At 43.0% G+C, this 64,339-nt stretch overlaps 1 protein-coding gene and 1 pseudogene across 2 annotated transcripts; one reads left to right on the top strand and one right to left on the bottom strand.

The window, feature by feature from the left end:
• Positions 1-6,675: 6,675 nt before the first annotated feature.
• On the top strand, positions 6,676-7,807 carry LOC112619484 (annotated as a pseudogene). The gene has a single exon (XR_003118231.1). The product of XR_003118231.1 is annotated as an actin, cytoplasmic 2-like (transcript).
• Positions 7,808-34,584: 26,777 nt separating this feature from the next.
• Positions 34,585-56,766, bottom strand: RBP1 (retinol binding protein 1). Its single transcript, XM_025377688.1, is given in 5 exon segments — positions 34,585-34,835; positions 35,580-35,681; positions 55,830-56,008; positions 56,506-56,632; positions 56,635-56,766. Coding segments are annotated over 5 exon segments (594 nt in total). The 3' UTR covers positions 34,585-34,781.
• Between the last annotated feature and the right edge of the window lie 7,573 nt (positions 56,767-64,339).

Raw genomic sequence — 64,339 nt, 5'->3', positions numbered from 1 at the left:
ATTCCCACCAGCAGTGCATAAGCATTCCCTTTTCATCATATCCATGCCAACACCTATTGCTTTTTTTGACTCTTTAATAATGGCTATTTTGGCTGGAGTAAGGTAATATCTCATTGTGGTTTTAATTTGCATTCCCCTGATGACTAGTGATGTTGAGCATTTTTTCATATGTTTGTTGGCCATTTGTGTATCTTCTTTTGAGAAATGTCTATTCATGTCATTTGCTCATTTTTGATGGGATTACTTGTGTTCTTGTGTTTTGTTTTTTTTCTTGCTGCTTTGTTAGAGTTCCTTGTAGATTATGGCTATTCCTTTCTGGATGCATAGCTTGCAAATATTTTCTCCCATTCTGTGGGTTGTCTGTTTACTCTGGTAATTATTTCTTTTGCTGTGCAGAAGCTTTTTAGTTTAATCTTGTCTCATTTATTTATTTTTGTTTTTGTTGCATTTACTTTTGCGGTCTTAGTAATAAATTATTTGCCTAGGCCAATGTCCAGAAGAGTTTTCTCTAAGTTTTATTCTAGAATGTTTATGGTTTCAGGTATTTTATTTAAGTCTTTGATCCATCTTGATTTGATTTTTGTATATAGTGAGAGATAGGCATCCAGTTTCATTCTCCTACATGTGGCTATCCAGTGTTCCCAGCACAATTTATTGAATACGGTGTCATTTCCTCAATTTATGTTTTTGTATGCTTTGTTGAATATCAGTTGGTTGTAAATACTAAGTTTTATTTCTGGGTTCTCTATTCTGTTTCATTGGTCTATATTATCTATTTTTATATCAGAACCATGCCGTTCGATTAGTATAATCTTGTAGTATAATTTGAACTTAGGTAATGTGATGGTTCCTATTTGATCTTTTTCCTTAGGATTGTTTTAATTATTTGGGCTCTTATTTGGTTCTATATGAGTTTTAGGATTTTTTTTCTAATTCTGTGAAAAATAATGTTGATATTTTGATAGGAATTCCATTGAATCTGTAGATTGCTTTGGGCAGTATGGTCATTTTCATGATATTAACTCTTCCAATTCATGAGCGTGAGATGTGTTTCCATTTGTTTGTGTCATATCTATGATTTCTTTCAGCAGTTTTGTAATTCTCCTTGTAGAGATCTCTCACCTACTTGGTTAAGTATATTCCTAGGTATTTTATTTTAATTTTTGCAGCTATTATAAAATGGATTGAGTTCTTGATTTGATTTTCAGTTTGGTTGTTGTCGGTGTATAGCTGTACTACTTATTTTTATACACTGGTTTTGTAGTCTGAGACTTTACTGAATTCGTGTATCAAATCTAGGAGTCTTTTGAAGGAGTCTTTAGGGTTTTCCAGGTATATGATTATATCATTGGCAAACAGAGATAGCTTAACTTCCCCTTCCAATTTGGATGCCTTTTATTTCATTTTCTTGCCTGATTACTCTGGCTAGGGACTTTCTCATTCATTTATTTCTGCTCTGATCTTTATTATTTCTCTTCTTCTACTAATTTTAGGTTTGATTTGCTCTTGCTTTTCTAGTTCTTTAAAATATATCATTTGCTGTTTATTTGAAGTTTTTCCTGCTTTTTGATATAGGTGTTTTTGCTATAAGTTTTCCTCTTAGTGCTGCTTTTGCTGTATCCCATAGGTTTCGGTGTACTGTGTTTCCATTTTCATTTGTTTCAAGATTTTTTTTTATTCCTCTTTTAATTTCTTCATTGACCCACTGGTCATTCAGGAGCATATTCTTTAATTTCCATGTATTTGTAGAGTTTCCAGAGCTCCTCTTGCTATTGATTTCTAGTTTTATTCCATTGTGGTGAGAGAAGATACTTGATATGACTTCAATCTTTTTGAGTTTCTAAATACTTGTTTTGTGACCTAACATATGATCAATCCTTGAGAACAATCCATGTGCTGAGGAGAAGAATGTGTATTCTGCAGCCGTTGTATGAAATGTTCTATAAATATCTATTAGGTTCATTTGGTGCATAGTGCAGGTTAAGTCTGATGCTTCTGTGTTGACTTTTTCTGTCTGAATGATCTGTCCAATGCTGAAGGTAGGGTGTTGAAGTCTCCAGCTACTATTGTATTAGAATGTATTTCTCTTTAGCTCTAATAATATTTGCTTTATGCATCTATGTGCTTCAATATTGGGTGCATACATATTTAAAATTGTTATGTCTTCTTGCTGAATTGACTTCTTTATCATTATATAATAAACCTTCTTTGTCTCTTTCTATAGTTTTTGTCTTGAGATCTATCCTGTTTGATATAAATACAGCTACTCCTGATCTTTTGGTTTTCATTTCCGTGGAATATCTTTTTCCATTCCTTTATTTTCAGTCTATCTGTGTCTTTATAGATGAAGTATGTTTGTTGCAGGAAACAGATCATAAAATCTTGTTTTTTAATCTATTCAGCCACTCTGTCTTTTGATCGAAGAGTTTAGTCCATTTGCATTCACTGTTATTATTGATAAGTAAAGACTTACTCCTGTCATTTTGTTATTTGTTTTCTGGTTGTTTTGTAGTCTTCCTTTCTCCCCTCCTTCTTGTCTTCCTTTTTGTGAAAGTAATTTTCTATGATCATATGTTTTTATTTCTTGGGTATCTGTTGTAGGATTTTTATTTGAGGCTACTATGAAGCTTGCAAATAACATCTTATAACCCATCATTTTAAACTGATGACAACTCTGATTGTAAAAACAAGCAAACAAAAAACTAATAAAAATGATTAACTTCATTCCACCTGCTTTTTAACTTTTTGTTGCTTCTATTTATGTCTTAGTACACTATGTCTTAAAAAGTTGTTGTAGTTATTATTTTTGATTGGTTCATATTTTTGTCTTTCTACTTAAGATATGAGTACTTTACATACCACAATTATGGTGTTATAATATCCTATAGTCGTCTGTGTATTTACTATTAACAGTAATTTTGTATACCTTCAGATGATTTCTTATTGCTTGTTAATGTCATTTTATTTCAGATTGAAGAACTCTCTTTGGTGTTTTTTTTTAAACATCAAATCTGATGTTAATAAAACCCCTCAGCTTTTGTTCATCTGGGAAAGTCTTTATGTCTCTTTCTTGTTTGAAGAATATTTTTGTTGGGTATACTTTGAAATAAAAGGGTTTTTTTCAGCTCTGTAAATTTATGATGACACTCTCTCCTAGCTTATAAGCTTTCCACTGAAAAGTCTACTGACAGAGTACTAGAACACCATTGTATGGTATTTGTTTCTTTCCTCTGCTTTTAGGATCCCCCCTTTATCCTTCATCTTTGGGAGTTTGATTATTAAATATCTTGATGTAGTCTTATTTGGGTTAAATCTGCTTGGCATCCTATAACTTTCTTGTACTTGCATATTGATATCTTTTTCTAGGTTTGGAAAGTTTTCATTTTTATCTTTTGAATAAATTTTCTACCATTATCCCTCTCTCTCTACCTCTTCTTTAAGGCCAATTACTCTTAGATTTGCTATTTTGGCACTATTTTATAGATCTTGTAGGTGTACTTTATTCTTTTTATTCTTTTTTTCTTTTGTCTCCCCTGCCTCTGTATTTTCAAATAGCCTGTCTTCAAGCACGCTAATTATTTCTTCTGCCTGATCAATTCTGCTGTTGAGAGACTCTGAGGCATTCTTCAGCTTGTCAGTTGAATATTTCAGCTCTAGAATCTCTGCTTGACTTAAAAAAAATTACTTCATTCTCTTACTAAGTTTATCTGATAGAATTTTCAATTCCTTATGTTATATTGAATTTTGCTTAGCTTTTTCAAAACAGCTGTTTCAAATTCTCTGTCTGAAAGGTCACTTGCCTCTGTCACTCTGAAATTTGTCGCTGGTGCCTTATTCAGTTTATTTGGTGAGATCATATTTTCCTGGGTGGTCTTGATGTTTGTGGATGTTTATCAATGTCTGGGCATTGAAGAGTTAGGTATTTATTCTAATCTTCAAAGTCTGGGCTTGTTTGCACCTGTCCTTCTTGATAAAGTTTTCCAAGTATTCAAAGAGAATTGAGTATTGTGCTCTAAGTCTTTGGTCACTGCAGCCATAACTGCATTAGGAGGCATGCTAAGCCCTGTGATGCTGTGACTCTTACAGACTTGTAGAAATACTGCCTTGGTGGCCTTAAGTAAGATCTGAGAGAATTTTTTGGATTACCAGCCAGAGCCTCTTGTTCTCTTCCCTCACTCTCCCTCAAACAAACAAACAAATGAAGTCTCTCTTTCTCTCTCTCTCTGCTGAGCTGCCTGGAGCTGGGGAGGAGTGACACAAGCACTCCAAAGACCACCACCACAGAGCCTGTGTTGGGTCATTACTGAAGCCAGCATAGTACTGGGTCTTGTCTAAGGCCTGTGGTGACTGTTGCCTGGCTACCTGATGTTTATTCAAGGTCCACGAGCTCTTTAGTCACCAGGAGTTGGTGAATCCTGCCAGGCCTGAGCTCTTTCCCTTCAGGGCAGTGGGTTCCCTTCTGACCCAGGGTAGGCCTGCAAATACCATCCAGGGGCTAGTAGGGTCTGGAATTGGGAACTTTAGAAATCTACTTGGTGCTTTATTTTACTGTGGCTGAGCTGGTATCCAAGTTGTAAGACAAAGTTCTTTTTACTCTTCCCTCTTTTTACCTCAAGCAGAATTCCCTTCCTGTGCCACCACAGCTGAGAATGTGCTAGGTCACACCTGAAGCCAGCATGGCACTGGGTCTCATGCAAGGCTTGTGGCAACTACTGCCTGGCTGCTGCTAATGTTTATTTAAGGACCAAGGGCTCTTTATTCAGCAGGTGATGAATTCTGGGTCCTTCCCTTCAGGAGAGGAGGTTACTTCTGGCCCGGTGTGGATCTAGAAATGTTACCTGGAAACTAGGTCCTAGAATGGAGGCTTCAGAACTCTGCCCTGGTACCCTGTCAGACTGTAGCTGAGCAGGTATCCAATTTACAAGACAAATGTCCTCCTTACTCTCCCCTCTTCTGTCCTTAAGCAAAAGGAGTTTCTGCTGGAGCTACAAGCTGTGCTGCCTGGAGGTGGGTGAGGAGTCATTTAAGCACTCCCTTGGCTGTCCCAGCTGGTGTCTCACTGGGTTGCATGCACTGCAAATCCACTGACTCCAAGCCCAGCCCAGCATCAGGACTTACCCAGGAATGGTAGTCCTTGTGTCTGAGACTGCCTTTTTAAGTTTATTTAGGATCCCAGAGCACTTTAGCCTACAGTGGTGGGGCTAGCTGGCACTTAGTTTCCAACTGCTGGAATGGATTATTTCCTTCTGGCTAGGGCTGGTCCAAATGCTCCTCCATGGGAACCTGCTGAATTCTGCCCTGTGTTGCTTTTGGCTGTGACAGGGCAGCACTGAGTTCCAATACAAAGGTTCACAATCAGTTCACTCTTCCTCCTCCAAGCACACGGACTCTCTCAGGACCACAAGGTGCTGCTGGAGAATGGGGGATGAGTGGTGTAGACAACTCAAGACCATCTTTTCTACCTTCTTGAGTGCCTCTTTCCTTGTAGGACACTGAAATTAGGTACTGTGATCACTCACCTGATTTTTGGTTCTTATGAAGGTGCTTTCTTGTGTGGATAGTTGTTCAATTTTGGTGTTCCTGCAGTAGGGACAATCAGTGGAGGGTTCTGTTTAACTATCTTGGGCCACCTCCTCCAATCTTGTTCTACTTAATATATCTTGGCAAACTTTCCATATCAGCACAGAGAAAGCTTCTTCATTCTGACTGCTGTGTAGTATCCCACTGCTTGAAGGGACCAGGATTAATTTAGTCACCCAATTCATAGGCATAGGTTATTTGGGTTGCTTTCTATTACTTATAATCACAAACAGTGCTATTCTGTTATATCTCGAACATATATTTTTGTGCACATTATAGAAAATGTCAGAGTGGTTTTCACGTAGGTTGTTCCAGGGTATGAGAGCTCTTACTATGTCACATACTTGGCAACCCTGAGATTATCAATATGATTTAAATCTGTCTGCCAGTCAGATAGGTTTGTAAGAATGCACTTTGTTGTTTTAATGTGAATTTCTTTGATTATAAGTACAATTAAGAATATTTCCAAATATTTGTGAACCATTTTTCTTTTTTTGTAAGCTGCCTTTTCTTGTCCTTTGTTCATTTTAAATTGGGTTGTTTTAGCCTCTTTTAAATTGATTTTTAAAACTTGTTATATATTAATGATATGATTTAGGTTTGTGTCACCACTCAAATCTCATGTCGAATTGTAATCTCCAATGTTGGAGGAGGGGTCTGGTGGGAGGTGATTGGATCATGGGGGCAGATTTCCTCCTTGCTGTTCTCATGACAGTGAGTGATTTCTCACGAGATCTGGTTATTTAAAAGTGTGTAGCACCTCCCCCTTTGCTCTCTTCCTCCTTCTCTGGCCATGTAAGATGTGCCTTCTTCCCCTTTGCCTTCTGCCATGATTGTAAGTCTCCCGAGGCCTCCCCAGCCATGCTTCCTGTACAGTCTGTAGAACTGTGAGCCAATTAAACCTCTTTTATTTATAAATTGTCCAGTCTCAGGTAGTTCTTTATATAGCAATATGAGAACGGACTAATACAATTAAGGAAATTCATCTTATTGTATAGCTGTTAGAAATATTTCCCTTAGGGTCTCAGTCACAGCCGCCAGCCCACACACTCTGCTCTCCCACCACTCCACCACCCCCCTCCTCTGTCAGTCACAATGGAAGAAGAAATCGCCGTGCTCTTCATTGACAACGGCTCTGGCATGTGCAAAACTGGCTTTGCTGGGGCGATGCTTCCTGAGCCATGTTCCCCTCCATTGTTGGGTGCCCCCGGCACCACGGTGTGATGGTGGGCATGGGCCAGAAGGATTCCTATGTGGGTGATGAGGCCCAGACTAAGCACGGCATCCTGACCCGAAGTACCCCATCAAACATGACATCGTCACCAATGGGGTGGGACAACATGGAGAAGATCTGGCACCACACCTTCTACAACAAGTTGCATGTGGCCCCAGAGGAGTACCTGGTGCTGCTGACCAAGGCCCCCCCAAACCCCAAGGCCAACCAAGAGAAGATGACTAAGATCACATTTGAGATCTTCAACACCCTGGCCATGTACATGGCCATCCAGGCTGTGCTGTCCCTTTACGCCTCTGGGCGCACCAATGGCATTGCCATGGACTCTGGAGATGGGGTCACCCACATGGTACCCATCTATGAGGCCTACGCCCTCCCCCACACCATCCTGCATCTGGACCTGGCTGGCCGGGACCTGACTGATTACCTTATAAAGATCCTCACCGAGTGCACCTACAGTTTCACCACCATGGCTGAACAGGAGATCATGCGTGACATCAAGAAGAAGCTGTGCAATGTCTCCCTGGACTTTGAGCACAAGATGGCCACTGGCACATCCTCCTCCTCCCTGGAGAAGAGCTACAAGGTGCCTGATGGCCAGGTCATCACCATAGGCAACGAGTGGTTCTGGTATCCGGAGGTGCTGTTTCAGCTTCCCTGGGCATGGAATCTTGCGGCATCCATAAGACCACCTTCAACTCCATCATGAAATATGACATGGACATCCGCAAAGCGCAAAGACCTGTATGCCAAAATGGTGCTGTCCAGTGGCACCACCATGTATCTGGGCATTGCCACCAGGATGCAGAAGGAGATCACTGCCCTGGCACCCAGGACTATGAAGATCAAGATCATCATGCCCCCAGAGTGCAAGTACTTAGTTTGGATCAGTAGCTCCATCCTGGCCTCACTGTCCACCTTCCAGCAGAGTAGATTAGCAAGCAGGAATATGATGAGTTGGGCCCCTCCATCGTCCACCACAAATGCTTCTAAATGCACTGCAAGTAGATGTGTAGCATTTGCTGCATAGGTTAATTCAGAAGTATAAATTTGCCCTTGGCAAATGCATACACCTCATGCTAGCCTCACAAAACTGGAATAGCCTTTGCAAAGAAATTGTCCTTGAAACTTGTATCTGATATCAGCACTGGATTGTAGAACTCTGATTTTTTTTGACCTTGTATTCAAGTTAACTGTTCCCCTTGGTATTTGTTTAATACCCTGTACATCTCTTTCATTTCAACCCTTAGTACATACATGTGGTTTGGTCACTTCATGGCTGAGATAAGAATGTGCTTGTGGAAGAAGTCTGTAGCTTGGTGAGTCTGCATGGCCAGCAGTCTCCGATCTGTGCAGGGTATTAATGTGTCAGGGCTGAGTGTTTTGGGATTTCTCTAGAGGCTCGCATGGGCTCCTGAACCAATTGTTTCTGTCCTGCTGGTCTGTCAGGGTTGGAAAAGTCTAAGCCATAGGACCCAGTTTCCTTCTTAGCTGATGTTTTCCTGCCAGAACACCATGGACTGTTACTTGCCTTGAGTTGGAAGTAGTTTGCATTTACACCTGTAAATGTATTTATCCTTTTAATTTATGTAAGGTTTTTTTTTTGTATGCAATTCTGGATTCTTTAAAGAGATGACAACAACTTTTGGTTTTCTACTGTCATGTGAGAACATCAGGCTCCAGCAACACGTCATTGTGTCAGTAGAAATAAAAGTGCTGCTGTTAAAAAAAAAAAGGAAAAAAGAAAACAAATGAAATATTTCCCTCAGTTTCCTGTTTGCTTTTTTAGCTTTCTGTATTATACTTTAAAAATATTTTTATTTGCCCCCCAAGCAATGCATACAGTTATTACAAAAGTCAAAGTATATAAGGCTTATAATAAAGTAGAAGTCCTTCATCGCACTTCTACTCACTGAGTTCATGCTTTCCAGAAACAACTGTTTTCACTTCTCTTAGCTATTTCTCTGGCATTTATCTCCAACTTCTAAATAATATGCTTATATTACTTTTCTTTATTATATCAATTTTAGATATTTTCTATTGACTTCTGTCAATGGATGTTGAAGATTTATCTCTTTTATAATAGTTCCTCCTTCCTCTCCCATATATATACTTATGCCTTCTATTGGCTTTCTATATGTATTATTTAATTTTTGGGTTGGTCAACATTCAGTGTTTATATTATTTTGACTATTTAAATGTTATTTGTAGTTGAGCTGAATAATTTACTATGATTAGATTTTCATTCCTGTCAACTCTTTGTTTTTCCTGGAGTTAACAATAGCCTCAGGTTTTTGTTTGCTTGAAACTGGTAGATTGGTAGTTTTAGTAGGCCCAATATAGTTGAATATTTTCAATTTTATGTGTTTCAACTTAATACACCTCTTTGACTAGAATCAAGCACGTTGAATAAGACTTTTTTTTCTTTTGAAGATATCATCCTGGAGCCCTTCATCCTCTTACAGTAGTCCTTCTGTTTAGGTTGCATCTCAACTCAAGGAGGCTGTGCTATGCTTGGTGTCTTAGACTACAGAAGTCCACTGGAATAATTTCCTAGAAAGTAAATCTGTAGTTTTGATAGAGTTAGGCAGGCATAGTCAATTTTTTTGATGGGACAGAGGTAAAAATCTGGAATTTTGTTTTATTTATTTATTTATTTATTTATTTATTTATTTATTTATGACAGAGTCTTGCTCTGTGCTTAGGCTGGAGTGCAGTGGCACAATCTCAGCTCATTGCAACCTCTGCCTCCCAGGTTCAAGCGAATTTTGTGTCTCAGCCTCCTGAGTAGCTGGGATTACAGGCATGCACCACCATGCCTGGCTAATTTTTGTATTTTTAGTAGATATGGGGTTTTGCCATGTTTGCCAGGCTGGGCTTGAACTCCTGGCCTCAAGCAGTTCCCCTCCTTGGCTTCCCAACGTGCTGGGATTACAGGTGAATACTGTGCTTGGCCTTTGTTTCTTTTATAAATATTTTATTGACTCTCCTGCTTTTAGTCTTAATCCCTGCCTTCTGGATCATTTGGTGCTTCTAACTTCTGAGCCCCTCAGGGGTTCTGTGAGGAAACTGGATTGCTTCTCATTGCCATAATCCTTTTTGACACTTGCATTTCCATTTACTTACTCTACTCAGTCAGTTACTACTCATCCAACCACTTTTCCAAGTTTTCCCATCACTTATTTTCTGTTTCTTCTTTTTCACTTTATTTCATTTTGTGGATTTATGCCATCTGTATTCTTTTGTGAATACCTCTGAAACATTTTTCAGTGGGTAAAAAAAATATTAGTGAGTGTTCTGTCTAGCTCATTCATTCAGGTTCTCTCTGCCTCTGGCTGTCTTTGAGTAAGCTATTCCCCAACTCTGCTTGTGGAACTGAGCATAATGTACATATTTTCAGTCTATAGGTATTTTATTTAAATCCTGACTACAATGCAAGGAAGTTTTCTCCAGTAGGGAATGTAAATCTCTTCAAGTCAAATTCTCATTTGAATCAGTTGTAACATCTTACTGGTCCCCTCATTAATTAATGAGTTAATTAAAAATATTTGCCAAGTATTCATTTTATATTTATATGAGAGTTATGACTGTACCTTTGGAAAAAAATATCTTTTAACAATTTTGAAGTTCCTGCTGAGATGCACAATAAGTTCTCCTGATCAGAGCCAAGTTTTCCTATCACTTATCTGCTGCTTCTTGTTTTTTTTTTTTTTTTTTTCACTTTCTTTGCTTTTGTGGATTTATACCATCTTTATTTTTGTGCCCACAGAAGTATACTTTATGAGCAGCCTATGTCAAAACACATTTTTTCTTGACTCCTTAAGGTGAATCCCAAGTGGCAATAGAACTTTAACTTTGCCAGCTCTATATTCTCAGGAATTTTTTTCCTATCAGTTAATTTTGTTTTTGTTTTTGTTTTTGATTCTTTTATAGCCAGTAGGTTATACTTCATTGGTGACAGCAATGACTGGGAGTTTGGCCTTACGATCTGGCATTTGGTGATCTGTGTAGATAGATGATAGATACCTATTCTTTGTTGGGTAAGAGATGACAGAGAATCTGGTTTGTTAGTCTTTTTAATTTGTTTTCTGTTTGTTTAAATGTTTGTCTATTTTGAAACAAATCAATTAGAAATTGCATGGCCACTAGGAAAGAGAATATCTCTTTGATATCTGGATTGGTGAGGGTTTTTTAATTTGCTTTTTGTTTTTAAATTTCTGTGTCTCTTGTGTTACTTGACCTGTGGCTAAAATTTGTAGAATTGAAGCTATGAGCTCTCTGTCTGTAATTTGGAAAGACATTTACCTCTCAATGTGTGTATATATTTTCCTGTTTCTAGAGGGTGTAAATAAATAAGATTACAAAGTCTTTTAAATTAAAGGATATTTGTTCTGATTGGTTAATAGAATAAGTAAATGCCTATATAAAATCCCTAAAATTTAAGCAATTAGATTTCTAATACTTTAATGTGCTATAAAAATGCACTACAATTGGTTCTTCCTGAAGCTAACTCAGAAACCTTTTAAGAATCTGAATTCACATAATTAAGCAAATATTTGGCAAATGATTAGTTTACCAATGTGAGTTTAATAAAAACAGCTTTGTCTTTTCTGACGTATCACTATTAAGTATAATATAAACAAACAGCTTATTTTACCTGGGTATGTTTTTCTTAATATTTTTTAACTGATCAAATAAGCTAACATTACTTTTACGTAATGTTTAAAATTGTGAAAAATGTAAGTTTATGTCCAAGTGAAATGAATCCTTATTCTGATACACTTTTTATTTCAACAGTAATTGTGTTTTATAATATGTCATGTTGAAGATAATTTCTAAGATCTCTAGGTAACTTAAGCCTTAAATTGATATTAAATAAATTAATATGTAATCAATAGATATCCAATTACTTTCTAAGTAGGATAGAACACTGACACATATATTATTAAGAATAATTTTACTTATTTGTGTATATTACAGAAGCTGTAACAATGAGTCATGTTAATAAATGTGCTCACTTTTGCCACACAGGGATGCATGTAACTACAAAAAGTTGTATTATGAATTTTGTTAATCTGTTTAAATGCTTTGAGATGACAGAAAGATGTTAATTATCTACTTTCTTGTCTTTTCTGTGACATAGAAGTTAATTACTTCAGTTAAAAGTTATAATTAATATGAGTGGTTACAATTGTACTGGGAACGATAGTGACAGAAAAATGCAACTGAGAATATGCTTTTGTTTTTTCATAAGCAGAAATTCTTGGAATTTTTGTTCTTCAGATTACTTCACACTTATTGAGGACTTCAGAGAGCTTTTGTATATGTGATTACAACTATTTGTATTTACTATATTAAAAATCAAAACTGAGAAATATTTAAAATCTCCATTTATTCATTTATTTAAAGATGGCAATGATGAATGTATAGCATGTAATCATAAATAAGAGCTTCATACTATGATAAAATTAGTTTTAAAATTGTAGACCCCCTGATATTTGCATTAGAATAAAAGCGTCACCAGAGTATGAAAGAGCATCATAACGGCTAAAACTTCAAAGTGAAAGCTTAATATTTAAGCTACTAAATGTGTTAAAACTTATACAAAATTCGCTCTGTCTTGATGGGCTTGGTTGCTTGATTTACTGATTGTTTTTACCTACAATGTGAATGGTTATTCTTTCTATGGTAACCAACCTTCCTGATTTGCCTGGAACCATAGGGTTTCCTGGATGTGAAATTTTCGGCACTAAAACCAACACAGTCCTAGAGAAACCAGGATAGTTGGTTGCCCTATTTACTTTCTGTGTCATCTACCTAGAAAGCAAAGATTCTGTGACTCACCTGAATAACTGTACATTCTGTATGTTAACTTTATGCTCTTATCTATGAAAAAGTAGAAAAAGGGGAAGAAGAAGAAGAAAAAAAAGAGGAGGGGGAGGCCGAGGAGTGGGGGTGTTCAAGGGAGAAGAAGGAGGAAGAGGAAGAGGAAAAAATTAAGAAAAAATGTTCCTTATTTATGAAAGTAAGGTTTTTCTTTCATGTAGGGTTCTTTACAACCATGTTACCTTATATATTCATTTTTAAATGTCTTATTGTCAGTTTAATTTAATAGGAAACCAAGTACTATTTCTCAGGCACTCATGAACCTATCTTAATCAAGTGTCCAAATCTTTGACAGCTCTTTTGATTTTTGCCTTCCAAAAATCAGATCTGAAATATAGACGAAAATAAAATAAAACTTGTAGGACATCTTTTATACCTAAAACAGTTTTTGAGATTTCCCAGAGGATTCCTAGAAAATCAAAAAGATTTGTTCTTTTACCTTACAAAAAGAGATACTGGAAATGATTAGCTTTTGTGGGTTGCACGGGTTGTCACATCAGAAGATCCGTCCTGTGTTCCCTAGATTAAATTTGCATAGGTCAGATGATATTAATATAAATATTTTAGAAACTTTATGCCTTATGAGGTATTCATCAATGCCTTGCTTTCTGTATATGTTTCAATTTTAAGGAAACACCGATCAAAAGTCTTATAAAGTAGTTCTGTTGAATTTTCCTATATCTGAGTCTTAGTAGTGTTTTACCTGATAACATTGAGCAATAGTGTATTTCGATTGTTGTTTAAAATGTTAGTTGGCCACAGCCTTTTTTCATTTTTTAAAAAGCTTGAATCAAATAATTTTAGGCCAGTGGTTCTCAATGCACAGATATACTCACAAAGCTTTATAGAAATAGAGAAGTCTAAGCCCTACTCCAGACTTACTGAATCTCTTTTCTTGATATTCTTGGTATGCTATTTACATGCTAAATCTAAGGATTATTATATGTTGTAGCTCAAGAATTTTTCCTCTATAAAATATACTCATCTAATTTTATAAAGTGAATATGACATTCACTAATTTCTTAAAAAGTAGACTTAATTATTACCCTAGGAGATATTCGTTTACATTTTTTCAAGTGAATGGCTTTATTATCTTTGTTTTGCATGCCACCAACCAAACAACCAACTTTCCTTGTCAGTTGCATTATTCTTGCATTATTTTTATTACACATTGTCATCAGTCTTTTTACACTTGAAAATTAATCAAATAACTCTAGCTCTGTCATTCATGAGTGGTTTTTGTTTACTCTAATGCTTGTTGAAGTTTATCCTATTAGCTACAGGCTGGGGTTGGTGTCCTCAACAAAGAAGGACAGGCTCAGGGTCTTATGGAAAAAGTTACTTCAAATACTTACCCTTCAAAGCATTGATTCATAGGTAGAGGTATCTGAGTTGGAAATACTTAAGCAACTTTCAGATCATATCAGTATATTGAGTGAGGATTTCCAGAACTCTTTTTAGTTGAGGAACAGATGGCCTCATGAGACTACTATCTATGTATGCATTTGCATCATCTGCAGATATTGATAGTTTTTTCTTCTTATTTCCAGTTTTTATACTTTTATTGTTTCTGATTGTCTAAATGCAATGGCTAAACCTTCCAAAAAAAGTAGTTAATAATACTGATGATAGTGGACATTTTGTTTTCTTCTTCTTTTTTTTTTTTGAGATGGAGTCTTGCTCTGTCACCCAGACTGGTGTGCATTGGCACCGTCTTGGCTCACTGCAAACTCCACCTCCCGAGTTCAAGCAATTCTTCTGCCTCAGCCCCACAAGTAGCTGGAATTACAGTTGTGAGCCACCATGCCTGGCTAAATTTTGTATTTTTAGTAGAGATGGGGTTTCGCCATATTGGCCAGGCTGGTCTCGAACTGCTGACCTCAGGTGATCCGCCTACCTTGGCTTCCCAAAGTGCTGGGATTACAGGTGTGAGCCACTGCGCCCAGCTAGTTTTTCCTTCATTTTAGTGGAAATACTTTTATTTTATTTTATTTTATTATTATTATTTTTTTGAGGCAGAGTCTCGCTCTGTCTCCCAGGCTGGAGTGCAGTGAGGCAATCTCGGCTCACTGCAAGCTCCGCCTCCCGGGTTCCCGCTATTCTCCTGCCTCAGCCTCCTGAGTAGCTGGGACTACAGGCGCCCGCCATCGCGCCCGGCTAATTTTTTTTTTTGTATTTTTATTAGAGACGGGGTTTCACCGTGGTCTCGATCTCCTGACCTTGTGATCCGCCCGCCTCGGCCTCCCAAAGTGCTGGGATTACAGGCGTGAGCCACCGCGCCTGGCTTGTGGAAATACTTTTAATAGTGTTTTTACGATAAGACTGATTTGCTAGTTATTAGCCTAATGTATCTTGTTAAGAAATCAGCCATCCATATCTATTTTACTTAATATATTTTTTACTTAATATATTTTTTAATTTTAATTTTAATAATTTTTAAGTTAATATCAATAATAGATGTTCAGCATTATGTGATTTTTCTCCTTTAACATATTAATATAATAAATCATATTGAATCTTTCTTACATTCTAGGAATTAACACCGTTGTTTATGGCATATTTTTTAATGTGCTTCCTGATTATATTTGGTTATATTTATTTAGACTATTTACATGTATATTTACAAATAAGGCTAATATATCATTTAATATATCTGTTTAGGGTATGAATACTGTACTGGTTTGTAAAATAAATTTGGAAGCTTTTCTTTTTCCTCTCTCTATCTTAGATTGTTTCACATAAGAGGTGGTTAGGGTTGGAAGTGAATACTTAAAACTGTCATTATTTGAGGTGGTATAATCATTTACCTAGGAAAAGTCACAATCAACACCCAATCTATTAGAACTGATAACATAATTCCAAAAGTTTGCCAGATATAAGAGCAACCTACCAAAATGAATAGCATTGCCCTATGCAAGCCGTAACTTACTAGAAAATATAATAAAAGAGGAAGAAATTATTCACAAGGGCAAGAAACCTACAAAGAGTCTAGGAATTAATAGAAGCAAAAACACACAAGATCTCTAAGGAGAAATCTTACAACTGCCCATTAAAAGACACAGAAGATGATTGAATAAAAGGAGAGGCAGTCTATACCTTTGGATTGGATAACTTAACATTGCAAAGATTTATATTGCCCACAGATTAATCTATAAACTCAATGTACTCCCAAATGAAATTCCATGTAGATGTTTTTGGGAATACGATAAATTCACTCTAAAATTTATACGGAGGAATAAAGGTCCATGTATAGCTAAGTGTTTATAAAGAACAATGAAGGATGGGGATTTATCTTACCAGATATTAAGATATACTACAAAGCCAAAGTAATAAATACACAATGATATTGACACAAGTTCAGATAAACAGACCAGTGGCACAGAATAGAGAGCTCAGAGACAGACCACTGTGTATGTGGGGAGTTAGTGTACAGTGAAAGTGCCACTACGATTCAGTGGGAGAGCGACAGAGAGTGAGCAAACTGGTTCATTATACAGAGAGAAATAAGACCAGATATCTTGCCAACACCGCATACAAAGGTGCATTCTATGTGAATTAAAGACCTAACTGTGAATGGTAAAACTACAACATTTTAAGAAGATGTAGGAGACTATTTCTGTACCTAAGAAAGAAAGACTTCTTAAACAAAACTTCAGAAGCACAAACTATCAAGCAAAAAATTATATTTATTACATATAAATTAAGGGTTTCTGGAAAAAAAAAGAAAAATTTCTAACATTCCAAAAATAATAGTAAAGAAATGTCTAACATTCTAAAAGAAAATTAAGGATTTCTGTTCAACAAAGGATACTACTGACAAGGCTGATTTATAACAGAATGAGAGAAAACAGTTGCAATATCCAAACCAACAAATGAATAATAATATCTAGTACAAGCGCAGAAGGTAAAACTCAAAATTCTAACAAATATGTGAAATGGTATGCAAACTGATTAGGAGTCAGGGAAATGTGAATTAGACAATAATGAAGTATCACTTTATAGCTGTTAAACCAGCCAAAGGTAGAAGGTGGATAATTCCAAGTGTGGTGGAGATACACAGGACAGAGGGATATGGGAGCTTGAGGATGTGTAGATGGTACAGCCACCTCAAACATAGTCTGGCACTATTCAGTCAAACACATTGTCTATGCATTCCCTAGACCCTTCCACTTCTGGAGTACATGTCTCGAGGCAGTTCTTACATAGATCAATGAGTGGCCTGTATAGGGACATTGTAGGAGCTTGTGTATCCCTTACTGGAATGGTGAAGAGGTAAAATGTGGTAGATGTACATCATGAAATATTATATAACTATTAGAAGCAATTAATTAAATGTGTACAGAGCAACACGAATGAACCTCCCTCCCAAATGAATGGAGCAAAAAAAATGTAGGAAACACAATAAGATATGTAACGCAATCTCATTTACATAAGTTAAAAATATAGTACCACAGAACAATGCACATCTTGTAAAAATATGCTAACACTAAAGTGGAGAGAATGACAGAACAGACAAAAAGGAACAAAGTTATTCTCACACACACACACACCCCCACACACAAAACCTTGAAAGAAAAAAATGCAGTAGTATCATTTGCCCCTTGAAGATTTAATTAAAAATTGCCTATGAAACCATCTGGGCATGGTGCTTCTGTGAGAAAGGATACATCCTTGATAACTTTCTCAATTTCATCTAAGGCAATTGGTCTTTTTAGATTTTCTGCCTATTCTAAGACCAGCTTTGGTGTTTCTTATTTTACTTGAAAATTTTCCATTTCTTGGGGAAATAATTGTATTTACTTTTATTTCCTCTGTATCATTGGCTATTTCCCCATTCCATTTTTAGTTTTACGTATTTATGATTTCTTTTTTTTTCTTAGTTTGGTTATTAGGTAGTAGTGTCTTTATTTCTAAATATCCAACTCTTAGATTTGTTTTATTTTTGTTTTCAATGTCATTAATTTCTGCTTGTTGCTTTAGCAATTTATTTCTCCTATTGTCCTTATGCTTATTTTCTTATTCTTTTTCTAATTTTTAAATTCTTTATTTCTTTCTTTATTTTTTTTGAGACAGAGTCTCACTCTGTCACCCAACCTGGGGTGCAGTAGTACTATCTCGGCTCATACGCAACCTCTGCCTCACAGGCCTGAGCAATCCTCCCATCTCAGCCTCCATGTAGCTGAGACAACAGCTGCACGCCACCATGCCCAGCTAACTTCTGTATTTTCTTGTAGAGATGGGGTTCTGCCATGTTGCCCACACTGGTCTGGAACTCCCAAGTTCAAGTAATCGGCCTGCCTCCACCTCCCAAAGTGTTGAGGTTACAGGCATGAGTCACTGTGTCCGGCCTCTAATTTTTAAATTCTTATATCAATTATTTATATACTTTCTTTGTTGAGTAGTATTGAGTATTTAAGGGTATAAATATTTCCTTCAGCCCCTGTTTTAACCATACCCCTTAGGACTTTATATGCAGCATGATTTTTAATAAACCTTTTATTTAAAAATAATTTTAGACTCACAAGCAGTTGTGAAAATAGTCCAGAGAGGTCCCTGTATGCACCAGCTAGCTTCCCTGAATGGTGACATCTTATATAGATATAGAGCATGATCAAAACCAGAAAATTGATTGGTGTAATTAATACCATTAACTAGATTACAGATCTTACTCCTAGTTTGCCAGTTTTTTTGGCATGCCTTCATTTTTGTATGTCTTTCAGTACAATTTTATGATACTTAGTCTCATGTATAGATTCGTATAACCACCACCATAATCATGACAGAAATGTTCTGTCCCCACAAAAGAATGCTCTTGTGCTGTCCCTTTAGTGCCCCTTATAGTCATACCCTTCCTTCCCTTCCCTAGCCCCTGGCAACCACTGATGTGTCCTTCATCTTTATAATTTTATAATGTCATTTAGATAATGTCATGGAAATGGAATCATATAGTATGTAACTTTTGAGATTGGCTTTTTTCACTTTTCCATTATGCCCTAAGACCCATTCAGATTGTTGTTAAGAATCAATAGTTTGCTCCTTTTTTATCACTAATATTCCACTGATGGATGTAACACAGTTTTTTTTTTTTTTTTTAACCTTTCACTTATTGGAGGATATTTGGATTGTCTTTAGTTTTTGGCTGTCACAAGTAAAATGGCTATCAATATTCATGCACAGTTTTTTGTGTGAGCATAACATTTTATTTCTCTGGGAAAAATATCCAGGCGTGTGATTGCTGGATTGTATGGTAAGTGTATGTTTAATTTTTAGGTAACTGATGACTCATTTCTAGAGTTGTGCTTCTATTTTATATTTTCACCAGCAATGTATGAGTGATCCATTACCTCTGGATTTTTGCTAGCATTTAGTGTTTTTTAAAAAACTTCACTAAAATAATTATTTTCTTCTTTGTAACTTTATCCACATGATCATATTTTCTATAGTGAAAATGTATGTTTTATTTTCATTTTCCGTGGTTTTGCATTTATTGATTTATTTAAATGTTAGTTTTGGGGGTACATGTGCAGGTTTGTTACATGGGTATAAAGTGTGATGCTGAGTTTGGGCTTCTGTTGATTCCATCATCCAAATAGTGAACATAGTACTGAGACGAGTTTTTCAACACTTGTCCCTCTCACTTTCTCCCCACTTCTGGAGTCCCCAGTGTTTATTGTTGCCATCTTTGTGTCCATGTGTACCCAATACTTATAAGTGAGAACATGCAATATTTGGTGTTTTGTTTCTACATTAATTCACTTAGGCTAATGGCCTCTAGCTGTATCCATGCTGCTGCAAAGGACATTATTTCATTCCTTTTTATTGGCTGCATAGTATTTCATGGTGTATATGTATCACATTTCCTGTAACCCCAATCCACCACTGATGGGCATCTCGGTTGATTCCACTCCTTTGCTATCGTGAATAGTACTACAATAAACATACAAGTGCTGGTGTCTTTTTAGCAGAATGATTTATTTTCTTTTGGGTATATACCTAGTAATGGGATTGCTGGGTCAGATAGCAATTCCAATTTTAGTTCTTGGAGACGTCTCTAAACTGCTTTCCATAGGGACTAAATTGGTTTACATTCCCACCAACAGGGTATCAGTGTTCTCTTTTCTCCACAACCTTACCAACATCTGTTATTTTTTGACTTTTTAATAGTGACTATTATGACTGGTGTGAGATGATATCTCATTGTTATTTTAGCTTGTATCTCTAGGATGATTAGTGTAGTTAAGCATTTTTTCATATGTTTGTTGACTACTTGTATGTCTTCTTTTGAGAAGTATCTGATCATGTCCTTTGCCTACTTTTTAATGGGATTATTTGACTTTTTCTTGTTGATTTCTTCAAGTTTTCTATAGATTCTTTGTCAGATGCATAGTTTGCAAATATTTTTTCCCATTCTGTAGGTTGTGTGTTTTCTCTGTTGATTGTTTTGTTTTGTTTTGCTGTGCAGAAGCTCTTTAGTTTAATTAGGTCCCAATTGTCAGTTTTTGTTTTTGTTGCATTTGCTTTTGAAAATTCAGTCATAAATTATTTGCCTGGACCAATGTCCAGAAGTGTATATCTATGTTTTATTCTCAGATTTTTATAGTTTGGAGTCTTACATCTAAATCTTTAATCCATCTTGTGTTAATTTTTGTATATGATAGAGATACGGATACAGTTTCATTCTTCTGCATATGGTTAGCCAGTTTTCACAGCACCATTTATTAAATAGCGTGTCCTTTCCCCATTGTTTATTTTTGTTGACTTTGTCAAAGATCAGTGGGTTGTAGGTGTGCAGCTTTATTTCAGGGTTCTGTATTCTGTTCCATTGGTTTATGTATCTATTTTTGCACTAGTACCAGCTAGCATTTAGTATTACCAGTATTTAAAATTTTTGCCATTCTAACAAGTATTTAGTGGTATGTCACTGTGGTTTTAATGTGGATTTTCTTAATGTCTAATGGTGTTAAACATCTTTTAATGTGTTTGTTTACTATCTTTGTTTCTTCACTGGTAGAATGTCCACTCAAGTCTTTTGCCCATTTTCTTACTGGATTTTTTTTTTTTTATTTAACTGGTGAGTTTAGAGAGTTCCATATTGTTTTAGATATGAGTCCTTTGTCAAATATGTAATTTGCAAATATTTTTCCCATGTAGTTTTAATATTATCACCAATTTCTAACCATTTTGCTATTTAAGTTTTGATTTACAGTTTAATTCAAAGGTTTTTAAGGGAGTAAGTAGAACACAAAAAGAATAAAATTTATTAATGATATAATGTTAGCCAGCAGTGGTTATCTAGGGCAAAGGGAAAGGCATCTTGCTTAGGTAGGATTTTAGCTGAGTCTTGAAGAATAGGTAGGGCTTGGGGGGAAAAATCTGTAGTTGATTACAACAACCTTGAGGGTTTATTAATCAGGGGTTATAAAATGATGAGAGTCCCAAAGTGCAAAAGAGCAGAGATTTTCTGAAGACATATTCAAGCATTATCTTCATGCCCCAGATTAGGTGACGCAATGCCCACCTCATCTGAAGAACAGCACCCTCTCAGAGGTGGCCTCTTTTGTGGGCCAAAGGTCCCCGCCTATGGCTGCGTGGCAGGAAGATTTCTTAACACGGTCTGGAGGTCTTCATAGAAGGGCCATAAACGTAAGCATGGTCAAGGTTGGGCAGATAAACACAGTGTGTGAAGTTCAGGCTATTAATTAACTTATTGAACAGTTTTGTACCCAGTAACTGAGAGAACTCAGGGATGGGCAGAGAGGGAGAGGTGAACAGCATGAGACTAGGTCCTGCCTGGCTAGAGAAAGTCTAATGGAGGCCCTGTGGTCATCAAATGGGTCAGTAAGAAAGAGTTCCTCGATATGCAATCTGACTTGGCCCCTATCTGCCAAGATTTCAGCAGAACCAAACCAACCGAAATTGAGTAAACTTAGTTAGAAAAGAGTGACTCAAGAAGGGCTTCTTGGAGGAAGCACTTTTTGAGCAAGTTCATAAGAATTGTTAGAAAGGGAAGGATCAGGCATTTTTCAGGAGAAAATGGGAAGGAAAATAATGTCGTGCAGGAGACATCACATTCACTTCAGGAGACAAGCCTAGCTCGAACAGAAAGAGAGCATTCAGATGTTCAGAAAAGGGACTTCAGGGGGCTTTAAACACCAAAATGAGCAGATGCTACATGACAGGAATTAAGGTGCTACTGTGGGCACTGGAAGTTCCCTGAAACTCTCTCCCCTGCCACTTGTCACAGTGTCTGAGACATCACAGAAGGTCTAAGAGCACTTTTTTGGATTAAGGCCTTGCTCCCTTCAGGTTCTTCTTTTAGAAGCAGAAACATATTTCTTCTCTCTGGTAATGCCCCCACAAAATGTACCAGCCTACAGTACTACACCTGGGGTTGCGTATCTGTGCTTCCTAGAAATATCCCCTCTTAGCTTTGGAAGTATTTAGTCCCTTTGCAGGGAGTCTTTCTAGATTCCTGCATCTCACACTGCCCTATAGATGCCAGCAAGCTCCTGGAGCACTGGCCCTCTGGAGTACTCGTTCGGTCCCTTGTCCTGATGTGACATTTCCTGAGTGAATGGCTAGTCATGGTTTCAGCACTGAGCCAGTGGTCAACACACATTTACCGAGGAATAAAAGACTTCAGGGAGATACCTAAATCCCCCAAGGCCATTTTGAAATTGTTATCTGATATTGAATTGGAAAAAACTACTTTAAAGTTCATATGGACCCAAAAAAGAGCCTGCATTGCCAAGTCAATCCTAAGCCAAAAGAACAAAGCTGGAGGCATCACGCTACCTGACTTCAAACTATACTACAAGGCTACAGTAACCAAAACAGCATAGTACTGGTACCAAAACAGAGATATAGACCAATGGAACAGAACAGAGCCCTCAGAAATAATACCACACATCTACAACCATCTGATCTTTGACAAACCTGACAAAAACAAGAAATGGGGAAAGGATTCCCTATTCAATAAATGGTGCTGGGAAAACTGGCTAGCCATATGTAGAAAGCTGAAACTGGATCCCTTCCTTACACCTTATACAAAAATTAATTCAAGATGGATTGAAGACTTAAATGCTAGACCTAAAACCATGAAAACCCTAGGAGAAAACCTAGGCAATACCATTCAGGACATAGGCATGGGCAAGGACTTCATGACTAAAACACCAAAAGCAATGGCAACAAAAGCCAAAATTGACAAATGGGATCTAATTAAACTAAAGAGCTTCTGCACAGCAAAATAAATTACCATCAGAGTGAACAGGCACCCTACAGAATGGGAAAACATTTTTGCAATCTACTCCTCTGACAAAGGACTCATATCCAGAATCTACAAAGAACTCAAACAAATTTACAAGAAAAAAAACAAACAACCCCATCAAAAAGTGGGCAAAGGATATGAACAGACACTTCTCAAAAGAAGACATTTATGTAGCCAACAGACACATGAAAAAATGCTCATCATCACCGGCCATCAGAAAAATGCAAATCAAAACCACAATGAGATACCATCTCACACCAGTTAGAATGGTGATCATTAAAAAGTCAGGAAACAACAGGTGCTGGAGAGGATGTGGAGAAATAGGAACACTTTTACACTGTTGGTGAGACTGTAAACTAGTTCAACCATTGTGGAAGACAGTGTGGCGATTTCTCAAGGATCTAGAACTAGAAATACCATTTGACCCAGCCATCCCATTACTGGGTATATACCCAAAGGATTATAAATCATGCTGCTATAAAGACACACGCACACATACGTTTATTGCGGCACTATTCACAATAGCAAAGACTTGGAACCAACCCAAATGATGAAGAATAGACTGGATTAAGAAAATGTGGCACATATACACCATGGAATACTATGCAGTCATAAAAATGGATGAGTTCATGTCCTTTATAGGGACATAGATGAAGCTGGAAACCATCATTCTTAGCAAACTATCGCAAGGACAAAAAACCAAACACTGCATGTTCTCATTCATAGGTGGGAATTGAACAATGAAAACACTTGTACATAGGAAGGGGAACATCACACACTGGGGCCTGTTGTGGGGTGGGGGGAGGGGGGAGGGATAGCATTAGGATATACACCTAATGTAAATGACAAGTTAATGGGTGCAGCGCACCAACGTGGGACATGTATACATATGTAACAAACCTGCACGTTGTGCACATGTACTCTAGAACTTAAAGTACAATTTAAAAAAAAAAGAAATTGTTATTTGATATTGCTCCCATTTATTTATTTTATTTCATTGAGTTTATTGCTATTGTTGTAGTTGTTCTTGTTCTTGTTTGTCTTGATGTTTTTTTTTTCGTGGCTTATAACAACAGAAATTTATTCTCTCAGTTCAGGAGGCCAGAAGTGAAAAAAAAAAAAAAAAATCCAGATGTTGGCAGGGTTGGTTCTTTCTGCAGGTTCTAAGGGGAGAATCTGTTCAGTGCCCCCTCCTGTCTTCTAGTGGTTGCCAGCAATCCTTGACATTCTTTGTCTTGTAAACACATCACTCTAGTTTTTGCCTCCATATTCAAATTGCCTCCTTCTCTGTGGGTGTCTGTATCTCTTATAAAGAGAGTCTCATTGGATTTAGGGCCCACCATAATCCCGTATGATCTCATCTCAGTCTCTACCTTAATCACATTTCCACTGAGTTAGTTAAGTAATTAAGTTGGTAGGAGAACTGGCATCTTATTCTATCCTTTAGTTTTGGACTCCTTAGGATTCAGAACAAGTTGAGGTTTGTTAGCTCTTTCCCCCACCTGCTACAGGGTCCCCTTTTTATAGCTTCTTGGCACCCAGACTGTGCAATCTGGCCTCATGAGAAGGGAAGAGTCTTTGGCATCACAAAGACCCAGGTGCCAATCTCAGTGCTGCCTCTTAGTTCTGCCTATAAAACCTTGCAGAGTGGAAAGAAAGTCTTGCTGTGAACTGGTATGCCAGACACATGGGGTTCAGAAGACAGGGCACAGCAGTCTTTCCTCGTTCCAGAAACCAACCTGATTGTGTATTTGAGAGTTTCTTTCTCAGTTATTGGTTGCTTTGTAACAAATTACCCCAAGACTTAGTAGTTTGAAATAACACAAACATTTATTATTTCACAGTCCTCTGGGTCCAGAATTTAAGAGTAGCTTAGCTGGGCTGGAGAATCTTCTCTTAATGGTGGCTCACAGGCTGTGGGTGAGAAGTCTCACTTGCTCTCCTTTCCACGGGGCTGCTCGAATGTCCTCATGACCTAGTGGCTGGCTTCCTTCAGAGCAAGTGGTTCAGAAGAGAGAGCAAGGTGAAAGCTGTATCTTTTGTGACCTAGCCTTGCAAGTCACGCACCATTACTTCTGCTGCCAACCCACATTCGAGTGGAAGGAAATTAGTCTGCACCATTTGAAGTAGTTGTGTCAAAGAATTTGCCAAAATATTTTAAAACCACCTCAGCTCCTTTCTCCACTAGGTCTCCATCCTCCTTCTCCACTGTCTTTATCTACTTAGTCTTATTACCACTCTGCTCCCCTCACCTCCTAGCTCCCACCCCCAGGGTCTAGGATCTGTTAGAATGGTGTGTTTGTGGTAGTGGGATGGTGGGTGCCAGATTAGATCTTAGAAGTCCTAGGCAGCACTGGAGGGGCTTTAGGTCCTTCTAGTTTTAAAACTTAAGTACATTTAAGTTTTAAAACTTAACGGTGTGGTGACTCATGCCTGTAATCCCAGCACTTTGGGAGGCCAAGGTGGGTGGATCACCCGAGGTCAGGAGTTTGAGACTAGCCTGACCAACATGGTGAAACCCCATCTCTACCAAAAATACAAAAATACAGAAAAAAAAAAAAATTAGCTGAGTGTGGTGGTGCGGCCTATAATCTCAGCTACTTGGGAGGCTGAGGCAGGAGAATTGCTTGAACCAGAGAGACAGAGGTTGCAGTGAACTGAGATCGTGCCATTGCACTCCAGCCTGGGCAACAAGAATGAAACTCTGTATCAAAAACAAACAAACTTAAATGTCTACAGGAAAACTCTCCGGTTAACATTGAGACTGCCTCCTGTTGTATAACCTCAATACTCACTAAAATCTCTTATTCTGTAGTTCAAATAAAAGATGAATGAGGAAAGAAAAAAAATGGGTTAGGAAGAAAGAATACCTTATTTTGACATATATATGTGTATACTTTTAACCAATTTTATTAACTTCCCAGAGATTCAATTTATTTATGAAGAAGATGGGGGATAATAATATTTGTCTCGCAAGACTGTTATGTTAGGACTACTTTAGTTGCAAATAATAGAACCCCAACTTATACTAGTTAAGGGTCGGGGTTGCTTATTGACTTATAAGTAAAAAGTACAGGGTTAGGAATGACTTCAGGAAGGACTGGCTCCTGCTGCTTAAATAAGGAAGCACCTCTTCATCTCTGGGGCCCTGCTGTCCTCCATATTGGCTTCAGGAATAGAGGTGAAACAAGCAAATTGGCAGTGGTCCACTACACTCATGGTGAAGACCAAACGATATAAAGGAAATAAACTGCCCTGCACTTTTGATGGGAATTTTTTTTTTCTGGATTCTTCTGCTTTCCCATCTCTCCCTCTCTCTTTCTCTCTCTCTCTCTATCTCTCTCTGATCATTTAATAAGTCCTTTGGATTCTCCCTTAGCATTGCTGCTTGAAAACACCCCTCCTCTCCATTCCACTGCCTTGATGTGGCCTCCTACTGCCACTCCTGGACTACTGGGGCACCTGAACCTGAATCTGGCTCCAGATGATCCGTCATTCCCACACACCTCTGAACGGCCCCTTGGCCACAGAGGTCTATGTGGATGGTTTATGCCAGAGAAAGCTGGCTACAGATGAGTGGTAGAGCAAGCTAGCTGAGATGGAGTGGAGATGCATGGTAGCCATGGTGCTGGCACCACGTTTCCCAGCGCAGCCCTAGAAACCAGAGCATCTGTGAGCTGAGGGAGACCAGATGGCCAGAGTGCACTGCAGCTTCTCAGCTTCCACTCACAAGCAGCTTCACCCTCCATCTTCCCTCCCAGGAGAAGTGACTGCTTTCTGTGCTTTGATCTACAGTGGAAAGTGCCTGGCTAACCCTGCCAACCAGCTCTGCAAGGAGATTCACAGTGAAGCCAGATGGAGTTTGATTTTGTTCAGGCTTATTTATTTTAAATTTTATTTATTTTAATTTGCTTTCAAAAAAGTTTTTAATCATGAAATATTTCAAACATCTATAGAAGCAGCCAAGATAGTTGAATGAATTCCATATACCCATCACCCAGCTTCAAAATTTATCCACTAATGGCAAGTCTCATTTCAACTCCATTCCTGCTATTATTCTTCTCCTCAGTTATCTTGAAACAAATCCCAGACATTATGCCCTTTTACCCATAAATATTTTAGCATGTATTTCTAAAAGATAAGAACTTTTAACATACATGACCTTAATGCCATTGTCACACCTAAAAATTTAGCAGTACAGTATTTTTGGTAATATCAAATATCCAATCAGTTTACAAATTTTCCTAATTATCTTTATAATGTTTATTTTTTTTTGTTTTTTTTTTTTTTACAGTTTATTTGTTCAAATTAGCCTTCACATACAGGCCATATAGTACAATGGATTGATATGTCTCCTGAGTATCTTGTAGTCTTTGGGTTCCTTCTCCATTTCTTTTTTGTTCCTTGCAATTTATTTCAAGAAGAAACCAAACTATTTCTTCTGTAGAATTTCTCTTAGTCTACATTTTACTGATTGCATCCCTATAATGTCCTTTAATTTGTCCCTCTATCCCTGCATTTTCTGTAAATTCGTAGCTAGATCCAAAGACTTGATCAGGTTCAGAGTTGACCTCTTGGCAGACCACGTCATAGGTGCTGTTTTGTAGGAGGCACAAGCACCTCCTGGTTGCCTATTTTATGACATCACTGCCTTGATTCATTTATTCATTAGGAGCTATTAACTTTTCTTAATTATAAAGATAATATATTCTCATTTTAAAATGACTTAAATCATATAACGTGATATAAAATGAAACGTAAAAGTCAAGTGTCATGCTTTTCCTCCTGGCCCTCTAAGTTCCACACTTTAGAGCTAACCATGTTTACAAGTGATCATGTATTCGCAATAATTTAAAAACTTGGGTTGGGCTCGGTTGTTCACTTCTGTAATCCCAGCACTTTGGGAGGCTGAGGTGGGCAGGTCACTATGCCAGGAGTTCAAGACCAGCCTGGCCAATATGGTGAAACCCTGTCTCTACTAAAAATACAAAAATTAGCCAGGTGTGGTTGTAGGCACCTCTAGTTCTAGCTACTTCAGAGCCTGAGGCATCAGAATCACTTGAACCTGGGAGGCGGAGATTGCAGTGAGCCAAGATTGCACCATTGCACTCCAGCCTGGGTGACAGAGCGAGACTCTATCTCAAAAAAAAAAAAAAAAAAATTAATATAATTACTTCAAGAAGGTGAGAGGGCATATATGGCAGAGATATGCTAAGTGTAGCCTCCCCACCCCACAAACTCACATAATTATGTATAAAACAAAGCTATTATATGCATAAGACTCATACAATAAAAAGTATAAGTGTATATTATATAATATTCATATAAACATTATAGAAAAAAATTGCAATACAAGACAACCATCTTGGGAAATCTCAAGAGGTATGTGATAATTACCAAATGAGTGGCTATTTTAGAAAATATTTTTGTAGTTGAAAGTAACAAAATTCCACTGGCTTAAGCCTGAAAGAGAATTGTGATATGAAGCTACAGGAATAAATCTTAAGGTCTTCCAGTGGAAAGTGTCACTTGGCCTGACAAAAGATTATTGTGTCCACAATCTAAAAAGCCACCAGGAACATGGAAAGTGCCATCCCAGGCTTCTCTCTGCATATTTGCTTTATTTTTCTCTCTGCAGACCAGCCTTCTCTGCCTTGGTATATACAGGTCAACAGAACACTCCTTTCCCCTCCTACCTCACCAAAACTCGGGCTCTGGATCCTCAATTTGAGCAACAACAGAGGCTCACCAGCATCTCTGAGTCCTGATTCCAGATTTCCAGGGGAGATCTGTTTGGCTGCCATGAGTCAGGTGTCTACTAACCTGGTCCAATCAGCTATGGCTGTGGGCCAGGTTGGAAAGAACAGACATGACAGTAGCTTCCTCTCCTGCCTGGCACCATGGGTATGAGGGGCTGGTCTCAGGAAAGAGGAGAGGGCTATGAGATAGGCAGATACCCATCAAAAGGTATGGCAGTCAGTGTGCTTTATTGCAAACAGAACCCACTCTAGCTCAAGTGGAAAAGGAATTGCAGAATTTTAGGTTTCCCACAAATCTCTAGGATCAAGCCTAAAGGCTATGCATCAGGGAGCCATATACAATCTACACTGCAGTACTACTCCGTGTCCGCCGCCAGCATAGATAATGCCCATGACACTGGACAGCAGGAACCAGAAGCTCCACCACTGGTGCCATCCCAAAGCCATTCCTCTGCTGCCACCATGTCCAAAGGATCAAATCCACATAATTCACCTTCCTCGCATGGCTCTCTTTCCAAACCTCGTCACTGGGGTGCATATAATTAGGGGAACCTCGGCCTTATGCCTGAAGCGTGGTTGCAAGATCAGCTGAAAAAGTGAGTTCAGCCTGCTGTTAATACCTAGGAGAGATGGAATTCCTAACTGGATGGAAGGAAATTCCCCAAACATGGGAGGGTTGTTCACAAGGTGGTGGGCAGCCACAAACAGGACCGATGACTACTGGAGGTGTCTAAGATGGTAAGACTGAGTTAAACTTTAGGATCTCAAACAGGGCCTCCAATGGGGAACACAGTGTTGAAGGCAGGGACTATTTGGCCCAGACATCACATTCATCAAAGACTTTGCAATCTTTGATATTATCTCCAAATGAAATCTTCAACAAAAGTTGAAGAGAGACAGCGATGGGACAGAATGAAGTTGTTCTCCGCCTGTAAACTGTGCACCATGATTGGACCAGACTGCCCCAGATACACTATGAATTCATACATTTTTAAAGTCCCATACTTATCTTGGAACTAGCACCACCTAATTATGTTTGTATTTGATTTGTTATATGTAATCACTTAAAATAATCTGCAACTTTTGTCATTCTGAGCTAGTATTTCTTTATTGGGGGCACCTGTTTCAGAAAGTAGATGTAGCCAGGATCACCTTTGAGAGGCTCAGAGCTCAAACAAGGGGGATCTTGTGGGCTGTTGGTGGTTGGAGGGAGGAGGACCCCTAACTTGTCTCTGAAGGACTGGTAGGGTTTATTTTGATAATTGGAGGGGGGATAGGAAATGTCATTGTTAAGTGTCCCTCTCAGAGTGAATCAAATATGTGTGTGAGTGTGTGTGTGTGTGTGTATGTATGTGTGTGTGTGTATGTGTGTGTGTATATATATATATATGTATATTTAAACAAAGGAACAACCATCCCTATCTTTGTCCCAACTTCCTTGGAGAGGGAAGTCTATTCCCATGAAATGGATGATTAGCAAGTCCCTGCTACCTAAGTTGACTCAGTCCTGTAGGTCCTCAGCTCAGAGTGGGATATGGGGCCAGGCTGAGGAAGAGGAGAAGCCCCTGAGGACTCAGGGTTGAGAGAGACCTAGATCTGCAGGTGGGGGTAAGGTGGCATGGGAAATTGCTCCTGGCAGTGTGGGCATGGATAGGTAACATCTAGGAGAGTTACACAGGTGTAATTGCAGTGCTGAGCTGTTTAATTTGCTCCTGAAAGGAACAATAGTCGTGACCTAGTTAATTGAGACAGAGGTTATACATTAGGGCTTCCAAAAAGGCCCTTGGGGTTCAATTTGTCATGTTTTTCTTGTGGGAAGATTTTGGAGGTTGCCCAGGGAATATTTTAGGAGACTTGGGAGTTTAGGGTCCGAAGTCTGTCCTCCCACCAGCTCTGTGATTTCGGGTCATGGTATCTGCGCATCAGAAGCTCCGGGTCATGGTATCTGCGCATCAGAAGCTCCAGTGTCCTGACTAGTATCTTGTGTGTGTGTGTAGAGAGGGGTGGCAGAGAACCTGCAGTTGGGTTTGCATCCCCAGGAGGTAAAAAAAGGCCCTGTCCTAGCCCCTCTCCTTGCTACTGAGGTAGTGTCTGAGGGCTTCCCGCCCTAGCCAGGCTACCCACTGATCTCCCTCCTCAATTTCTGTTAAATGCTTCCCTGGCTCTCCCTGGGTTTCAGTTTCTATCCATGCCCTGTGGGCAAAAGTCATGTGGATTCCACCCCGGAGATGCCTCTCAGGCCCATTAAAAACAAACAAACAAACAAACAAAAAAACCCACATGTAAATTGGCTTGTTATATGCCAGACACTGTTCAAATCTCTTTGCAAATAAAATATATCTACTCTAAGTTGCTTACATGTATTAGCTTCATTTAATCCTCAAAACATCTATGAGGAGTAGTTAGCCTCAATTTACAGATGAATAAACTGAGGCACAGAGAGTTTGCACGACTTGCCTTAACTTTACGGAACTAGGAAGCGGCAGAGCTGGGATTTTAACACAGGCCCTGTGCCTCCGGAGCTTGGACACTCAACCACTTCACGCTCTGCCTTTCCTAATTGAGGGCCTGCTATTGCACTGGGCTCAGCTTCAGTGCATTCTGCCGGAGTTACTTCACATGACAGTCCTATTTTTTAAAAACTTGAAGTTATATAATGTACATATATTAACAAAGATTCAGAGGCCAGGCGCGGTGGCTTCTGCCTATAATCCCCACACTTTGGGAGGCCGAGGCAGGCAGATCACTTCAGGCCAGGAATTTGAGAGCAGCCTGGTCAACACGGCAAAACCCTGTCTCTACAAAAAATACAAAAATTAGCCGTGCATGGTGGCACACGCCTGTAATCCCAGCTACTGGGGAGGCTGAGGCGGGAAAATCGCTTGAACCTGGGAGGCGGGGGTTGCAGTGAGCCAAAATCACCACTGCACTCCAGGCTGGGTGTCACAGCGAGACTCTGTCTCAAAATAAATAAATAAAAAATAAAGACTCAGAGTATGTTTTGAAATATGGTAACTTTCAGTTCAAAAATGTCAAAAATCCTGTACTTTTCAAGGTGGCAGGCCCAGGGAATTGTCAGATATGGTTAACTCTACTTCTACAGCCTAGAGCTACCAGGTAAGCTGATAAATACACAACCTCCATCCTTTGTCAGTCCTCGTGGGCATCACAGCCACGCTTTGGAAATTCACAGAGTGATTTCTTTATTAATGCCTGGTTATGTTATCAGGTGCTATTAGAATTGAAAATCTTTTTTTATACCCTATAACAATGGCATCCAAGTGCTGGTTAAATGGTGGAACTTGCAGTAGTGTTCCAAAACTGAAGTGAATATCAGTAGCTTTGGACCAGAGGTGAGAGGTGCTAATATGCCACCAAGAAGCCTGAACAACCCCCGTGATGCAGGCTGCTGCCAACTTAGGAGCAAGCCCTCTGCAAATTTTGGATAGTGCTGAGAAAATGAAAAGCAGCATTAAAGCCAAAAGCCTGTTTCTGTGGTTATAGATTTATGTAAAATAGGAAACAATCCTCTCCCTTTACATGTATTTCTTTGGGAAGATTAATCTCATATGAAGTGAATTTTGAATTAAATGTGACTGTCCTGTGCTAACTGGTATTCCTCACTCTTTTTTTTTTCTCTTACTACTGAGAGAATGGCTGCCAGATTAATTCTGCTCAGAGGATGATCATGTCACTCTCCTGCTCAAAAACCTCCTGTGGCTCCCCACTGTCCACTAAGATCAGCCCCAGTATTCAAGCTGTTCAGTCAGAGTGGGACGGAATCTTCCCATGGGACCAGAGGTTCCTGAGGGTGGGGCCACAACTCCTACATTCCGTGCGCACTTACGCTAACAAGGCCGTACTTTTGAGTCCTCCGTCAGAACTTAACTGTTGGGTGAGGCTTTTATGCACTGGGGGTGGAGGTGTGATGGAAGTTGCAATACCTGGGATGGGATGGGAACTTGGGGTGTTTCAAACATTTCTGCATGCCCAAGGAGATCAGTGCTTGGCACACAATAGATCTTCATTAAATATGTGTGTGATGAATGAATGGTCTTTATAAGACTCTTTACCTTTGAGTTTTCCAACCTCAGGGACAGAGACCAGGGCCACAACGGTGCAGGGGTCTACAGAATATTATGCAATTTTGGATTTTCATTTCCTTGTCTAGGCTAGGGAAATGATCCCTATAATAAAAAAAGCATTTCTTACATTTGTGTGAGGCAGGGTTTCTCAACATCATGACATTTTGGGGGGGATAATTATTTGTTGTGAGAACTTTCCTGTGCATAGCAGGATGTTTAGCAGTGTCCTTAGCCACTAACCAATAGATGCTAATAGTGCCCTGCACCCAAGTTTTGAGATAAAATATGTCTCCAGATATCACTAAATATCTCTAGAGCTGGGGGTGGAATGAGCACTGAATGACCCCCCAGTTGAGAACCCTGAAACTGGTCTAGGGCACCAGTTTTCAACTCCAGTTGCATATTAAAATCACCTGGGGGAGACTTAAAAACGTAAGTAATGGCCGGTGCAAAGGCTTCATGCCTGTAATCCCAGCATCCTGGAAGGCTGAGGCAGGAGGATTGCTTGAGTGCAGGAGTTCAAGACTAGCCTGGCCAACATGGTGAAACCCCATCTATACAAAAAAATACAAAAATTAGCCGGGCATTGTGGCACACACCTGTAGTCGCAGCTACTTGGGAGGCTGAGGCAGGAAGATTGCTTGAGCCTGGGGGGTGGAAGTTGCAGCAAGTCAAGATCGTGCAGCTGTGTTCCAGTCCGGGCAGCGGAACAAGACACTGTCTCAAAAAACAAGTGAACATAGTAATGCCTGGTATTTTGAAACGTTTAGATGTAATTGATTGTAGGGAGTGGCCTATGCATAGGGAATTTTGAAAACTCTCCAAGTGGTTCTAACCTTTAGCCAGGTCTAAGAACTACTGGTCCAGTGCTTTGCGGGTTACAAGTTTCACAACCCATCTGTGCAGGAGGTGAGGCAGGTTTTTTTGTGGTTTTCTGACTGGAGAAGTGAAGTCCAGAGGAGTGTGCTGTTGCCCTGTGAGTGCTGAAGTTGGGATTTTTACTCAGCTGGTCTGACTCCTAACTCTTGTCAAGGAGTAGGGCACAGTCTGGGCGGATTGTCAGATTCTCTAAAGCGGTCTTCCATGTGTCTTCCCTTTTCCAGTTGTTTTCCCTAGTCACGATCTCTCACATCCTCACTCCTTCTGTTTCTTTGTGTTTCTTCATGAAAAGGTGCAGCTAGCATTCCTCTACACTTTACTGTGAACATGAGGCTGCTCTCTCTCTTTCAGGGGAATTGTAAGTTCTGCTTTATCTACAACAGTGAAAAGAAAGGGCTTATACCAGCCCAGCCCATAGATGGGGTGGATGGTCTGGGGGTGGTGACATCTCATGACATCTCTGAAATTAAATCCAATAGGTAATTACTTATGTTTAAGTAATTTTATGCTTTGGACTTAAAATTATGTCCAGTTCCAGTTTGTTCACAAATAATGATGAAGCATCTCCTTGGTGTATAGACATTCTCTGTTGGTTGGATCTTTAGGGTGGAAGGTATCTTCTCCTGCTTTTGTGGCACTCACTATACTTTGGCCACAATTAGATACATAACGTACTTGATACACAAATGATTGAATGTCAGGCCACCCTCCCACCTCCCATTCTAGACCCAAGCCTGTGCCTCTGGAGAGAAACAGAGGTGAAACTTCAGGACTAAATATGAAGACATGTGGCCGAATTTATCCACTCTGCCCATGGGTGGCACCAGGAGAAGCTGGCCTCGGAAGTCCTGGAGGAAAACTGAGCACATTGGGCAGTAAAACTTCCCCCAAACAGACGTTTTGAACACAGATCACTTTATTGGCATGGCTTTGTTTTAAGAAAAGGAAAAGAGACAAAGCCAAGAGACAGACTCTGCTAACAGATGCCCGGGGGTGGCTGGACATTTTTGCCTCATGCTGTGCAAAGAGGGGGATCCTGGCCCACACATCCACACCGCTCAGTCCTTGGGACAAGGTTGTCTGCCTGGGCCTCACTGCACCTTCTTGAATACTTGCTTGCAGACCACACCTTCCACTCTCATCTCCTGAAACAAAAGCAGATGTTGGTCATTGGCCAGAGCAGAGTCACACTTACGGCAGGAACTCTAAAAATACTCATTAGCTTTTATTTTTCCCCAAGAGTTGGTTTAAGTAACCAGTTGTTTGGAAAGACAGTTAAACTGTATGGTGGAGTGCTCTGCAGCACCCTACAGACAGAGCTGGCTGAGCGGAAGAGTTGTGGCTCAGAGCTGACCAACAGGACCCCTTGATGCTTCCCCTCCCTAATCACCTCCCGCTGACCCAGACTGAGATCATATCTTAGAGAAGCTTAGAGAATCCTTCTTGGCTTTGGCCTATACGATTTGGCATGGTGAATATATACATCATTTGAGAGCAAATGTTGGTTCTGTCACTTTCTAGATGTGCAATTTGGACATGTAATCTAATCTTTCAGAGTCCCCATGTCCTCATCTCTAAAATAAGGGCCATGTTCCTATTCTGAGAGAAGAGAAAGAGCTATAGAATGCAAAAGGGCTTAGCTCATTGCTGATGCTGAAGGGATATAACTCCTCACCTCTTCCCTCTGATTAGACGATTGGGTCAGCCTAGACCTTGAAAATATATTGCTTGGTTTTTAAAGTCACTCAGGCATCTTTTCCAGGCCCTTAGAAGAGAAGCTTCAGAACAGAACCAAGGCCCAGCCATGGTGCCTTCTTCCAAGGTCCATCTGGACCTCAACAATGACCAGGGCCTCTGGGGACCCAGCCTGACCCAGCCCAGGAACCTACCAGGTGCAACTCGTCACCTTCGATCCACTGGGTCCAGCCACGCCCCTCCTTCTCGCCCTTCTGCACACACTGGAGCTTGTCTCCGTCCCAGCTTACTGTTGTCTGCCAAGCAAGAGACACATTTGTCAACCCGGGGCAAGCCGGGAGCTTCTGGGGGCTGGGGAGGGGCAGCTCCCAAACTTGATAATCCAGGATGTGCTCATGTCAATTTCATTGTAGAAAATTTGCAGCCTAATACTCCTTGTCCACCACATGCTTTTATTAAAGTGTGTAAATCAGTTTTAAAATTTATGAAAACCTCCATAAATTTTATTTAAAAGGGTAATTAGGAGGGAAAATGTCATTGGAGTGGTGCTGTCATTGCAAGCACTGAGAATGGGGCTGAGGTGGGGAGGAGGGCCTGAGGGCTGAGCACAGCCAGGTGTGGGGGGTGAAGGATGTTTTCCAGAATCTTATGGTGAAGGGCAGACTTTTCAGAGTACCCTGACCATCCCCAGACACTTCATTCACCCATTCATTGTTTCAACGTATGCTAAGTCCTGGGACACCAAAAAGACCCCATCCCTGCCCTCAAAGCGCTCTTCATCTTACAGGGAGAATGACCTTAGATATCAATAACCCAGTGAAGGTACAAATGGCAGCTGTTAGCTGCTTGCCTGCTCTGCCGGGCAGTCTCTGTGCTGTCTCTGAAGCCTCATGCCTGTCCACGTGAGCGTGGATTAGCATCTCCTTTTCACAGATCAGGTTCAGGGACTTGCCAAGTTCACCCATGTTATTCAGTGGAAGAGCCAGGTCTGAACACAGATCTGTAGGGCTCTGAAGGCCCCCACCCCAATAGACTAAATTGTTTCTTGAAGGGTTACCGACCAGAGGCTGTGGGAGCCCAGGTGAGAGTCCAGGAAGTGGGATTCCCTAGGGCTGGGCCCTAAGGGGAGAAGAATGAAGCTGAAGGAGTGGAAAGGAGGCACTGTGGAGAAAAGTTCCCAGTGGCCCATCACGGGGTGAAGGCCCGAGGTGGGACAGCAGGAAGTACGCTCAGGAGCTCATCAGGAGGGCACCAGGGAACTGAGGAGGAAGGGGAGGAAGATCCCACAGCCCAGCTTGGGCTTGGCAGAGCACAGATGAGCACCGTGACACCCTCTACCCCCCACATTTGGGCCCCCACATCTTCCCTGAGCACTGCGAGCCTTGCCATGTGCTAGGCAAGCTGAAGGGAAGACAGGCAGGAGGAGGAGGCCCAGCCCGTGTCCTGGGGAGATTTCAGTCTTAGTGGAGCCGGAAAGGTCCACCCAGCAACACGGGGCTGAAAAAAGTGTTGGAGTTCAGAGGCAAGGTGATCCTGTCACCCCAGCATAGCCATGAGTGTGCCCTAGACTGAGACACATGTCACAGACATGGGCACAGAGAAAGCGCAGTGGGCATCACTCATATTTGGGGCTGCCCACCTTCTTTTGAATAGCCATCCCATATGGGGCAGTTCCCTTATGAGCCCGGCCTCCCCACAGTAGTGCTCAGCACTCTGTTTGCCCCTCGCTCACTGTGTGGCTCTCAGTAAATCCATCCCTTCTCAGCGCCCCTGTGCTCGCCATCTGTCACACGGGGACATTAACTCAGGCCTTGGATGTAGAGAGCTAAGGTTCTAGGATCCTTGTGTTCCCTGCCATGCTCAGCTGAGTCAGGACAGTCAGTAACAGCCTGATAAAGGATTTGGGAGAGGAGACTTACAGGAGATGGGTGTGGCGGTAGTGGGGCCACTCCCTGCAGGAGGACCTCCCCACCCCAGGCCTCCATCCGGGGCCTGCTGATCACTACTGCCCCCTGCTGTTGGGGTGAAGCCTGCAATGCGACACATGCAGGAGGGAGGCAGGTGGAGCCACATGTGCTCCCCCAGCTTTGCATAGGAATAAGTCTGGCCTCTGCTCCAGAGAGAAATGGGGCATAAAAGGACTTGGGGGGCACATCCTCTCCCTGATCCAGAAATTCACTCAGGGCACAGTCTAGTCCCAGGCCAGAGAGAAGGCAAAACATAGTGTGGTTAACGTGTGGTGAGACATGTCATGGGTAAGGACTACTCACGACCTCATGCCATAAATAAGACAGGACGCCCATTCACTTATCCGTGCTCCTTCCATGCCAGGCCTGCAGAGGGAAGTGGGGACCCAGAAATCAGTCCTCAGCTTCAAGAAGCTCATAAGAACACTTGGTTTCCTCATCAACTGATCTTCTCTTTGTGTGTTGAATCCAGGAGGCTACTGTGCATAAGAAGGGCTCCAGATTCACTCAGAGGCACAAGAGACAATTGCTTGTTTTCAGCTATGATACACATTTTTGCCTCTTCTGGAAATATTAGTCAGGAAATATAGTCATAGTCTTTGTATTGGAAATTTTTTTTAAAAAAAACACTAAAGAAGAAAATAGTAATAAAAACGATACATGTAGTTTTGTTTATTTAGAGATGATTGCTCTAGGCCAGGCGTGGTGGCTTATACCTGTAATCCTAGCACTTTGGGAGGCCGAGGCGTGTGGATCACCTGGGGTCAGGAGTTCGAGACCAGCCTGACCAACAGGGTAAAACCCCATCTCTACTTCTCTACTGGAAATACAAAATTAGCTGGGCATGGTGATGCATGCCTGTAATTCCAGCTACTTGGGAAGCTAAGGCAGGAGAATTGCTTGAACCCGGGAGGTGGAGGTTGCAGTGAGCCAAGATCATGTCATTGCACTCCAGCCTAGGCAAAAAAAGAAAAATTTTTTTTTAAAAAAAAAAAAAAAAAAAAAAAAAGAAGATAATTGCTCTAACATTGTGTATATTACAATATATGGTAAATTTCCATCCACTCTTTTTTTTTCTATCTACATGTTTCTGTTTTATACAAAATTAGAATTGCATCATTTATGGTTTCGTATCCTCATTTCTTCATTTAATTGAAGCAATTTCCTATCTCAACAAATATTCTCCATAAGCATTATTTTAATTGCTACATAATATTCTAGGAAGTAGCTACACAGTGTGTGTGTGGCCCACCACAAAATGAAAATGAGGGGTCATTTGCTCAAAATCAGTAAGAATTTTAAGCTGGTGACAGCAGAGCATTAAACCAAGTGAGGGGCCTTCTGAGCCCAGGGCCCTGATGGACTGCCTTGGTCACAGGCCCATGAAACAGTCCCTGATAGTATTTGATTATACATACGTACTGTTATTTAGCCAATTACCTATTTTGGACATTTAAGTTATTTATTTATAATTCTGTGCTACTATAACTAAGACTTCTTTGTATACACAGTTTTGAACACATTGTTCCCTTGGAAGAAATTTCCAGAGGAGGAATTGTTGCCTCAAAGAGTGTGCATATTTGAAAAGCTTTTGATGAGTATTGCCAGCTTTATCTCCAGAAAGCTCACACCTATTTACCTTCCAACACCAGGGTCAGAGAATGACCATGAGAGAGATGTTTATTAATGGTAAAGCCGGCTTTTGCTTCTGGGGCTACTGTGTCACCATTTCCAGATCGCTGGCATCTTTTAACAGGGGCCATCTGGATATAAACAATAACAATACCTTAGCCCAAAAGAATGACAGATGGCAGAATTTCAGGCAGCTTGACAGCTTGAGGGATAGAGAGAATAGAAGCCTGTTGGGGTGCAGAGGAGCCTTTCTGAGAGCCCTACAAACCAGGCCTCTTAAAGGGAAGGATCCCTATCACATGCATGCTACATCAGTCTCCAAGGAAGCCTTTCTTAACCCCAAGCTTCTGTTGACTCTGATACTGGGTGAGTTGGACAAAGCAGAGATTATTCTTGTTTGTATTGGATGTAGAGGGGTGGCTGAGCTCAGAGAGGTTCCATGACTTTCTCTGGTCACCTAGTAAATGAGAGAAAGAATCTGGGCTGGAACATGGGCTTTGCATGACTTGGTGCCCACTTGTTTCCCAGTCTAGGGCAGGGCACCTGCCAAGTGCCCAGGAGATGGTGGCTAAAATCGTTGGGGGCTGCAGAAAAACACATGGACATTGTGCTAAGACTCTGAGCAGTCTCCTGGAGGAACACCATTAAGTTCATTCCAGCCATTGTGGGGGTATGGGTGCTGGGAGTCAGAAAGAGGTCTTAAAGGTTTCTGCCTATAAAGAGGTCCCCACAGAGAAGTGCCCAGGCTGTCATGGCCTCAAAGGAGTTTCTACAAATGGGAGGGGCATTCTAGGCAGAGTGAATAAGGATGCAAGGGTAGGAGATGATGAGGGAGAAATGACAACAGTCGGTGCTGTAGATGACTATCCTGGAGTTAAGGAGAGGAGGAACTAGGTTGTTGGGGGGTGGTGGGGAGATGGGGCCAGAATATCAGACTGAAAAACCCAGACTGTGGCCTGGAGCATGTGTTCAGTGCCTGTCTTTGCTGCCTGTGCTGTTGGGTAGAACCATCCAGGAGGGCAGGTGGGCCAGGGAATTGGTCAGGCTGTCCTCTGGGTTAAAGAATCTGGAAGCTCACTTCCCATTTATACTTGGCTCCTGGTCCCTGCCCACCTCCTACTATACCACCTCAACCTATATCAGCTTGACCTAGTATCGGCAGCAAAGAACATGGTATCAGATAGAGCTGGGTCCTCTGTTCCCGACTATGTTGGATGACATTGGGCAACTGGATTAACCTTTCTGAGTCTCAGTGCCCTCAACTGCAAAAGAAGGCTAAACGATACCTACTGTGGTAGATTCTTCCACTGGTGACTCCCGAGTCACATGATATTCAAATCCCTGTGAAGTCTCCTCCTACATCACCTTGGTTTGGCCACGTGACTTGCTCTGGCTAGTGGGACATGAACAAGCATGATGGAAGCAGTGCCTTTATAAACACTTGCATGCTGGGGGCTTGTCCTCTTGGAACCCTCCCCTCTTGAAACCCAGCTGCTATATTTTAAGGCAGTCCAGGCTACTCTGCCAAAGAGGAGGGCCACAAGGGGAAGCCCTGGAGGATGGGAGAGAAGCCACTTGGAGAAGAGTTGAGGCGCCCCAACTGAGCTTTCAGCTGAACAAAGCCACAGGCAGCTGAACTGCGCAATTAACCAACAGAATCATGAGAATTATATGGTTGTTGTTTTAAACTATTAAGTTTTGGGGTGGTTTGTTACATGGTATTAGATAAACAAAGCACCTACTTTACCAGGTTGTTCTGAGGATTCGAGAAAATAAACAGAAAATGCATAGGGCTGGCATGTAGGAGGCACTAGGTAATGGTAACCATGATGTCCAGAGCTTAGATAAAGATGGGTTTGCTTGTCAATGTTGAACAACAATGAAAGCCTTTTTTTTTTTTTTTTTTTTTAAGAGTTGGAGATTTGTGAAGCAGTGATTGACATGCTATTCATCATGGCCAAAGTTTTGGAAGCTCCTTCTCTTTCCAGGATACTCAGATCTATGAGGAGACCTGCAGGGGCTGCCTGCTGAGCACCAGGATGCCTGCTTCCTTTATATATTAACTGGTCTTTGTTTAAGCAGAAGATCTGTTTGAAGACTCCACACTGATAGCTGGGATGGCTCAGCAATGTGATTTCATTCTCCCCTCTCCCCATGTTCACTTTTGGTGGGACTGGATTTTTCATTTTAAGCTTTTTATCTTGTGGGAATAAACTAGTTATTTCAAAGAGAATCTGATTTGTCGTAAGAACAGAAAAAGGAGGTGTGGAGCCAAGGAGGGGGACTATCACTTAAAAACCAATGACATGGAAAAGGAAGTAAGTAATGTTGGAAGATGAAAGCCTAACAAACAATGGTAATTCATTTTCTTGTGACACAAAGTGGAACTTATGAAAACAACTTTCCCAGGACCCAATAACTTATTCCACGACCTCCCTCTGAAGTCAGCAGCCAGCCATCTTTGCTAGATCAGGAGCAGTGAACGTTTGGGGACAAGGATTCAGCCAGATCTGAAAGGGTCATTAAATGGTCATTTAATCTGGTTTCCTAGATTAATCCAATTAATCAGGGTCTAATGGAAGAATTTCAGGTAGGAATATATTCCTGATGCTTTTCAAGTCCCACAGAAAAGGCAGGTGGCTGTGGGGATGGGGTGAACATGGGTACAAACCAAGGGGGCTAGACAATGCTGCTTCTCCCAACCCCCATATGGGCTTTGGGACCACCTTAGAAATGAAGCCCAGATAATCCAAGAGTAAGGAGGAGGGATGGCCATCTTCAGCTCACCTCCTCACCAGAAATTTTCATCCCATACATCACCCAAAAGTCTGCAAATGGGCTGGAACCAGGGACGCCGGTTGGAAAGTGAAGCCAATCTAACTTTTCTATTAAAAACTAATGATAACCCCCATCACCTTGGCCTTGCCAGCAGTTTACCCAGAGAGACATGTGCCAACAAATGAATGAAGACAGCTTTGTACCACTAGGACAAGGGACTTTTACCTCAGAAGCCATTTTCCAGGTCCTCTGACCACTTAGAAACCCCAGCTGTCACTGCTGCATGGGACAGTGACACAAAAAGTCCAGCTCCCACAGGCAGCCTGAGTGGGTGTCTCCCAGGGACGTTTCAAGGGCCACTTGCCCCACTCAGGTGACTCACAATGGGAGTGCCAGACAATTCCCACTAAACGGAACCATCTCTTGGCAGTGACCTGGTATGACCTGCAAGTGGTGGGAACTCTATTTGGTATCAAGAAACTTGTGACATTCATTAACACTCCCATGCCAAAACCCCACTCTCAAGAGCAGGGGATGACGGATCACTCACAGCCCTCCACCCGGCCCTAGTAGTCCCTCTGTTTACGGATCCTCCTCTGGAGGGCTGGGACTGAATTCTGTTGTCTCTGTGGTTCCAGAGCCAGGTTATAAGAGGTGAAGCTTTGCCCATGATGATACTGCCTGCAAAGGCCAGAGCCAGGACTGACACAGGTCTGACTCCAAAACCCATGCTCTTTAGATTTGGCGTAAAATTTCAAAACCAGACAGTGAGTAGATACTTTCTTTGCATAAAGTAAATTGCTAAAAGATGCAAATCCTGGAGTTTGATTTGAAAGTGTGCTTCACTTTTTGAGGCTATGTGTGTTCCTGGGACAATTAGAGGGTTTTCAGCATCTGGTGCTTGTGGTAAATAAGTGATCAGGAGGGAAAAGTAGGGGAGACAACAGAGAACCTGCCAGGTGCCAGGTACTGTGCTGGGAGCTTTCCACAATGTTTCACTAAATCTTCAAGCTTTACAGCTGACAAAAATTAGGCTTCTATAAATAACCAGCCCATCACCAAGGGGTTAGGGCTTGAGCCATAACTTGAACCCAGTTCTCTCTGGCTAAAAAGTCCATGAGCTGCCCCTGAGGCCAGGCTGGTGAACGGGTGGGTAGTGGCTCCTCTTCTCTGGTCCATTCCTGGGGGGCTGGAATAATCTAAACTCAGCACATTCAAGAGGAGAAGCCAGTTTCACTCTAAAAGCAGACTAAAACTAAATTAATAAGGCCTTAAAATGTGAACAAGTAATTAGAGACATAATAGATGTTCAAAGCAACCACTATAAATAGTATAGCCACAAGGCTTTTGTGAGCATGAAAGAATGCAATTCTAATACCATGAAAAAGCTAACAGCAAATAATACAATTCTTAAGACAAGCAAAATGAGAAAATGTTAAGACTAATAATCTTGACATGTTATAGTTATTTTTCCTTAAACAATTCAGAAAGTTCCTAGAGTCAATTTAAACCATTGGAGTGCTCAAGGCCAAGGTTCTGGATAAGGAGGTGGGAACAGGACTGGAGAAGGTCACAGGGCCCTGTGGAACTACACTCATTCATCCCAGGGACCTAGCACTTAGGGTGGCCCTAAGGCTGGGATGGACAGAAGCTCTGCCATGGGGTAGCTCAGCCTGGAGAGAAGGCAATGACACCGCTGTGCTATACGCTGGGATGGGTGATGGCCCCCGACCCCGCCTGGGGGGTCAGGGAAGGCTCCCTGGTGGGAGTCATAGCATTGCTGTCATTATCAGTCACCATCATCAACATCATAACCACATGTGTTGAGTGCTCATTATGTGCTGGGCAGGGTACTAGGCAAAGTATGTGTCATATCAGTTGACTCCTGACAACCTCCTACAACAGGTATACTACTCATCATTTTACAAATGTGGAGACTGAGGCCTGAATTTCACCCAACCATGAAGTGGGGAGATGAGATTCAACTCTAGAGCTCATGCTCTTGATTACTGTGCTCTGCAGTTCCCTGATTTAAACTGACCCTTGACTGAGCAATAGGAATTCGCCACATGGTTCTGTGCAAGGGAACAACATTCAGCAATCAGGAGTTTCACGCCTCCAATGCACCAGCTGTGGGTGCTGGAGAGACAGAAGTAAGGTGAGTGGCCTGCTCTTGAGGGCTCACAGACTATCTGAAAAGAAGGTAGGAAGACAGAGAGAATTCCAGCAGAATGGTAAGTGCTGGTAGACAAGTGCTGGAGGTTATGGAAGTCAGAAGGCACCTCGACAGCCTCTAAAAGGTAGAGACAGAGGCCCATCAGGGAAGGCTTCCTGGAAGAGGTAAGGCTAGAAGTAATGCTGGAAGTGATGCCAGAAAACACCACGGGAGTTAGCGAAGAGTGGAAAGAGGAGCCAGGTGCAGTGGCTCACACCTGTAATTCCAGCACTTTGGGAGGCTGAGGTGGATGGATCACCTGAGGTCAGGAGTTTGAGACCAGCCAGACCAACATGGTGAAACCTTGTCTCTACCAAAAATACAAAATTAGCTGGGCGTGGTGGCACGTCCCTGTAATCCCAGCTACTTGGGATGCTGAAGCAGGAGAATTGCTTGAACCTGGGAGGCAGAGGTTGCAGTGAGCTGAGATCACGCAATTGCACTCCAGCCCGGAAAACAAGAGTGAAACTCTGTCTCAAAAAAAAAAAAAAAAAAAAAAAAAAAAAAGAGTGGAAAGAGGAAGAAGAGGAACAAGGGAGTCCCAGGCAAAGGGAACAAGCACAGGCAGTTGTAGGAAAATCAGGGACAGCAGGGGCTGCATGAGGGAAGTTTCTACATAGGTTTTGCCCAGCTTAACTTGTGGGTGACCCTCCCCATGAAGGCTGACCCTGTACCTCCAACCCAGAATTTACTGGGGAGATTGCTCACAGCCTCTCTTCTTCTTCACAGTATGTCTTCATGCTCCAGCTGGCCAAACCTGGTGCCATGGAAAATCCAGCACAGCCACTGCTGGATCTGCTACCTGGTGCCAGTACAAGGAATTGGTGTGTGATCAGTTCCATCAGCACAGGCAGGGGGGTGGAAATGGGGAGTAGGGTGGTAGAATAAGAATTAGAGAGGGGACATCCTGTCAGAGAGTGCTTAGGAGGGGCACTGAAGGTCTCATCCCTTCCATGGGAATCTCTGGCCTTTATTTTATATATATATATATATATATTTCAAGGCAAATAGAAATAAATGGCTCCCAGAAGATAAGAGGTGCTAGATCAGTAACCAGGTAACCAGGGAAGAGTGAGCATGTCAGGATCTCTTGACGAAGAACTCCTTGGGGTCTGGGATCCTCTTATTCACTGCAGGACACCAGCCCCCATGTTAGAATCCGTGGCAGAGAAAATGTGCATTGCCATTTGTTGAATGAATGAATAGCAGAAAACATTCTGGTGGCACTCTTGCACTGAACACCATGCTTTCTCCAGGCAATGTGGCTGTTTCTTCCTCACAGGTAAGCCTTATAGAAAGGGGCCAGCCATCGGAGTGATTTGACCCTGAGTCTCTAGGGCTCCGAGTGCTTAGGCTCTATACTCAAAGGCGCGCAACTAGGAATAGTATAAGACATGGTTGAAATCCCCTCTGCCCAACTCTGAGCCCATGGTCTGCCTACTGTTCCCATGTGAACATTTTGCTGGCATGAATATTATGGTCATTGAATATCACTTGGTAGGTGGGCCTGGTCTGGCCCAGCCATGGGACAGCTGCCTGCCTTGCCAAGCTGGGCATTCAGGAGGGACCCAGTGATAGCCTTGGGTGGAGGCAGACCTGAACTGCAGGTTCCCACCTCTTTCTTGCTGGGTGACCAAAGCAATTTACTCCACCTCTCTGAGCCTTCACTTCCTCATCTGCAAAATGAGGCTAGTGAGCCCAGCCACAGAGCAGAGCCATCCGGATGAAATGAAACAAGGGGTTTCAAGGACCTATGTCAGTGCAGCACACACAAAACGCTCAGTAAGCAATAATTCCTCTCCACTCTTGGCCTAGTCCAGTTTGTTCCCTGTTCCCTGTGGGCGTGGAGAGGCAGGTGTCTTTTTAGGCCAGCCTCCACCCTCATAATCCTGCTAGCTCTTCTCTGGTTTGCCAGGTATCCCTTCATACATGTAACCACCCCCAGAATTGGTCTTCTGGAGGTCACAGATCAGTGTGAGAGGATGAATAATAACAGCTCATACCGATGGGGCAGTGGCACGGTGGGTCTTCTCACACACCGTTCACCTAATCCTCACCACAAAGCAGGTATCCCCTATTTCATAATTATCCCCACTTCACAGACAAGTAAAGTCACAGAGAAGTGAAGTAACTTGCATAAGGCCACCCACTTTGTAAGGGGCAGAAACGAGATCCCAACGATGACAGTCTGGGCTGGTCCGGCTGGTCTAGCTCTGGAGTCGAACCAGTTACAGCTCTGTCAGACTGAGTCATTTCCTTCATGTATAATATAGGAAGAATTTTGGCATCTTGATCATAGAATTATTGTGAGGATTAAAAGAATTAATACATGGAAAGTGCTTAGAAGAATTTTTGGCACATGGAATACCTAACAAACATGAGCTATTATTAAATGGCAATTGCATCTTGCAGTGATACGGTCAATGACTACATTTAGATTTCTGAGGTTCTGCTATTTTCACTTAACATTCATTTAATGAACACATTGGAGACCACTGAGCCCATGACGGTGTGGCTGCTGCTGTGTAGAATCTCAGACACATTAACTAGCATCACAGGTGCCCTAAAAGCAGCACCTGAAGAGAGAGGCTGCAAGGCAAAGGAAGGGCACAGTGGTGGGATGGGGAATCAGGATGGGATGAACAGAGCAGATAAGCCTGGGCTGGGTCTTGACCAGTGGGTAATTCTCCTCCCAGAGGAAAAGGCAAAGAAATACCTCAGGGAAGTGAGTAGAGGGATGCAAAGAGGATGGCAAGTGAAGGCTCCGACAAATGGCGGGATGGGGCCAAACATAAGGAGTGAGGGAGGGAATGGGGCTGGAGAGACAGGCAGGGCCATGATCTGAAGAGCCTGAGTGCCATCTGGCTTTTACCCGTCAGCACTGGGAAGCCCTTAGGAATTTTGAGTTGGGGAGTGGCATGATCAGATTCCCTTTTTAAAAAGGGAGGGATGGGCTGAAGTGTTGAGCATGGTAAAATGGAGATCAACGTGAAGGTACTGCAGTAATTAAATGAAATAATCCATGGAAAGCGCTGAGCCTGGCACATAGTAAGCATGAGAGATGTTAATTGTTATTATTATTACTGGCATGAGATATTCAGAGCAGTGGGAATGAAGAAAAACAGGAAGAGACGTTAAGAAGCAGAATCTATGAAACTTGGTGACTGAATGCCTATAAAAAGTTTTCATTTATCTTCATAGTGATCATTTACATGGCTACGTAGTGGTCTATGCAATTAAAAAGCCACAGTCTTTCTAACTACCCATAGTTATTTGATATTTAGGTATTCCAGCAGGAGATAGCCTGTTCTATAAACCATACAAAGTAGGGAATCAGAGGCATCCGAAGTCAGATCACAAGTCTGGGGTTAACCAGTAATGTGAATCTGGGCAGGACTTTTGGCTCCATGTCTGTAAAATGGGAGAGTGGCACCTCCTATCCAGGATTGTTAGGAGATTAAATAAACATAAAGTGACAGGACAGGGCCTACCGCATAGTAGGCCCTGAGATAGTGGTTATGCTTATGTGGGTTGTTGAGAATTGCTATCACAGAGTGACTAACAGATACTTTTGTACAAATAGAATGATTTTCCTGGAACATAATCCCATAACTGGGATCCCTGAGTCAAAGAGTAAGATGATTTTCTGATTTATTGCACATTATGAGAAGATTATTATTATTATTATTTGCACTTTCTGAGTGCAGGGCCAGTTCCACTGTAAAGCTGGCAAAGGTAGGTTTTGGAGCCTGGGTTCCATGCCATCCCCACCTTCACACCCATCTTGTTTATACCATTCTTTCCCAGAGTACTCCTATGCTATCCTTGGACCCTCAGTTCAGGAATGACAGAGGGAAGAAAGAGGGAAAGGGTGGCAAGAGGAAGGAAGAAAGGAAGAACTCGTTAATCCCTGTATTAAAGGTAGCTGGCACCCTATGGTGCTTGCGTTCTTGGAAACTACCTGCCACGTTGTGAGGAAGCCCAGGCAGCCAGCAGAGAGTGAGTGTGGGCTAGCCCTCTGTAAAGTGGATCCTCCACCTCCCCACTGGCACGGCAGGCAGCAGGGACAAGGCATCCCCACTGAGCCCTGCCCAAATTGCAGATTTGTGAACAAAATAAATATTGTTGCGTTAGGGTACTAAGTTTCAGAGTGGTTTGTTACACAGCAACAGGAAATGGAAATAATTCATTACCACATTTAATTATCACATAACTCCATTAGGTGGGTATTACCCTTAGCTCCTTTTACAAATGAGCACATTGAAGCTCAGAGGGATAAAGTACCCTTGCCAAGGAAACAGCTGGACGGCGGAACCAGGATTCAAATCCAGGTCCATCTCAAAGTCAAAGCTCCTAATTGCTCTGTTGCACCTCACACGTGTCCAGCTGCAAACACTATTGGTATCACTTACTTGGACCCTCAGTTGCAAACCACTGTCCCCAGGCAGTCTTCATCCCCCACTACCCTGATCCTGGAACAGAGCTACACCTGCCTATTCTCATTCATCCCCTAGAACTAGGCACCTTTTACCCCAGCACAGGTTTATTACATTGAATCATGATGAGAAAAATCACAGGAAACTAGGCACAGGCCAGCCGGCTTCCTTATTTTTCTGTTAGTAGTTGCCAAAAGCATGGTCCTTGAACCAACAGCATCAGCATCATCTGGGAACCTGTTAGAAAAACAAGTTCTCAAGCCTCAACCCAGACTTTCAGAATGAGAAACTACAGGGGTAAGGCATGCTCAAATTTGAGAACTACTACTCTAACTACTTATGTGGGCCTTAACGCTTGATCTCTGGAGTTTGAATGTCTTAGAATGTTTTCAGATGCAAGTGACAGGAAACCAATTCACATAGCTTAAGGGGAAAGAAAGAAATGTATTGCTTAAAGTACATGGAAAATCTAGGAATGGTGTGTCAGGAACTCTAGTAACCCTCTAATGTTGCATTCTCTCTGTCTCTATTGGCCTCATCGTTTATTTTCCTTCAATTGGATTTTTCCATGCAGCCAAAGAAGGTGGGGTAAGGGGACTGGCCTCAGAGAACTCGAAGCTTACATCGTAACAGCTTATCAACCTTTAAGGGAATAGAACTCACCTGTCTCTCAGGGTTCCTAAATTAACTCCCAGGAAATGGTGACTGGCCCAGCTTGGGTCACATACACAAGTATGTGACAGGCCATGGGACACTGTGATCACTCTGGTAGAAGGTGCTCGTCCCAGAAGAGACAGTGTACTATGATTTGCAGTCCCACCAGGACCCAAAAGGTTGAGAAGGAGTAATTCCCACCATAAAGAAAACGGTGCTTCTCTTGGGTGGAAGGTGGAGAAGCAATGTTGGTCAGAAAAACAAACAGCTGTAATTCATTCAGTAAACACCTGGCCATCATAAGTGATTATGCCATGCCCCTCCGTCTCGGGTATCACAGGCCCTGGACCCGTTCTGCACATAGTATTGTGGCTTCCTAAGCCCCTGTGCCCAGTACTATCCCTATGGTCCTCAGCTTTGCTTTGTGAGACACGCTGAGCAGCAATTATGATGCCCATTTTGCAGATATGAAAACAAAGGCAGTGTGTCTAATCATTTAAGGTCGCTGTCAGATAATCAAGAAGAATTCAAATAGATGTTCTGACTCTAATACCAGTGCTCCTTTCACTCATTCTAGGCCTTGTCAAAACTGCCTGGGTTTACCTTCAGACTGTGAGAAGGCTCAGAATAAGGAACTGAGGTGCTGGCCTTCAGCAAAGCTCTGTGGGAGACCTTGGGGTAGAGAGCTTTATAAACAGACTAATTAGAATTCTTCCCCTGCCACCAGCTAGCCCAAGGGTGACCTTGGGCTAAAAAGGCACTTCACTTCTTTGAGCCTCAGATTCGCATCTGTGAAATGAGTATAATGATACTTACTGAACAGCATTTGTTGTGGGGACCAAAGGAGAAAAAGTACAAAAAGCAATTGGGGCAGGCATGGCACTTAGTAAAGATTTAGTACATGTTATTTTCCTTTGTTCCTGCCTAACAAAACTCAAAACCCAACAAAGCAGTGTGATTTTTGAAAGCTACTTTGTGAATTTTATTTGGGTTGCTTTAATTCTCCTTTTTGTAATCCTCAAAAGCACGCTGCTGACACCGATTTCAAAGGTCGGAGAACTTTAGCTAAGACATGAAAGAGATCCTGTGTTTCTAGCCTGGAAAGGGCCCAGCTGAATGCCAGGTGCCTGATCTGGGCAGGGGCAGCTCTCAGAGGCTCCCAAATCCAACGGCATTCTCCGTGCTGCAGCCCAGGGAATTACTTTAGCCAGTGGCATTGTGTGTGTGTGTGTGTGTGTGTGTGTGTTTTCCTTTTAACAAATCAAAAAATATCTTTAATGGGTCAAGAATAGGAACAGAAAGCTGGCAAGAGTTTAAACCAAAGTGTCAGCAGTGCTTTGGAGGATTTCATGTATTACCATATATAATTAGATGGACGGATGGATGGATGGAGAAATAGAAGGATGTTAAGTAAGGAAGTCCAGGGAGGGAAGGGAAGGAAACATAGCTGGTTAAAAAAGAACTTAGAAAATCTGTAAGTGCTGATATGGAAAAATGCGTAAGAAATACCATTGAGTTAAAAAAATATGTAGAGAAGTGGATTCCTTTTTTCTTTTCCTTTCTTTCTTTTGGTTTTAGATAGAGACATTGACCAACTGTCCAATCAATAGATAGATCACTTATAGGTCTGAGGAAGATTTCCGGACAGATCCACCAAGTGGGAATCAGGCTAAGTGGGGGAAGGGGCCCTTTTCAACCCATACTTTCCTGTGCCACTTGAATATTTTCCTTTTATAATAAAAACAAAGAAAGCGACAGGGGGCGGAGGGCTGGGAGCAGAAGGCAGGCCCTGTGGAGGGGTCATCCTAAGTTCAACGCTGGATATGAAGTTGAGGCTTCAGCCATCGGGGGAGGCGCCAGTTCCCGGAGTGAACAAAGCCATCTCCTCCAGGAAAAACCTGACCTGGACACGGGGATGACACATGGCCCTTCTGCCACCCCCGCAGAGCCAGGCTCACGGCTGTGATTCCTGGCCGAGGCTCAGTCTTCTCCCACAAAACCTGCTCAGGCTGGGGGGACTTCGAGACAAAGAACCAAATCATTCTGAGGGACTCCCTCGCTCAGGAGTGAGAAAACACTATCTGAAGTCAGAGCACCTTCCCTTTCTCAAGAGCTCCCACCCTGCCAAAGCACATATGTGCTATATTCAACAAATGCTGCTGCTTCCTCGCTGGGCCTGATCGCGCATTTTTATGGACAAAGGCATGCAAGGAAGCAATGGAGAATAGCCCTGTGTCTGCTCAGCTGAGCCCAGACTTTATATATCTCTACCAAAATAGCGCCTGCTGTTTGTGGTCCCATAACATCTGATTAGATCAGACTGGAAATGTGAGCCTAGTGATGCAGAGCCGCCCAGAACTGAGTCCCTCCACCCCTCCACCTGGGGAGAGAGCACAGAGCTATTTCAGGTGGTTCTGGGCATGGATTGCAATGTCCACAGGACTCGGGTGATGGGCCAAACTGGCCCTCTACATGCCCATGGCCCTCTACACCTAATTTTACAGTTTTTCCTTTTTTTTTTTTTTTTTTTTTTTTTTGCGGAGATACAGGAACACTGTGTGTTTCTTTACTCCAGAGCAGTGATTCTTAAGCTTTAGTTGCATCAGAACCACCTGGAAGGCTTACTGAAACACAGATAGCTGGCCCCACTCCCGGAGTGTCTGATTCAGTAGGCCAGGGGTGTGGCCAGAGAATTTGTATTTCTAAGAGGTTCCCTGTGATGCTGCTGCTGCTGCTGTCTCTGCTTTGGGACCCACAGCTCTAAAGGAACCCACAGTGCAGACAGTGACAAATGGCCATTTGATCCTTGACTTCAGGTAACAGGATGGGCTGAAGACCGGGGTAAACTAGGAAATGTAACATCTAGAGGGAGCAGCTGCAGCATATTCCAGGGATCCACGCAGTGCAGGAGTAAACGGGTGCCCAGTGTTTCCAGGGCCCTTCTTTTTCTTGTTGTTTTTGTTAAGAACAGCCAGAAACATGGATTTTTCTGTGAAATCTTATCCTCTTTGGCAGTTATTGGCAACTGACTCTGAAGTTTTTCAAACATTGTACAGGCCAAACAAAACACATCTGCAGGCTGGGCTTCACCCTCTGGCTGCGGTTCTAGAATACAGATAAGGTTCCCATGGAAAAGAGGCAGGATCAGAGATCTCTGAGCCAGTGAGAGCCTCTGCCCTTTGGGGAGGGATGTCAGCCTGGTCACACCTCTCCCAGCAAGGACTCACAGACGCCTGTCAGGGTCACATCAAGTCTCCCTGCCGGGTTCTCCCGGCTCTCTTCTCTCCCAGCCGCATCTCACACTCCAGCCACGCTGAAGTCTTTGCGGACAGCCCCTCTCTCACCTCAGAAACTCCCTCCCAGCCAGGCTTTTCTCACCCTGGCCTTTGTCCACGTGGCTCCTGCTTACCGAAAAGCTCTTATCCTTTTCTCCACATCTGCCCTAATTAGTCCTTTAAGGCCCCTCTCAGCTGTCACCTCCTCTGGGACTTTCCCTGACCACTGCTTTCCTACTCCCAGCTGTGTGCTCCCCAGCCCACCATGCTCCCATCATGCATTGGGCTGTAATGGCCTGAAGATGTGCCTGTCTCCTCCACTGGCCTGGGTGTCCAGAAGGCCTTGTTGCCTCTGTGACCCCAGGGCCAAGCCCAGGGTCTAGTGTGGGACGGCTCTTGGCTTTGGCCTTTCTTTCAACCCCTTTCTGTTTGCCTGGCTACTTCTTGTCTATCCTTTAAGCCACAGTTCAGATTCCACTTCCTGTGGGAGCCTTCCCTGACCTCTCAGACCAAGCAGAGAGTGCTTCTCTGCCTGTATCAGCACAGTGTCCACTACATCATGATTGGCTGCTTCAAGCCGCCTCCCCCTTACACTGAACTCCATGAAGGCAGGAATCATGTGTGATTTGACTCATTGACACAGAGGTTGCAAAGATAGTGGAAGCACCATGAGATGCTTGTGGCGTCCAGAGAGGAATGGAAAAAAGAGATGAATGACCGATCCCAAGTGAGAATGGGACTCCTGTAATATGCTGGGAACAAACTCCTCTGGGCCACTGCTCCTGGCTTGTGGGTACCCAGTGTGTGAGGCAGAATGGGGTAGCAGTGAAAGTTATCTTTGGCAATCACCTTGTCCAGGACCCCTGGCAGCCCTCAGAGAGCTCAGCTGGTGGCCTCTGGGCACCCAGCTCCCCTCCATTAACAAGTCTCAGGCCTGAGAGCCACTCTAATTCTATCATCCTACCCCCATCCAGCCATGTCCTTCCGGCAGTCCAAAGCAGCACACCACCCAGCAGGCAGCCCACAGGGAAGGGCTTTTCTGCACTGCATGGGGCTAGAGGAAGGCTTGAGCAGAGCAGAGGGGCTGTTCCATCTCCCAACAGGCCACAACAGGTGAGTGAATGGCTGTCTACTTGAGAGTGGGCATCCCTGAGTCCTGAGGCAGTGACAGTAACCATGCATCCCAGACCAGTTTCACTGGATTCATCCAGTGGCTGAATCTCCACAGTCTGCTCAACTACTGCTTGATGCTTGATTGACGCTGATGCTGTATTGAGAAGAAAAGGTGGCCCTTGTCCTTTCCTTTGTATCCAAAACCCTCCCTTCCACCTCCCTGCTTTATTTAAAATGAAGCACAGAAGTCACGTCTTCCAGAAATCCTTCTGGGATCCCCTTCTCTGGGTAGTCCCAATCCCCTCACTTGCACCCTGTGCTTCTCTTTGCCACACTGTGTTGAGTGTTGGTGTGCCTGCCTCCACTGCAAAGACTTTGCGTTCCTGGACATCAGGGCCTGTGACATGCTCTGCTGTCCTGTGCCTGCCGTGGTGACCAGCCTGTGAGGGAAGCAGTATGTTCAGTGCAGTGGTTAACTCAAATCCTCCCTCTGCACTTCCCCAAGGTCACATAGCAAGAAATCTTGCCGTGGTTTTCTTATCTGTAAAATGAGACTGGAAAGGGTATTGTGAAGATTAAGTCAGCTAATGTAACGTTTGAATAGCATCTGGCATGACAGTAAGCACTTGATGAGTACTATATTTGCTAGTATTATTAGGTGATCAATAAATGTTTCATGCGTTAAAGGATGAGGAAAGGAAGGAAAGAGCGAAGATAATTAGTACAAGCCAGCACATACCAGATTTGTGGTGACCCAAAATAAAGGTTCGATGTGATCTGTGAGTTCCACAATAGTGAGTGGGGTAAGGATTATTCTTAAGGGGCAAAGTTCTATGAGGTGTGCCAGGGAGCAGGTCTTAGGCAGTAATGAGAAAGGCAGATCCCATCTGAAGGTCTCCTTTCCTATTGTGAGTCTTTCCTTTCTCAAGAGTCCTTGAGATTTTTAAAGGCACAACCTGACATTTCCCTACAACAATGGTGCTTTCTCCCGTTAGTGGTCCTTCCAAGGCCACTCCCTGCTGACTACCCCCTCTTTCCTATCATCCCAAACAGCAGACTCAGATACCAGTCCTGACTGCCTTCAGATGAATAGACAAGGTGGGGGAATGAGTCATCCAGGCTCCAGACACCTATTCCCAGACATGGGCATCCCTTCAACTACAATCCTAACAGACCTCAGCTATTTTGTTTCTGCACAGACTACCAGCAGAGAAGCTGGCAGAAAGGAGGAGTGTGGGCTTCAACATCAGAAGGCCCAGGGCTCAAGTCTCATCTCTTACAAGTCTCTTCCTCTCTCTGAACCTCAGTCACTGCATAACATGGGGTTACTTATCCCTCCCTCACTGTGCTGTGCTGTAAGATGACTAGCACAGTGCTGGACACACAGCAGACCAGCGGTAAAGACCCTTGAAAATAGTGGGAGGGGATGGGTGAGGACCCCATCAATAAGCAAGGCGGCTCCTGGGATGAACATAAGCCAGTTCTGAACCCAAGACGATAAAAAGGAGAACAAGAGTACCTTGACCTCCCAGCAACCAGATAATGCTGATGGAGGCCTGGGGCTGGCCTTCCGGAGTCTGCTGTGGCAGTACTAATTGCGATGTCCTGGGTCAGGAGCTTCTCACCCTTGTGGGAGGGAGGTCTTGGCCCTCCCCTTTCCCCCACTGCTGTTTCCTCTGGCCTGGGCTGGAGGGGCACTGACTTACTGACTAGGTGTCAGCCGTAAAGTTCAAAGAATGCTCAGCAGGCATTGGATGACAGGGTGGGGAAGGGGATGGCTAGGAGCCAAATCCCAGCTCTGGGGCAAGGATGGGCAGATCAGAGGGCTTCCAGCAGAGATCAAGGTGCCCCCAGCTTCCTGGAGTGACTTCACACTAGGTCATATTGAAAGTTTATACTTCAAAGGGGTTACTTGTGTTTCTTTTTTCTTTCCTCCTTTCTTTCCTTTTACCCTCCACCAGCCCATAGCCAGCCAGAGAACAGCATCAACAGACCTGCTTTGAACTCCAGCCCCTCCCTAGCTGTGCTACTCTGGACATGTTACTTCATCTCTTTGAGACTGTTTCTTCATCTATAAAATGGGCATATTCATATCTCCCTCAAAGGCTGTGTGAGGCTTAGGTGAAGTCATGTGCATAAAGCACCGGGCAGAGTGCCTGAACGCAGTGGAGACACAGCACATGGCAGCCTTCATAACCATCACCTTCCAGTGCAGATAGAGCAGGATGCTTCATGAGTTGGTGCTGCCCAGCATGGGGGCTGAGAGGGGGAAATGTTTTCAGTCCCTCAGGCCCTTGCCCCCTCTCGGATGAGCTAGCCCAGCCCTTGGTCAGGCCCCCTGGGCAGGAGACACTGGGTGCACGCGAATCCTCACCATGCACTTGCGGTCATCTATGCCTGTCAGATCCTCCTCAAACTCCTTCCCAACCTGGAAGTCCATGATGTAGTTCCTAAAAGTGCTCAGCGTGCGGATGATCATATGGTCACCGTCCTGCACGATCTCTTTGTCTGGCTTCAGCAAGTTGGCGATTTTGCGCAAGGCCACATTGACGTCTGCGGGTGGTGAGCGGGGAGAGCGAGCGGCAGAGAGTTGGTAGGAAAACTCAAGACAACCGTTCCCAAGGTAGCGGGACCCCAGGAGCCCCCTCCGCCCGCAAACACTGTTAGGGTTCCCGCTGGCTTTGCGCTGTCTCTGCGCACAGCCTGCCTGTGCCTCCCCGCGCCGCCCCCAACAAAGTTTTCTGCTCTTATGTCAGCCGTTTAAAAACAAAAACTAGCAAACCAAGCCACAGATTTACTAATGAAATTACCCACGTCCAGGGCCAAACAGCAGACATTTGCCATGGTTAACCTAACAACCCCAAATTCTCCAATCTGCAGCCTAGGGGCCGCCATGGGAGCGGTGGCCGAGGACGCCCTTTCTGGCGTTCGGGGGTAACCAGACCGCGGCTCGCCGGGGCGGAGGCAGGCAGGCGGCGGCTCGGTAGGGCTCTAGGGAGCGGCCCGGAGCTGCTCGGCCGGGCACCCAGGGCGCAGAGGGCAGCGCTTACCCAGCGCGCGCAGGTACTCCTCGAAATTCTCGTTGGCCAACATCTTCCAGTACCCAGTGAAGTCGACGGGCATTTCGCGGAGTGACTGGAGCCAGTTGGCCACGAGCGGGCGGGACGGCTGGAGACTCTGCCGGGACAGCGGCTGCCGGTGCTACGCGGGTGGTGGGCGGCCCGGAAATGAGCGCCCTTCGGGGACAGGGGGCTCTGCGGGGCGGCGACTGCTGGATTCCGAGCGCGCACAAAGCCTGCGGGAGGATCCATTGTAGCGGTCGCCCCTCCCCGCTTAGCGAGGGCGGGCGCAGGGGCGGGGGATGTCGAAGGGTCAGGTTTGTCCAGGCCGCGCCACTTTCGTTTCTGACGTTCAGTTCGTTTCCCCTGCAAAGAAAGAGGAGAGGATGGGAGACTGGACGTTTGCTTTGCTGGCCGAACTCTTCGGCTCCTGGGGATTTCCTTCAAACGCCATGAACTTCTCACACTCAGCAGCCACTCGAGGGTTGGGAAACAGTCTCCTGGGGTTTGTACTGGCGTGATTAGGGAAAGAAGCCACTTACAGGCCTTTGTCTAAAGCCTTGCGCCGGTGGTGGCTGGGGTCAGGAAAGCTGCGCGGTTCAACTATGGGCGAGAAAAGTGGGGCACTTTCTACGTCTTTCCCAAAAATAAAAGAAAGGATGCTGGGCGCGATGGCTCACGCCTGTAATCCCAGCACTTTGGGAGGCCGAGGCGGGCGGATCACTTGAGGTCAGGAATTCGACACCAGCCTGGGCAACACGGTAAAACCTCATCTCTACTAAAAATACAAAAAATTAGCCGGGCGTGGTGGCGGGCGCCTGTAGTCCCAGCTACTCGGGAGACTGAGGCAGGAGAATAGCTTGAACCCGGGAGGCGGAGGTTGTAGTGAGCCGTGATCGTGCCACTGTACTCCAGCCTGGGCGACAGAGTGAGACTCTGGCTCAATACATACATACATACATGCATACATATATACATACATAAAATGGTTGATGTTATTTGAAGTGCATGTGGCTAAAAAGGCCTTCTGGGTGATTCTGATGCACAATCAACCTTGAGATCCACTGCTGCTTTATGCAAATGTAAGCAATATACTGTTGATTAATGTTTCCTCCCGTTTCACCTAATGGCAGCACTGTACTCCACGGTGTTCTGGACTTTGCTTTATTCACTTAATATATTCTGGAGACCTTTCCATAATTGTACATACAAAGTATCCCCATTATTTTGTGGAGTATTCCATTGCTTATCCAGCTTGTCCCCTGATGGACAAACTATATTGTTTCTGATCTTTCACTATTAAAAGCAGTACTGCAATGAAAATCTTTGATCACATCTCCTTTGTCACCTGCGTGGGTATGTCATAGTGGTTTAACATGGCTGTATTTGCCACCAAGGAGATGACATAATCACATGGGCTGACTTTTTGACCCTCTTTTTCACTACCTTTTAAATTGCTTTTTGCACAAATCACAGCCTAAGTGACAGCAGATAACATTTTCTTCCCCTCTAGCAACACCTTCCCCAGGCTGCCTCCCTGGGGCTCACATGTATTCTCACAGTGCAGGCTGAATTAGGAGAAGACGTCTCTTCCTCGGGGTAGAGGCAGTTTCCTCCCAGGCAGCGACTTGGATTTCAGCCTTTCTCACCCTGTTTCCCTAGACTAGGGTTTGTTTCTTAACCTCTGTGCTACTGGCATTCTGGGCCACATAAGTCTTTGTTGTGGGGGGCTGTCCTATGTATTGTAGGATGTTTACTGGCATCCCTGGCCTCTACCCACTAGATCCCAGTGGTACCCAGACACAAAGATGTTCCTAGACACTGTCAAAGGCCCTGGGATGTGGGTGCTGGGTAAACCAGCCCTGGTTGAGAGCCACTGCTCCAGGCCCCTGTTTCTCGCTGCTGCTTTGTCTGGCTCTGGGATGGTCAGGTCATCAGTTCTTCACACAAGCACTGGCTCTGTGTCCCTCCCTAGCCAGCCCAGGGCTCATCTTGGCTGGGCACTCAGGGCAACCTGTCCCAGTCCTTCTAATCTGAAGGTGCAATAAGACACCTCTGCAAGGATGGATGGGGTCTGACCTGGGTTCTGCAAGGCATCTCACCAGGGCCAGCCATGCTTTGGGCTTCCTTGTCCTGACTTACCAGAATGGAGCATTGGTCAAAGGCTTAAGCAATGAACTGGCCATTCCTTGGTCACTTCCAACTAGTCTGAAGTCTTCTCCCTGCTCTCTGACGCTCTCTGATGCCATCCAGCCCAGATAACTGGATTTCTCATCCTCCCCAAACTTCTCCCTTTATGCTGAATCTCCTGAGATGGTTTATGCCAAATGCCCAGCACAGTGCCTGGCACACAGCAGAGGCCAGTCTGTTCTGGCTCCCTGCCATGCTTGGAATGGCCCCTTCATGTTCGAGGCAGAGGCCTGCCCACCTCTCCAGTCCTTCTTGTCCATCCCAAAGAACCACAAGCCTGCCACTCCTCCCTCCTCTGACCACTCTGGATAACTCCTGCTCACCTGACCTCACTTTTCTGACCTGGTCAGCTGAGCATCTAGCACTTAATTCAGCTGGTTTCACTCAGTTTCTGTCTGCCTCTTTGTCTAGTCTTCCAACAGGGTCAGTACGCTCCTGCCCTTCTGGGTCTGCTCCCAGGAGCACTCTCCCAGGCACAGCCCCTGGTGGCTGTGCTATTTCTTGCAGCAAGGGGTAGGCTGCATGTGTAGGCTTTAGAGGCAGAATGCCTGTTCCGCTGCTGGCTGGGTCACTGTCTACCAGAGTGATTTGGGGTAAGATACTTGGTCTCTTTGTGCCTCAGTTACCACATCTGTGAAATGGGGACACTCTGACTACCTCTCAGGGTGCTGAGAAGCAAAGGATGAGGAATCTACAGGGCGTGGCCCTGAGTACTGTTCCGGATCCACTGCTGTTTGAGCCAGAGGAGCCCTAGAAGGGAGGGAAAGGCAAGGGAGAGAGAAGGGGGCTGGTTTGTGCTCCTCCTCTGGGGCTTTAAGATCAGTCTAATGAACTGAAATGGGAAATGCTCTTCAGAAGCATCAGGTACCATCAAAGTTATCCTTCCTCAGCCCATGCTGTTATGCTTGATTTAATCCATTTGGTTCTCGATTTAGAAACGAAAAGTATTTTTTGGAGCTCCTTTCTGTCTGGGTTAATCTTACTTGGGATGTGTGAAGCAAAGAAAGAGGAAGTGAACACAATATGTAAAGAAGAAGGAGGGTGTCTGTGTGGGCTTGCAATCAGTGAGGGCTCCCTGGACAGGGTGAGGCTCTAGCTGGAGCTTGAGGACAGCCAGGATCAGAGAGATGAGGAGGAGGAAGGATAGTCCAGGGGACCAAGGAGATAGGTGAGCAATGGAGTGCCAGAGTGCCAAAGCAACAGCCGACTTGTAAATGACTGAGAGAAAGAGATGTCAGTATACTCAGGCACCTCTAATGGGGATTGCTTTATTCACTAGCTTTAAAGAAGAGCAGCAGAGATCTACATCAATTCTTTGAGGCCCAAATCGCTCCCAAGGCCACAAAGAGGAGCCAGGCCAGAAAAACCACCCTGGCCTGTGTATAGAGTGAGTTAGACAGGCACAAAGAACAATTCTGTGTTGGGGAGGAGAGGAGAGAGCCAAGGACCTCCAGCATGAGCTCCTGAGTGAGGGAAGCTCAGGGATACTGCAGGCCCTCCCTGTGAGGATAGGAAGGAAATGTACCTTTTCATTTTTTAACTGATCAGTCAATTCCACAGGAATAAGCCAGAGCTCAGAAAAATATGTCCATGTGCCGGGCGTGGTGGCTCACCCCTGTAATCCCAGCACTTTGGGAGGCTGAGGTGGGCAGATCACTTGAGGTCAGGAGTTTGAGACCAGCCTGGTCAATATGGTGAAACCCCATCTCTACTAAAAGTACAAAAATTAGGCAGGTGTGGTGGTGCGCACCTGTAGTCCCAGCTACTCCGGAGGCTGAGACAGGAGAATTGCTTGAACCCAGGAAGCTGAGGTTGCAGTGAGCTGAGATTGTGCCATTGCACTCCAACCTGGGTATCAGTGAGACTCTGTTTCAAAAAAGAAAAAGAAAAAAGAAAAATATGTCCATGAAATGATGCCTCAATCGTCTGCCTTGTGAGGTGGGCAGTACTATGCCTATATCACTGCAGATCAAGTGGCTTGCCAGGGTCCCCAGTTGTTGGGGTGGCAGAGCTTCCCAAAGACAATGGGGTAGGAGCAGAGAGCCCCAAAACAGATCCTGAGGTTCTGTCTCCAACCCCCAGAATATATTTCTCTCAAGATCCTGGGGCAGGGGGTGACTTGCAGTCTCCTCCTACCCTCTTCACCAGGTCTGCCCCACGCCAAGAGATTCACTCCTAGCAGGGGAAAGGTGGCCTGGTACTTCTCCCTCATCTTATAAGAAAATATTTCTCATCTGGCTTCTGTGGCTCCGAGACCATGTCTCTGCTTTTCTTCTCAAGGGCTCATTGTTATCTTGGAGACTTCTAAAATCTTCCTTTTTCCCATGTTCAAATATGTCTCTGGAGTTACACGATGGAGAATGACCCTGCTCCAATCTCTGAGCCGTCACCATGCCATCGGTGAGGTTAATGTCTGAAAGGATGAGAGTGGTCCAACAAAGCTGCCTTCCTGTGTAGGGGAGGGAGAGAGCTTGTCAAGAGGCCACAGAGGCTGAGGGGTATTGAGGTCTACTGAGGACACGCCTCTTTGTTGAGTTCATGAATATTCAAACATGCAAATGACATACCATGTCTACAGGCCCCAGAATCTTCAACCCACTTTCGAGGGTGGCCCATGGATTTATTTCTGCATAGAAAATGGTTCTGCAGAATCGGTCAGCTACTATCTATCTGACCCTCTTCATTCAATCACATATTTGTTTTTCAGATTATGACCTACAGCACAAGAGATGGGTTTCTCTCCTTGTTTTTTGTTTCCTCTCTTTCTTAAGTATTTTGTTACAGAAAATTTTGAACCTATGTAAACTTAAAGAGAATAGTATATAGAGCCACCACGGATTCATTCCCTGGCTTCACCAATTATTACACCATAGCCAATCTCGTTTCATCTATATCACCACCTACTCCCCAATTTTCAAAATTATTTTGAGGCAAATACCAGATATCATATCATCTAGGGACATTTTAGAAAGTATCTCTCAAAGATGAGAACTCATTTTTTAAAAACTTAAAACAACATGAACTTTTACAGTTCTGAAGGTCAGAAGTCTGAAATGGGTCTCATGGACTGAAATCAAGGTGTTGGCAGAATTGCATTCCCTCTGGAGGCTCTAGGGGAATAATCTCTTCCTTGCCTTTTCCAACTTCTAGATGCTGCCTGCATTTCCTGGCTCATGGTCACTTCATTCTGACTGTTGCTTCCTTCCTTACATTTTCTTCTCTGACTCCCTTGCCTTTTGTATAGGTACCCATGTGATTGCATTATGCCCACCCAGATAATCCAGGATAACCTCTCCATCTTAGATCTTTAATCACATCTCCAGAGTCCCTTTTGCCATTAAAAAGGTAGCCTATTTGAGATTAAGATATGGACACTGGGGGAGCCATTATTCTGCCTACCATATTAAGGAACAAAAAAATCTCTTTCCAGTAATAAAACTGTCAGTCAATATAATAAGCAAGACCTTAATGTGATCTCAACATTCTTCCTGTCCCAATTTATGACTTTGGACTAGAAAGCTCTAGGAAATTATTTTTCTGCATTTTGCTTCTCCTATGTTACCCAGATAGCTGGGCTTTTTAAATTTAAGTTTTTACTTTTTATTCCTCGTGTAATAAACAAGGAAAGGGAGTAGTGATATTGGACTGGGAAGTTCTTACTTCCACTGTAATGATCTGCTTCTGTCTGTCTGGGTTGGTGGGTATTCAAAGGTAGTTTCTTCTGAAGGCACACTTTTGTGGGTCCCTGTGAGATCATCTTGCTGAGAACACATAATTGCATAGCGGTGCATGGGCAATGCAACTTCTTTGGATGATTGCTTCTAAGAAGGAGTCATTTTTTAGAAATATAACCACAATACCATCACGACTAGAAAAAAATATTAATTCCTAATGTCATCAAATATTCAGCAGGTATTCAATTATCTCATCTTTTTTTCAGTGTATTTGTTTGAATTGGGATCCAAAAAAGTTTTATACAATAACATTGGTTATCTATTTTATTTTATGGTTTATTCTTTCATTATAAGATAAAAATTTAAATATATATCTACAGCTCTGCTGTTTTGGATAAATGGTAGCATAACATATACTTCAGTAAAACATCGAGCTTACTCCTCTTTTTTTTTTTTTTGAGATGGAGTCTCGCTCTGTCGCCCAGGCTGGAGGGCAGTGGTGTGATCTCGGCTCACTGCTAGCTCCGCCTCCCAGGTTCACACCATTCTCCTGCCTCAGCCTCCCAAGTAGCTGGGACCACAGGCGACAGCCACCATGGCTGGCTAATTTTTTTTTGTATTTTCAGTAGAGACAGGGTTTCATCGTGTTAGCCAGGATGGTCTCGATTTCCTGACCTCGTGATCCACCTGCCTCGGCCTCCCAAAGTGCTGAGATTACAGGTGGTGTGAGCCACCGTGCCTGGCCTCTTCCTTCTCTTTTACAGCTGCATGGCGCTCCTTTATGTGGATGTACTATAGGTTCTGGAACCAGTATCCTACTCATGGATACATAGGTAGTTTCCAGTCTTTTCCTGTAAAAAACAGTGCTGCAGTGAGTGGGTTAAATCTTTTTATATTTTTGCCAGTGTATTTTTGGAATAGATTCCTGGAAATGGAATTGCTATGTCAAAGGGCAAATACCTAATGCACTTTTGCTAGATATTGCTGAATTTCCTTCCATAGGATTGTATTATTTTGCCTTTCCACCAGAAATGTATGAAAACATCTGTTTCCTCACAGCCTTCCCATCAGATGATGATTTCAAACTCTTGGATTTTTGCAAGTGAAAAAGGGTATCTTGGGGTAATTTGCATTTGCACTGGGGAAGGGTTTTGATACCAAGAAGTGAGTAGTCATTTTCTTATTTAGCCAGCATTATAAAAGCCTCAATTAATCCCCTCTGTACATGTGAATAATTATCAGAGTGGGATGCAACTTCTGAACACAAATATGATTTCTGGGTTTGTTTATTAAATTGTATTTATAAATTCTACTTGCAGTTCTTATTCCTGGATTTTATGTCATGTGAATGGTTGCTCAGTGTAACATGCTACCAGAAATGCCATATGTATCAGGCTCTGAGTAGAGCAGGGATTCCAAGGATCTGGGAAGATGGGAGGTGGCCCCATGAGCAGCTATATCTATTCACCATCTTGGTAGGCTCCCCACTAACTCATGTCAGGGTCCAGTTTTAGGGAAGGAGGGTCATCTTTCACATGCCTTCCGGTTATTCAACCATAGGCTCATGTGGTAGACTCTTCTGTGTTGCCACTAGATGGCTAGGGCACTTTGGAAAGGTTTAGCAGGTGGAACTTGGCAAGGATCCTGCCCACAGTGATGACAACATGGTTCAGTGGGCAGATCCAGGCACTCAGTGAGGCAACTGTTATTAATTGTGACAGTTTTGTGAAAAACAGAGCACCTTCTACTTTTTCTATCCCAGCCTACTCGCCCAGCCTAACATTCTTCTGCAAATATACCTGGGTCTCCACCCTCCAGTCCTGCAGCCCTGTAGACATTGATCCATTTGCAAGGGAAGTGCCTCCTGGAGGATGAAGCATGGGTCCTGTGGAATCCTGTGGTTTCAGTGGAGCAAGCATAGATGTGGGCTGGGGATAGGGGTTACCCATCGGCTGGTAGAA

This window comes from Theropithecus gelada, chromosome 2, assembly GCF_003255815.1.
Source record: "Theropithecus gelada isolate Dixy chromosome 2, Tgel_1.0, whole genome shotgun sequence".
NCBI lineage: Eukaryota > Metazoa > Chordata > Mammalia > Primates > Cercopithecidae > Theropithecus > Theropithecus gelada.
Note: the sequence above shows the minus strand (reverse complement) of the source record. Positions and strands in the feature narration are given on the sequence as shown.